Below are 64564 nucleotides of genomic sequence, written 5' to 3' on the forward strand. Positions count from 1 at the left end.
TGGCCTCAGGAACTTGGGTGTTGGACTAACCTGAGACCCTGGCTGTGGCCGCGCCACAGCAGGGATGCAAAGGCAGATGGGGAGGGAAGAAGCTCCAAGATTACCCAGGGAGTGGATTGAGTAGCTGGGTTGTACTGGATGCAAAGGATCAGGGAGAGGAAAGGTAAGCCTCAGAGCCCCAGAAAGAGGCTGTCAGCCCCAGAAAGAGGCTGGCGGGTGTTGCAGGACCAGGGAAGTAGAGGGAGGTGAGGGCGGGGCCAGGACCAGAAGCAGTGCTCCTGGGGCCCAAGAAAGGCACTGAGTTGGTCTGGGTGAGAAGGGTCAGGAAGCAGTATTGGTTCACCAGGTGTCTGGGGCCCCAAGACTAGGAATGGCACAGGGCCCAAACTAGGAGTATAGAGCGGCGGGAGGGATGGAAGGGTGATTGCGGCTTAGGGAGTCCCGGCACAGAGGGCTGCACTATAGACTTACCCCAAGAGGCCTGAGGATAGTAGTGCAGGCTAGGAGAGTTAGTTGGTGGTGCAGGCCCAGGGAAGCAGAGAGAGGTGAGGGCGGGGCCAGGATCAGAAGCGGTGCTCCTGGAGCCCAAGAAAGGGACTGAGTTGCTCTGGGTGAGAAGGGTCAGGAAGCAAGTATTGGTTCCCCAGGTGTCTGGGGCCCCAAGACTAGGAATGGCGCAGGGCTCAAACTAGGAGTATAGAACAGTGAGGGGGGCGGGATGGAAGGGTGAATATGGCTTAGGGAGTCCCGGCACAGAGGGCTGCACTATAGACTTACCCCAAGAGGCCTGAGGATAGTAGTCAGTGGCTGTAAATTTTTAGACTCACAGTTGAATTAATACAGTTATACAATATTGAACTCAGTATAGACTCTGTAAGACATAAAATTGAATGAGTTTTTACCCTTTAAAAAAGATTTCCATTTCATTTTAAAATATGCTGTTTCCTACAGTAAGACTCATTTTTAATTCTACTAACACTTAGGTGTTTGCACATGTGTCTCTAATCTCTATGTATCTGATTATTACTAGACACAGTCGGTTACACTCAGATCCTTGGCACCTGAGTATGGATATAAAGTCATCAGGTAGATTTCAATAATAATGATTATCACCATTATTTTCATCTGTTCAATAATCTTTATGTTTTACTTCTTTTCTGAATTAGTTGTGTGTATACATACACACACACACACACACACACACACATATATATATCCTTAGCTTACCTTTTTTTATTGGATTATGTTTCTGTTTATTACTGATGCTTAGATATTTTAAAAATATATTTTTATAATTATGCATCTGTTTTCCAATATTATTTTCAAGTTTTGCTTTTTTTTTGTCTTTTTGAGCTAGGCCTAGCTGGTCTAGAACTCCCTATGTATGTAGACCAGGCTGGCCTCGATCTCACAGAGACCTGCCTGCTTCTGCCTCCGGAGTGCTGAGATTAAAGGTGAGCTATGTGCCACACAAGGTGTTTTTTTAGGGTGGAGCTTGCATTTTTAGTTTTGCCTGTGACATCCTTTCTTGAGCATGTATTTGATGTTTGGACAGTCCATCTTGTGATATTTCCTTTACACTTTAATTTTATCATATAAGAAAGTCTGTATTTCAAGATCATGTAATGGAGTTCTATTTAGTCTTAATTATTATGTCATCTTATTGTTAGAGCTTTAAACATTTTTGAATTTCTATTTTACAAATGTGAGCTAGATATTTGATCAGTTTGGGTATAAAGAATTGGTTGTCCCAGCTTTGCTGATAGTCCGTTTTCATTAAATGCCTGAGCTTGTCCACTGAGAGCAAGGCTTTCAATGATGTGCTCTCTGTACCTTTCCTTGTCTGTTTGTCCCTATAGGTAAGGTTCTATCATTTCTCCTACTTTATAGACAGGGAAAACAAGACTCGGAAAGGTAGACGGTAACAAGCAGGTGGTGGAGTCAACGTGAATGAAGAATATATACAGAAGGAGCCCAAGGAGGGTAGGGCATGGCACTGGCTATTTAAAAGGCCCTGAGAAGAATCTGGGAAACATTAAGAAGTAGTGAGCTCAGTCTTGGTCCTGCTGAGCTTTTGGACTGGATAATTCTTCCTATGGCTATGGGCGATATCTTACATATTATAGGAGGTTTAGCAACCTCTGTCTCTCCATACCTGATATCAGTAGCACCTGGCTGCCCTCGTCACCATGCACAACTCCTGGTTATTAAAGTAAGACTGTCTCCAGACATTGCTTAATGTCCTTGGGCAGGGAGACTTCTCAGTTAAGTGCCATTCATTTGGGTGATGTGAACAACTATGAAGAATCAGTATTGATTATTAACTACCACTAATACTGGTGATAGAAATGCTAATTATGAGCCAGGATCAATCCTGCTGTTCTCCCTGGTGCTGTGGCTCAGTACCCCCCTTCTAGCCATGACTTCTTGGCATTAATTCTTCCTGTTGAGTCCCCTGGCCTGCCAGAGAGGCGCCCTGCGGCTGTGTGCCACCCACACTGTGAACATGTGCACAAAATATTTTCAACATTTTGTTGACAACGAATAAAAGTGGAAAAATAAAGCTCTGCTGATGTCAAGTGATTCCTAAATGCAGATGCATTGGGGCCGAATGCCTTCCACATTCATGACACACATCCACTGGAAACACATCTGGCACTTTCAGCGCACAGCCCAGCAACTCGTTAATCAGGACCCCTTAGCTCCCGGAACACTCAGGGCTGTCAAAGGTGACATCTGCTTTCAAATTCCAAAATGCTGTGCAAGGTACAGCCTCACTTAGGATGTTGTGTAAGGCAATTGAGAACTTGTATCTTAAAGTCAAAATGGTTAGAATAGGTGTGTGACTCTCTTTATTCAGGTGATGGAAGATGACTCCCTTGCATCTTTAAGAGGCCTTCTATCAACCTCAGTTTCCCCTCTTCCTAGAGATTTTTGGAGGAACTTTGAAAGCCCCATGTAAAGTCAGGAGCCTGATGTTTGCAGATGTTACCTCACCATGCTCCTGTCCACGTCAGGTAAACAAGGCAACATGTTCTTCACCAGCTTAAACCTCAGCAACTGTGCATCTTTGTTTTACGGTACCAGAGATTTGAACTCAGAGCCTCACACAGGCTAGGAAAAGTGCCCTACCACTGAGCTGCATCTCCAGTCCCTTGTCCTTTTTCCATAAAGCTCATTCTAACCCTCCAGCCCCCACTACCACCTGCCCCACTTCTTTGGGGTCTTCTCAGCTCACCCTCCAGCCCTGTGGGAAAAGCATCAACCAGTGTGGGGTTTCCACCAGAGAACATCACAGAGTGCAGTAGGAAAGCATGGTGAACAATATCCTGTACTTATCACCCTTCTGTGCCCTTGCTGTGACGACAAGTAAACTCAGACATAGAGGCAGAGTGGAGCGGGTGGGGCGGGGCTCAGCTACCCCCTGCTGAGGACACAGAGTCCCACCTAGGTCTGGCAGTAACACAGTGTGCTGCCATCCTGCTCAATATTCAGCCTCATGTCCCTTTTGCTGGCTCCTGCCTACACAAACAGCCACCGGGCAGGTGAGGCAGCCCAGGGTGGCAGCAGTAAAGACAGTTTGGGAGCGAAGGCAGGGCCAAGTCTCATCCAGGCTGACTGCAAGAGCCACTGCCATGGACAGACTGTTGTGGGGTGCCTGTGTGCTCTGCTTGATGAACCTGTTGGGAGCTGTAAGTAGCCAGCTCAGACCTCCTGCTTCTCTGTTCTTCTGTAGCTAGGGAGTTCTTCCTGAAGGAGTAGCGACTGTGGCTGGAGAACTCCTGAGTCTGGTGGCTCCCTCCTTCTTTCCCCTGACTAGTCCCACATCTTGCCTGGGGCTGAGCTACCTCTCTGTCTCTCCACCCCCACCCCCAGAGCCTACCGGTGTTCTCTGGGGTCCCTAGAGATATATGCCCCAAGACATTGCTTTGGAATTGTAGAGGCCAGTTCAGGCCTCCCTGTCACACTGAGCCCACTCTTTCTTTAAGCTGTGCATCCCCAAGCTACCGCCTCTATCTCCTTAAAAAGCATGGCTGTGTCCTTAAAGAGTGTGTGTCTAGGGCCCCTGTGGGACCTGAGCAGTGAGTGGATAGCAGCCCTTCCAGCTCTGGCATTCAGGTGGGCTCTTCCTTTCATGATGCCAGGACTGGAGAAGCTTTGGAAACCAGCAATTTCTCCCTGGCCGTGCCTTGGAGCATTAAGGTGCCAAGAGGGAGGTCCCCATCTGAATGTGCTCCAGCTTCCTAGCAGTCTTTCCAAGTCTTTCAGAGTAGCAGCAAGATCCAGGAAAGGAGTCACAAGGTACTAGGTGGGAGCCCACACAGACTGAGGTCCTCTTCTTCCTCTAGTGCCTTGCCAGGGGTGGCCACCTACCCTAACACCTTACTCACCTCCCTCAAGCTACTCTGCTGGAATCTGGGAACCATGAAACTAGCCACGTGATCTTTAGGCCTTGGTCTCTTGTGTGAAAAGAGAAACTTGAGCAAGGTGATGTGGCTTATTCCTGCAGCCTCAGCATTTAGGAGGCTGAGGCAGGAGGATTGCCATGAATTGGGGGTCAGCCTGGGCTACATAGTGAGTTATAAACCAACCTACATAGGGAAACATGCCAGAGAGGGAGAGAGAGAGAGAGAGAGAGAGAGAGAGAGAGAGAGAGAGACATGCTCACTAGGGCTGAGTGATTTGACCTGTCAAAGGCTGGCATGTAGGTGTGGACAGCTCCTCTATGGCACAGAGATGCCCTCTTCTCTGTACATCCTACTGTGAAAGCTTCATTTGGAGGAGGGGTCCCTAGACCACAGGCAGTCATTTGACAGCTGGTATACATACCAGAGCCAGGACTAGAGCTGCCCACTGGCTCCTAGACCCTGAGGTAGGCAACTGGTGAATTCAAAGTGTTGGGTGACAGAGTCTCTCCTTGGGAGTGTTGAGGGGACTAGTGTGTGTGTGAAGATGATTTGTTAGTGACATCTGGTGAAGTTCTGAGATGGCCCAGCTTGCCAGCTCCCTTATCCCTGGTCTTCACTTGACAGCTGTCTCTGGCCACACAACCAGGCATTCTGTGTACCTCTTCTGGGAAGGGAAGGCATTTCCCTTCTATCCATCTATCATCGACTGAGCCATCCAGTCACCCAATACAGGACCCTCACTCATCCACCATGCACACACTTACCCTCAAGTGTCTATCTAGCCATCTCGTTATCTGTCTGTCTGTCTCTCTGTCTGCATAGTCATCCACTCCTCCAGCCAGCCAGGTAGTCCTCCCTCTCCCAGTTCCTCCCTCCCCCCCTCCCTCCGTCCCTCCCTTTTCCTCTCTCCCCCACTTCCCATCAAGCATGCCCTGAGCTCTGTTGGGCAGGCAGGTTGTGCTCAGGATCACGAGTCAGAAATGCATCAGGTTTGATCTCTCTCTTTTCAGGTCACTAGGGCTAGAGAGTCCAAGGCCTCCAGTAGGCTTGGCTCATCCTGTCACTCTTTCCTGCAGGCAGTGGGATACCTGTACTCAGAATGTGACTTCATCACTCAGCTCAGAGAAGATGAGCTTGAGTGTCTACAGGTGGCAGAGGGGACCACTAACACTTCCCTGGGTATGAGGAGCGGGGGAGAAGGAGTGGGAGGGGCCTTCCTGATCCTGCCCTGTCCTCCAGTCCTGTACATCAGAACACCATGCCAGTTGCTCTTGTAGGTTACCCTCTGTCTCCCTCTTCTCTACCTAGGCTGTCCCGGGACCTGGGATGGGCTGTTGTGTTGGCCTCCAACAGGGTCTGGCCAGTGGGTCACCCTCCCCTGCCCAGACTTCTTCTCTCACTTCAGCTCAGAGCCAGGTGAGTGGCCCAGGTATGGTAGGGGTGAAGAACAAGTGGTGATATATCATTGATTTGGTGACAGATCTGGATTTGAATTCATCTTTCTCTTTTCTGGGGTTACCCTGAGCAAAGGGTCAACCTTGAACAAAGACAGATGACACTAACCTCCCAGTGCAGGATCAGCAAGAACACGGAGGGGCTGGCATCCACCAAGTGCTCTCTGGCTGTGCTGCCACTGTGCTGTCAAGGGTGGAGGGCACCTTCAGCTCTGCTTCACCTACTGGTCTGTCTCTCACGAGGCGGAGGGTACCTGCTTTCTTTCCTCCTGCTCTCAGGATGTTGAGGTCCAGCCCACCACTCTCTGACCTTCAAAGGAATACTGTTCAGCAGAGGTGCCTTGGAGGCCAGAACTGGACCGGGCTGGACTGGAACCCTGGTCTCTAGAAGAGAAGTCTCCTCTCTCTCACCCTAAGCACATTCCACTGGGGCTCTTGACCACCAGGGCCTTCTTGCCATTGCTGGGAGAGGGAGTTCTGAAAGCTAAGACTCTCGCTTGCCCTTAGGGGCTGTGAAGAGGGATTGCACCATCACTGGCTGGTCTGATCCCTTCCCACCGTATCCTGTGGCCTGCCCTGTGCCTTTGGAGCTGCTAATGGAGGAGGTGAGCGGCACCAGCATCTCGGAGAAAGGCAACTGGACATTCATATGAATGGTGGACCGTACCAGCTGTAGCCACTGTAGCCATAGGGATGGGAAAATAGTTACAGTAGTTGTCCAGCAGAGGGCAGTAAAGTGTCTGACGAAGGTTGGTCTTTGGCCTATTTGCTTGAGGGTATCAAATGGGCCGCTTTGCTTTGAGGGCGAGACGAAACAGAGGGCAGGTTGTGCTGATTCCCATCTTGGCCAGTCTTTTCTATTCTCTGGTTGCCAATGCAGGGAGCCTTGGTTGTTTCAGAGAAAACAAGAGGCCACAGGCTGTGATGGGCAAAGGCTTGCTTTCTCTGGTCTTCAGGCACAGTAATGGCTGTGGCATGGGCAGTGTGCTGAACTGAAGCCAGAGTCATTACAAAGACTCCCCTGCTCTGGGCTGCACATCCCACACTGTACACAGGGCAGAGTCTGGGAGGCCTGCCCACATTCACAATAATGCCGCTCTCAGCCCCAAGAGCAAAAGCACGGGTATGACCATGTTTCAGATTAAGAGGTGCACTGGAGGGGCTCAGGGATTGCCTGAGCAGAGCAGCAGAGTTGGAGTAGTGGCCAGGTCCAGCCCAACTTCACTGCTCTGGGGACAGGCTGGACATTGACAGATGTAAATGCTTGGACCAGAAAGGCAGCTTTACCTTGCTTGCCTGCGGCTGTCTCAGTGCCCTGGCTATTACCTTTATATGGGGACCAGTCTTCCCAAGCTGGTACCAAGCTGGATGCCAATAAATTAGCCTGATTTCCTCTTGGACTTTTGTCACTCTTTAGGGACAAATAGTTTCTGTCACTTCTTCCCATGCCACAGTGAGTGCTCAACACCTCCAGTACCCCATGGGCCTCCTGTCATGGTGGTGGGATGGAATTGTGAGCTGCACCTGCTTGATTGCCAAGCCTCCCTTTCTCCAGTGGTTGAGACTTTCTTCTGCCTCTATTGCCCCCAGAAATCGTACTTCTCCACCATGAAGATCATCTATACCACAGGCCACAGCATCTCTATTGTGGCCCTCTGCATGGCCATTGTCATCCTGGTCGTTCTCAGGTTCGCCGTCCTCATCCCTTGCTCAAGAACCTTCACTGGCTATCTACTGTCCATGGACTGAGTCTGAGTCTTTGCCTAAATAGTCAAGGGGATCCCAGATCTAGTCACCGTGCCCATTTCTAACTCCTTTCCTTTTCCCAACACGGGGGCCGTCTCTTCATACACTAGACCTCAGTTTTGAGGCCACACCTTTGCTTATTCTGTTTGTTTCCCATGCCTCCTTTTTTTCTCAGCAGTGTGTCAAGATTGGAAGCCTAGCTCTCATCTGGTTCTAGGAATCCTTCTTGCCTCCTGTGTGAAGCCCTTCTGACCCCTCAACCTTCCCACCATTACAGTGCTTTTTGGTGTGGTTTTCAGTGCTGGGGATTGGATATACAGGGTCCTCTGCATGAGCTCCACTCTCAGCTCTGACCACTGGATATAACAGCTTTCCAGTCTTCAAAGACCGAGTTCCTCATGGGGCCGTGCTGCCCTCTGCTTCCGGGGACAGTTCTCTCCGATAACCCAGGGGCTCTTCTGGGCACTGTTGGGCTGTGGCTGCCTCTGTGCTCCCAGGTCCAGAGCTGTCTGAAGGCAGGGGTTGTAGTCCCCTCACTCTGTCATCTGTATCCAGTCCAGGGCGGTGCTGGCCAGCTGACCTTCGAGGTCCAAATGCCACTCTCTGTTCCCTTCTGCTCGGTTCAATTGTTCTTGAGTTCATTTGATGTGGCTTGAGCTGTTTTATCTTGGTTCACTCCCGCCAACTCCCCAGACATGCCAGACCCTGTTGCAGGTTCTGGGAAACCCCTCTGTGGCCAGGCCCCTATGCTCATCTTTCGTGTCCCCACAGGAGGCTCCACTGCCCTCGGAACTACATCCACATGCAGCTGTTTGCCACCTTCATCCTCAAGGCCAGTGCTGTGTTCCTGAAGGATGCCACCCTCTTCCAGGGGGACAGCATGGACCACTGCACTTTTTCCACTGTAAAGACTGGCTAGAGGGGGTGGGACAGGGGAAAGAGGTCAGAGGACAGGCCTGGATGTGCCTGGCCTGCTGCCACACAGGGCTGACTCTTCCTTTGTGTCAGTGACAGATTAGGGAAACCCTGAGACCTCCCCACTCCTTCACAGACCATATCAATCCAGTTGCTCCCTATGCGGTGACCACCCCACTCCTTTCATTCCTCTTCCATCCATGCTATTTCAAGATGGCCACAGGTCCCATGCCCAGCCAACCATTTCATTGCCTCTGACGTCTCCCACAGAACTGTTTGACTGTGACTGGGTATGAGTACCACAAGGGGCTGGGTGGAGCTGGGCGCCTCCTTCAAGAAGCACCCAGAGGACAGGAAGCATCCAGGTTTGGCCAAGAAAGTGGAAGAGGACGAGAGAGCTCCAAGGAGGAGTTGGCCTTGGAATAGGGTTGGTAGCAACAGTACAGAAACAGTGAGCAAGTCACCAAACCGGAAGTCATAGTGAGAGGTATGGAAGGGCCAAGAGAGGAGGAGGCTGAGGACTGAAGGGAGGGCCAGTGTGCAAGGTCTCGGGAAGTGTGTTGGAAAGTAAATGCCCAAACCAAGTAGCCGGATTTAATTAAAGAATTAATCTTTGAACACATTGCGCATTTACTCTGGGTTAGGCAGCACACCAAGTATTTTACATGTTTTATCTCCTTTGGAAGCCTTACTTTAATCCCATGTTGTTAACAAGGGGCAGCTGGCGAGGTCACCCAGCCACAGGGTTGGAGAACGGTTAGAGTTTGGGCAGCTGGGCTGAAAGATGGTGCTACTGCCCTTGTGGGCAGGTGAGCTAGGCAACAGATGGCTGCATGCATGATAGGAGCATTTTGTGTTCACTGCTGAAAGCTGTGCATGGTTATAGCTCTAAGAGGACTTCAGTTTAGGAAGGGCATGTGGCAGGGGAAACAGAGCAGTTTTCAATGACCCCTGACACAAGGCTACGAGATGTTCTGGAGTTTTTCCTTTTACAGATGGAAAACTGAGACTGAGGTGGTCCATGTGGCTGGCAGAGGGCACATCTGAACCAAGCCTGCTTGTGCACTAACCATTGGGGGCATTCCTTCTGGGGCAGCCCAAGGAGCAGGATGGTTCAACCTAGGGTGGACGGAACCTGGGAGCTTGGTATCTCAGTGAGGGTGGGGAGACTCAATGGGAGGTAAAATGGGGGCGGGAGTCTCAGCCCTGAAGCACCCAGGTCCCCAGGTCCTGTGCAAGATCTCTGTGGCCACCTCCCATTTTGCCACCATGACCAACTTCAGCTGGCTGCTGGCCGAAGCTGTCTACCTGAGCTGTCTCTTGGCCTCCACATCCCCCAGGTCCAGGCCAGCTTTCTGGTGGCTGGTTCTTGCTGGCTGGGGTGAGCACCAAAGGGGAGGTAGAGGCTGGGAAGGGCTGGGGAGTTCATAAAGAGGCCTTTCTCATTGCTGCTGACCCTGAGACCCAGGGAAGGGAAGAGACACACTGCCATCCTGTGCTGAGTATTGGGCAGTAGACCAGGTTCCCTACCCCAGGTCCTTGCTACAGTCTAAATGTGGCTAACTGAACTGGTGGGAGGTAGAGGCTGATCTCAGAGAGAAGGATTCAGGGTCATCACTGCAGTCTCCTCTTACCCACAGGGCTCCCTGTGCTATGCACAGGTACTTGGGTGGGCTGCAAACTGGCCTTCGAGAACACTGCGTGAGTAGAGGGACTTTCCTCCCTGCCATGTTGTCAGCAGGGTATAGAGTGAACTATGGAAGGAGGAGGAGTCCCTTGGAGACCTATAGGGTGGCAGGAGGGGAGATTGCCTGCAGGAGTCCAGGAAGGAGAGGCTTTCAGGGTTGTAATTGAGGAGATCAGCTATCAGCAGGCCTTCTGCAGGAAGGGCAGCACCTGGCCCACCAGGCTTCACTGAGGCTCTCCTTTAAAAGGCTGAGACAGAGGATCAGGTCAGAAGGAGGCCAACAGAAGCTGGAGACTTGAGCTCTAGAGAGGAGAGGGGCCCAGGAGCCTAGCATGGGGGTGGGGATGCACCACTACTACAGAACAGGGGCACTGTCAAGCCTTGGCTGTCTTCTTCCAGGTGCTGGGACCTAGATGACAGCTCCCCATACTGGTGGATCATCAAAGGGCCCATCATTCTCTCCGTTGGGGTCAGTCTCTGAGGCGAGGGTCCTTTGCTTTATTCAGCCATCCTCCAGGCTCCTCTATGTGGCCCTGCAGAGCGGGCAGCACAGCTGTTGGCAGGGAATCAAGAAGCTGCTGCTGGCTTCCCTGACAGCCTCTCTAGGTCACAGTCACTGGATGGTTAAACTGGGGGCTCTCTCAGCACCCAGGCCCTCTGGCTCTTAGCTTCACGTGTCTGGCTGCAGGCTGCACAGCATCTCCTGTTGAGGTGGGGAGTGTGGAGGGGATGATGCCTACAGGAGAGTACTCACCTGTTCCTACTCCTAAGTCTCAGGGCTCCTGTGGATGTGTGAATTCTTCCCAGCAGAGCAATTGCTCAGTGATGGAAAGTAGCTAGAGGCAGGTGATCAGGCCTGACTCACCCCTGGTGCCAGGGCTGGGGAGGGGGAGAACTCTGAGCCCTCTCATCTCCAAGGTCCCTATGTGGGACCTACACATCTCCAGACCACACATTCTGGAGTCATGATCTATGCATCCACCCATGGCACATCCCTGTATCTCAACAGTATGGGGCTCCTAGTCCCCAAAGGGCCTGTTGTCTATTACGGCCTGTGACCTACTCTAGGTCACCCAGTGCCACCCCTGACCTTTGCCTCCACCTTCCTGTGCCTCATTTTCAGGTGAACTTCGGGCTGTTTCTCAATATAATCTGCATCCTGCTGAGGAAACTGGAGCCTACACAGGGCGGACTCTACACACGGGCTCAGTACTGGTACTGTGTGTGTGTGTGTGTGTGTGTGTGTGTGTGTGTGTGTGTGTGAGCGGAGAACACTGGAGCCTACACGGCGGGCTCTCTACACGCGCTCAGTATTGTTGGTGTGTGTGTGTGTGTGTGTGTGTGTGTGTGTGTGTGTGTGTGTGTTGGGGGGACTTTCAGAGAAGGCACCTGGAGGGAATGCCATGTATTTGTCTCTTCTGGAGGTATTTAGGACCCTGGTCCTGTCCTCTTCCCTGTCCCCAGAGAGAGAATAGTTCTGGTCCCTGCTTCCCAGGAGACCATAGTACAGGAAAATGGGGATGTGAAACTGCTAGTTACCATGGTAAATGGCTAATAAGTGCGACATTTGTTCCTATGGGGGTCTGGAGAGGGAAATTCTGTCTCAATGGGGAAGAGGGGTGCCAGGTAAGTCTTCTTCGAAGAAGTGATCTTTGAACTAGACTTTGACACATGCACATAGACATTGGAGTAGCAGGGATAAGACATTACCACAGCAGAATGAAATAAGGGCAGCTAGGGCCTTGTGGAGAGAACAGAGTCTCTATGATTGCTAGTCAGCAAGTGGATATGGAAAATGGTGGGCAGCCTTTGAGCCTAGGATTTGTCTTCCCCAAAGGCGTCTCTCCAAGTCAACACTTCTCCTCATCCCACTTTTTGGGATTCACTACATCATCTTCAATTTCCTGCCTGACAGTGCTGGCCTGGGCATCCGCTTCCCCCTGGAGTTAGGACTGGGCTCTTTCCAGGTGAGGCCCCCACAGGTACACCTTTCCTTCAAGGACTCTGGCAGCTTTACGATAGGGTAAGGCTTACTGTTTTCCATCCATCTGTTCAACTATCTATCTCTCTCTCCATCTTCCATTCATCATTATATCTCCTTATTTATTCATAAATTCAACTCCCTCCCCCACCATACATCCACCCTTTCACCCATCCATACATCCAACCATCCGTCTACACATTCATACAGTTACCTACCCATCCATCCATCCACCCACCCACCCATCCATTCATCCATCCACATCTATGGGTCCATCTATCCATACACATCACATCATCCGTATATACATGCACTTATCCATCCATCCATCCATCCATCATCCATTATAAATTCATCAATCTATCCTTCTTTCCTTCCAGTTACCCTACCTATCCATCCATCCATCTATCCATCCATCCATCCATCCATCCATCCATCCATCCAGTACACACCTCTCTGTCCACCCACTCATCCATTCATCCATCCATCCATACACTTACCTACCTATCCATCCATCATCCCTTATCCATTCATCAATCTGTCTTTACTTCTAGTTATCCTACCTACCCACTCATTCACCCATTCATCCACCCACCCACTTACCCACCCATCCATATCCATTATCTATCCATTGATCCATCCATCCTTCCTTCCATCTTTCCATCCATCCACCTGTTATCTGTTTTGATCCATCCATCCACCTATTTTTCCATCCATCACCCTCCAACATCCACCCATCTATCATTCATCTATCCATCCACCTATTTTTCCCTCCTCCCATCCATCCTCTAACCATTTATCCATCCATCTTCCTACCTTCAAACCATCCCCACCCACCCATCCAGCATTCCATCCACCTAACCACTCACCCACCCACCTATTCATTCATCCATCCACCCATCTGTCCATCCTTTCTTCTATCTTTCATCCATACATTAATCATTCATCTATATATCCATTCTTCTATTCACCATCTAGCTTCAATCCATCCATCCTTCCATCCACTTTCTTTCCTTCATTCCTTCCATTTGCCATCCATCCACCTATCAATCAATTCTTCCTTCCTTTAATACATCCATCCATCCATTTTTTTCAGTTTTTACTGAGCATCTATTATATGACAGCCAACGTGTTCACTAATGCAGATGCAGAAATGAAGTCAGAAATGGGGCTACTCATGCAGCCTAGCATCTGTGCTGTGATGATTATATAACTTGATGTGTCTGGTGCATAGTGAGTGATGAGTGGGGGTGGGTAGGGAGATGATAGTAGTAAGATGGGTACACCTTGAGATCAGGCCAATGAGCCCTTTCTCTTTGACCCCACAGGGCTTCATCGTTGCTGTCCTCTACTGCTTCCTCAACCAAGAGGTGTGTGATGCTCCCAATAGATTTCCTTCACACATTCAGAAACCCTTCCCCTCAATCCTAAGGCTCCTTTTCTCCTATAAATCCCACCCCAGGCTGATTCACATGGTCTTCTGCTTTCATGAGCCTTTGTTCATGAGCTCCTGAACCAAGCTGAACCTACATGCTTTCTGAACACCTTGTACACATGCCTCTTCTGAGCTGAGCCAGGTTATACTGACAACTGTTGAGGAGGTGGAAGAGGTCGTTTAGGGGTCAAGGAAACTTGGGGAGAGAGTAGACCAGTTGGGGGAGAGGACAAAGAGAAGAATCAAAAAGGCGGAGGTCCCTATAGAAGAAAGTAGAAAAGGAGTCAGATGCAGACAGGGAGGAAGAGCCAGAGCAGAGCAGGAAACAGAGAAATCCCAAGAAGACAGGGACCCTGAGACTAGGGTGTCAGACGTGGAGGCAAGCAGACAATTAGAGGCCACAGCACATGCAGGACTATAAGAGGTCACCCAGAAGACCCCGAGGGTTCTCCCCTTGGGACAGTCCTGCTATACAGAGCTGTGGAAAATTCAGGCCTCCAGGTCCCTGGCAGTGCGCACAGGCAGGGTCATATCTCCCCCTGGTGGCCATGGATTTGCAGTGGGCTTTGTGTTCTGGATGATTTGTACCTTATTCCTCAGAGGTAGACGTTTGTTATCTCACCAGTCACCTCTGCCCCCAGCCTATGCTCTGCCCTTTCTCTCAGTGCCCCCAACCCCGGCTCTCTGATTTTTTTTCTTCCTTATCTTTGATGCCAACACGGGACCACAGTAGCTGAGTGTTTCAGATCACAAGTCATGAGGGTCCTGGAAACTCTGGGAGGGGTGAGGAGCAGCCCTGGCTAGGGCTGAGGGGAATCTGTCTTAGGAAGCAATGCTGTCGACGGGGTAGGTGGTCATATACCATTGGTGACTGGGAGCTCACTTCCTTGCAATCATGCTTTCTGCTCTGAGGAAGCAGCTGTGGGAGGATTATCTTTGTGCTGAAAAGAGATTGGTTTTCCCTTTATCTTTCATACAGCCCAAGGTCAGCTATCAGGTAGTCTCTCAGCTCCCTCTGCCCCCAAAGACTGGCCCTTGCCTCTTCCCAACTCTTTCCTTTCAGTCACATCCTCTGGCCTTGCAGACTTAAACTTCAGGGCAAGAGTCAGTCAAGGTCACTCAGAGAGGACAGCATGTGATTGGGCTAGAAGGTGAAGACAGCACCTGAGTGTTTGACTGGATTCAGATAAAGGCAGTGCCGAAAGGAAGAGAAAAGTGCTAAAGACAAAGGTCAGAAGCAATCAGAGGGAGGACGAAGGAGGGAGCAGCTCCCTCTAGAGCCTGTACATGGCAGGGCCTGTCCTTACCCTGCCCTGTTTTTCCCACACTGCATCCCCCAGCACCTTCAGTCCAGCAGTGGAGTGGCAGTGGGACCTTCCTAACCTCCTCTCCCTTGTCTTTGGAGGTGAGGACGGAGATTTCCCGGAAGTGGTATGGCCATGATCCTAAACTTCTCCCTGCCCGGCGGACCTGTGCTGAGTGGACCACGCCTCCCAGGTCCGGGGTGAAGGTGCTGACTTCTGAGTGCTAGGCCAGCCACATCGCACATCAAGGGCTCGGCCTCCCCTATCTCTCCAAGCTGCTCTGGGCAGGATGATCCTTCCTCTCACTCTCTGAGTCTATCTTTCGCTGGGTCCCTGTATGCCAACTTCTGACTTCCTCAGTTTCAGTGTCTGTCCTCATATGTTCTTTCCTAGGGTCTAGGGCTATAGCCCAAAGCCCAGAAGAGCTAATAAACTTGTACATGAATGATTCGTTGTTGAGTCAATGCAGCTCCAAAGGGGAGTTCTCATCAGCCGCTGTTATTTGCACTTCCACTTCCGGTGCGGGCCTCGTCTTCAGCTCCAGCTGCCTCACCATCATTTGTCTCAGCAAGGAGTCTCATGTTTTATTTATTTTAGCAAGCACTCCCTTTTGTCCAAGCCCCCTTCTATTCCCCTCCTCCCACAGGCAAAGCTATGAATCTTTACATTTCTGTGTGTCTTGCAAATGTAGCTTATGCCATGTGTCTGTATTTGAATTCACAAAAATGCTATCGGTTATATACCTCGTTCTGCTTCTAATGTTTTCCCCCAGCACTGTGCTTTTAAGAACTCCACTGTGTTGATATATACATCTGGTCTACTGTTTGGACTGTGCACGGTGCCACCTGATGCCATTGCCTGTGGGCTACCCAGGCCCCCTCCCTCTAGGTGAGCACCCATCTGTCTGTCCTTCCATGAACTGTGCTACAAGCCTTTCTCCAGGACTCACATCCAGGAACAGAGCCCTAGGACATCTGTCACACCTCTTCTTGATGTGACTCAGTAGTACCAGATTGCAGGCTTGCAAATTGGCACCCCAGCAACCCTCAAGGTTCCCAAATCCCTGCACCCCCGCCAACACTTGACATTATCTTGCTTTGTAATGTTTGCAAGCAAAACGGGTGCAAAGTGACGGCACATTATTGTTGTTCTCGTTCTCTCTTCCCTGCTGTCTAACAAGTGTGAACAGCTCTTCTCAGGCTTGCTAGCCGTTTGGGCTTGTTTTGGAAACTGCTTGTATCGCAGAGAGTCCTCAGCTTTCCAGCTTTCCCTTCTCTTTGTGTCTTGGGTTAGTTAGATTTCTCATAACAGTGAAAAAAAAACCTAAAAGAAACAACTTATGGGATGGAGGATTTATTGTGGCTCGTGGTTTGAGATGGTACAGCCCACCAGGGTGAGGCGGGCATGGTGGCAGAAGCAGTTCACACTTGGGGCAGTGGGGGTGTGAGGTGGCTGGTTTCACTGCATGGGCAGTCAGGTGGAGAGCTTGGGCTGGAACCAGATCAAGGCAAGGCTGTAACCCATTACATCCGTCCTCCTGTGAGTCACCTCCTTCACCAGGCCTCACTGTTAAAGGTTCCACAACCTCCCCAAAGTGTGCTACTAGCTGGGGTCAAGTGTTCAAACACATGAACTTGTGGGGGACATTTAACGTTTAAACCCTAACATGTGCTAGTCTGTGTCCTAGCCTGCTGTCAGCTGCCCTGCTCAATGTAGGCTCCCTCAGTGCCACTCAGTCTCACCCTCCATCATCTTCCACCCTCCTTGACAAGAAGAAGGAGATAGAGAATGGGTGCTGTCCTTGGGGACCTGTTTACTGACTGATGAGGGGTGGGAGATTTCAGCAGGAGTATCGGAAGACTTGCACAGGGTGTAGGTCAGCATGAAGCTCCTCCCTTCTTGTTCTACCACAGCAGACATAGTTTGTAGAGCCCAGCCCCACTCCAGCAGGAAGCCTTGCCCCATGTATCAGTTCCTTTTCTGTTGCTGTAAGACACCATGGCCAAGGAAACTTATAGATGGAAGAATTTGTTTGGGCTTATGGTTCTACTGGTAAGGGTCCATAATGGTAGGGAGGCGTGGTGGAGGGAGGTGGCCAGAGCAGAAAATCAATCGATAACATCATCAACTAGGCAGGGGAAACAGGGAGTACCTGGAAACCTGGCAAGACTTAAGAACTCTCAAAGCTTACCCCCATGACATGTTTTCTCTATCAAGGCTGCACCTCCTAAAACCTTTTCAAACAGCGCCACTAACTGGAGACAAAATGCCCAAACACTTGGAGCCCACAGGGGACACTTATGCAAACCACCACACAGTACTACATGGCCCTCCCCGCCATTTCTCTCTATATGATGCTCCGAAAGTTAAGATCTTCTCCTTCAGGCTCTACCAACTTGACTGATGGCCAGGTGTCATTTGCCTTGTCCCAGATTTTGCTGCTCCTCCTGGCTCTAGGACCCCCTGAGATCCTTTCTGCAGTAAAGATCTGCTCACCCTGCATTGCCAGCCGTCGAGGTGGCTTTGATTATCAACTTGACACACCTGGGAAGAGGGAGCCTCAATTGGGGACTTTCCTCTATTAGATTGGCCTGTGAGGCATTGTTGAGTGATATAGGAGGACCTGGAGCACAGTGGCCAGGTGAGCCTGGGTTGTAGAAGAAAGCAGGTTGAGCAAGGCCAGAGAAACAAGTCAGTAAGCAGCCTTCCTTACAGTCTGTACTTCAGTTAGTGCCCCTAGGTTCCTGCCTGACTTCTCTCAAAGGTGGACTGTGATGTGGAAGTGTAAGATAAATAAACCCTTCCTTCCTCAAGTTTGTTTTGGTCAGTGTTTTTATCACAGCAATAGAAACCAAACTGGGACAGCAGCTTTCTTATCCAGGTTTCCTTTCCTGTGCCCTGGGAACAGGCCAGGCTGCTGGTGTGCAGGTGTGCCTGGTGGCAGAAGCTGAGTTTCCCCTCACACTTAAAAGGGCTATATTGAGGGGTACAGTCATATGAAATCCTTGATACCCAGCCTGCAGGGCACCTGCCTGAGCAGGCAAATGTCAAATTCACAGAGTGGCCCAGTCTAAAGGCCACTGTACCTTCCTGCCTTGGGCCTCAGATCCCACCTGCATTGCCACTATCTGAGGCATACAAAGGGATTAATAAGAAAATTTAAGAAACAACTATAATCAGACACAAAGGCATTCAATGAGTTCTTTTATTTCCTGAAAGATTTTTCCTCAGCATTTTGGAAACATTTATAAGTTTGAATCTTGCCTTTATGCTTAAAAATAACGGGTGTACTATTCAAATGGACGATAAATGCATAAAACAGTGATCAATATTAGTCACTGGGAAAGTGGCAGTCAAACACACACTGAGACATTATTTCCCACTTAGAATGAGGGGGACATGAAAAAACTATACAAAAACAAGTATCGGTAAGGATGTAGAGCGACTGGAACTCGGTGCTGGTGGGAGTGTAAAATAGTCATTTGCTTTTTTGGCAAAATGTTTAACAGTTCCTCAAAAAGTTAGCACGAGTTGCCTAGTAAATACACTGTAGTACGCACCCAAGAGACTGGAAATGTTATGATCCTAATCTCATTATTCATATAGTTAGGTGGAAAAAACCCAAATGTCCTCCAGCTGACGACTGGGTGAGAAAAGTGTGGCATATGCATAACTCCATCACAAAAGCAGCAGATCACCAAAACACTCCAACACGCACAGATCCCAGGGTTCTGTGCGTCATGAGAGGCGTGAACTACAATGATTCCACTTACGTAAAATGCGCAGCATCGGCTGAGGAGATGGGAGGCTGTCAGGGCTAAGGGAGAGACATGGCAGTGACTGCTGATGGCTATGAGCTTTCTTTCTGAAGTGACAAAGATTCTTAAATTAGATAGTGATGGTTGTGTTCTATAGAAAACCATGGGCTGGCACACTGTACAATCTCCATAAAACTATTACTTAAAAGTATTTAGTGGCTTGGGGAGATAGCTCAGTGGGCAACAGCACTTGTCACACAAGCCTGAGTTCAATCCTCAGAATCCATGTGAATGTGGAAGAAGAGAAGGAATCCAGAAAATTCTCTGATCTCACATATGTCACACTGTGGCACACACACACACACACACACACACACACACACACACACACGTACTCTCTCTCTCTCTCTCTCTCTCACACACACACACACACACAAGTGATCCCCAGAGCAAGCTGTCTAGCCAGACAAGCCAAATTAAGATCTGGGTTCAAATGAGAGAGCCTGTCTCAATATATAAGGTGGATGGCGATTGAGTAAAACACACACACACACACACACACACACACATGCACATGCACACAGGCACACAATTTAAAACAATTACTAAGTGGGTATTACCAAAGAATATTTGCAGACATTTTTTTTTCTGTCATGGAGTTTGCAGTCTATATGCTGTTTATTTAGCTGATAATTACTTAACCAACTTTCTCTTGGTAAAGATTGCTTCATATTTTGAAGAGCTGATGATAAACTTTCCCATATGAAATTCTTCATGAATGTTTCAAAATGACAGAAACCTTCAGAATAAACACCAAGAATTTCAGACTCAATTTTCCTGAGATCTAGAATTCTTGCACCAAAGCAAGTTACCTCCTGCAAAGCTGGCCTAGCACATTCTTCCACAACAGTGCAAACATGACATCTTTTCTGTGTTGTTCTTGTCAAAACACATTTCACTAACATTCTAACTGATCTTGACACTGTCAGTAACCTTATCACAATGATATTAGCTGTTAGTGCTAGTTAGCCTAGATAGTATTCACATGGGTTATTAATTAGTGGTGAGTGGCTAGTTAGTGTTTGAAATTAGAGGTTGGTGTTAGTTGATGTGAGTGCTGACAGTTAGTGGTTAATTGAAAGTCAACGTTAGCGGCTACTTAATGGTTAGTGACAGTAAATGCTAGTTAGTGGCCAGTTGATACTAGTGTGATAGTACTTAGTGAATACATACCCAGTGAAGCTCAGGCTGCGGGCTGGGGAGACAGACTTTGGGAGTTGTCCATCTGTCCCTAGGGTTTCACTGTGGTTCCAAGTCTGCCACTTGCTCCCTTTCGATTTCATCTGGAGCTTCAATTTCCTGCCACCTCTTTATAATCTCCTCCATGATGGGAATTTGTGGCCTTGGAATATATCTCATATGTGGGCTCTTGGCATTTCCTGACTATCAAACGCTTCCCTCTCAGGGTCTCGCCTTTCCCTCTCTGGCAGGAGGAGGCTGGCTAGAAGGTGATATCTGGGAGTTTCGTGGTGGTAGAACCCTTGCTTAGAAAGGTCACTCTTTGACAGGCAATGAGGCGGAGGAGAAACGCAATGCTCATTCTGGCCACCAGGTGGCAGATGAACAGGGGCTGCGGTCTGTGGTTGTGCAGATGGTGCTCCCCGGAGGAGGGCCTGATCTGAAGAGGACTGGCTTGGGGCTCCACAAATCTAAGAGGCTGGTGGAAGAAGCTGCTGGAAAGCGAAGGGGGGGGGAGGGTCGTAGAAAAAGGGGAGGACCCTCTGGAACCTGGTCTTGCAGTATAAGAAATGTGTAAGAAGAACCCCGAACTCTGAGGAGACAGGAGAACCAATGGGGTCTCTGTGCAAGGCTGAGCCACAGGGGGTTTCCTGGGGGCCCAGACTTCAGTGAGAAACGCAGTTTCCCTTTCCACTCTTCATGCTCCTCCAAGTAGTCCCTCAGATTCTGAGGGGAGTTATGCAAAGAGGCAGCTGGAGGTGGGGGTGGGTATGCATCTGGGTCCTTGGGCTCCTCCACTCCAGGAAGGTGGCCCAAGACTGAGCCTGGGCCTGGATGTGAGAATAGGCCTGCTGGGTGTGGGCACTCAGCACAGGGTGTGGATGAGGTCAGGACCAGTCAAGGAATACTCCTGGACCAGGGACTGGCTTAGCATACACCTTAGAACCCAGCTAGGCTGAAGTGCATTTGGGCTTTTCCTCACTCTGCTGCCCAGGTGGCCAGACTGCAGCTGCTCTCAGAGGCATGTTCTGAGAAGGCATGTGGAGGACAGTGAACCTAGACGGGACTTTGTTTCCCCCCTCGAGCTTTCTTGGGCCTCATTCCTGTCAGGACTCCCTGTTTCTTCATTAGGTAAATACTCACTAAACTCTGGCTTAGGGACAGGGTCATGCTAGAGCCTGAAGATATGGGGCCTTTTGTGGGACATAGGGACTGATTAGGGATGATGAGGATCAGTTTTGTGTGTTGATTTGACAGGGCCATTTGACTAGCATGAGTTCTAAGGGTGTTTCTGGAAGAGGTCAGCCTGTGAATTAATGGACCAAGTATAATACCTGGCTTTACTAAGGACGGTGGGCACCATCCTGCCCAAAGTCTGAAGAGAACAGAGATGGAAGAAGTGACTTGCCTCTCCTCTACCTGACCTCTGAGTGGGAACATGGATCTTCTTTCTGCCTGGCTGGTCCTGTTTTTCAGGCCTTCATGTGGGGCTCCACTGCAGAGAGCAACAGACATTCCACTTCTATAATTGCATAATCTCTCTCTCTCTCTCTCTCTCTCTCTCTCTCTCTCTCTCTCTCTCTCATCTCCCTGTAGCCACAGCTGGCCTGGAACTCACTATGCAGACCAGGTTGACCTCAAACTCACAGAGAGCTCCCTGCCTCTGCCTCCTAAGTGCTGGGACTAAAGGCATGCACCGCACACCTGGCTTAGATCTCATTTTTTAGGGATGAGGAACAGCTCAGTGGTAGAGTGATAGATCACTTTCTTAGTATGTGCAAGATCCTGGATTTGCTCCACAGCACACCCCTCCATCCCTTTTAGGAAAAATACATACACAAACACATATTTTGTCTTTTTTGGAGAGCCTTGACAAGTGCTGAAAGTGTTAGGGTTGTCTCTACTATAGCTTCTGCTCTGCAGGAACATGGTGTGGCCAAGGGCAAGGGTGATCTTGGGAGGACCAGGACGCAGACCAGAAGAAGGGCAGTCAGGAGCAGTGCCCATCGCACCACAGGGAGTCACCATAGCAAATCCCCCTTTCATCACTTTTGGTCACAGACACAGCTGTTCACACCAGTAACACTGGGCATAGAATGCCCAAAGTGTCACATGGCTGTCCTAAAAGGCAAAATGCCTCCATTGCCATGCATGTCAAAAACCGAATCCACTTGGCACCAGCCTCCTTATAGCACAGTTCAGAGTTGCTGCTGACAGGCACAGCCTCAGTCCTGCCCCTGCCGCCTCCCTTCAGTGGCAAACTGTAGTGCCGTGGCAGGGTCCTCATCGCTTAGCAAGTACCTCAAATATAGGAGGGCCATTCAGAAGATGCTGACAAGTCACTAATGTGACAGATGTTCAATACAGTGAGACAGTGTGAGATGCTAACAATTGTACCACAGTGGCCACAAGTAATGAAGTCAAATATTGAGAACAAGTATCTGGAGAACCAAAGGCAATGCAAGCATTTTTAAAGCTTCCTGGAGAAAGGCCCATCTAATCTGAGTCAGCTGAAGTGCAGGTAGAGTAAACAACATGTGCAAAGGCCCTGTGGTGGAAAGGACATTGACCTCAGCTGAGGGATCTTTACCTAGATCACAAGGTTAGGAAATCTAAGAGTAGACTTTATCCCAAGAGTTATTGGATGTGTATAAATTAATGAAGCTTATGCTTTTTAAATAACACCTCTGGATTGTATGCCTAGGCTGAACTTCAGGTAGAGGCCTCCATTGAAAGTAGCAAGGCCCAAGCCAGAGGCTTCCACTAGGGAGACAGTGACTGAAAAGCAAAAGGACAGACTCAAAAGGTTTTAAAGGGCTCTGAGTTAACATGTGAAGCAAAGTCCCTCAGGAGCTTCTCGGTGTGAGCAGAGGTGGAAAGGAAAAAGTTTCAGGGGACAGAGTGGCTGTCAATTTGAGCAGATTCCTAGGGATACCCATGAAACAGTGGGGTGCCCATGAGGATGTATATGAGACATCCAATGGGAGTCACATAAAACGTCCAGTGGGATGTTATGGGGTTTCCAGTGGGACATTATATGGTGTCCAGTGGGACAATATGAGGCATCCATTGGGATGTGTGTGAGATTTAGGGAGCAGTGGGGCGGAGAAGAGACCTAGTTTGGAACTGGGGATCATGGTTGCTGGAATATTGCTGGGGTTCAACACCAAGAACAGGCTGAAACCCTCTGGTGAGGAACAACACAGGCAGCAGCTCGACCTGATTCAGAGGGACCCAACTGTTCCCCAGTCTGACTGAGAGCTGGAGTTCCTAGGGAGGCTGAGAAGTAGCAGCCAGAGAGACAGGTGGGAGGGAAGCAGATGAATGTGGGATCGTGGGGCCAAACAAAGAGCGAGGCAAGGAGCGGCTGGAGAAGGGTCTGAGTATCCTTTCAAGAGGAGGCTTGAGACGCATCCACTGGATTTGGCAGCACAGCTCACAGCAAGAGCAGATTTGGCAAAGGACTGACGGACGTGGGAACCAGATGGAAGAGTACCGAGAAATGAATGGGCTGTGGGAAAGTGGGGGCAGCACAAGCAGCAGCCCCTGTCTGAGGCTGGCCTAGGGGAGGAGAGGAGGTCCCAGGTACCAGGAGGAAGTGTGAGGTCCAAGTGGTCCACGAAGGAGTGGCTGTGCTTGGCTGTGAGAAGAAGTAAATACTGTTGTGATAGAGATGGAGCCACTGAGGGCTGGTAGTGTGGAGAAGGCAAGGGACGGTTGCTGAGGACTGAGGAGGGCCTAGAACCCAGGTTGGGGTGTGGTCGGGAAGAGGGTGTTTGCCCAGAAGTTGGCATGAGACGGGAAATGCTGGTAGAAGAGGCTGAATAAGCGCTAGGGCTATGCAGGAATTGCCAGCTGATATGAGCAGCCTGGCTCTGCCTGAGTCAGTATGGGGCCCTCAAACTGACCTTGGGGAGTCTGCATAGAGAACACAGTACTGAACCTCAGCTTGGCAGGTTAGCCTCAAAGATGGCCCAAGATGGGGCTGGAGAGATGGTTCAGTAGTCAAGAGCACTAGTCACTCTTGTAGAGGACCTGGGTTTGGTTCCCAGAACCCACATGGCAGCTAACAACCATCCATAACTCCAGTTCCAGGGATCTGATCTCTGTAGGCACTGCATGACATGGGTGCACTTACATGCATGTAGGCAATATGCTCATGCACATAAAATAAAATAAAAATAAATTTAATATTAAAAAAAATATGGCCCAAGAGACCTTGCCACATTTGCAGGAGAGCTTGCACAGTGGCCATGAAGCTAAGGGGAAGGATGCTGACTGAATGGGGTTTGGAACTGGGATGCTGAGTGTCAGGCTGGAGCGGAGTGCTGAGGAGGAGCACTGGGAGGGGAGAGCCTGTCCATGCAGGAGGCTCTACTGCACTGCTGGAACAGCTCACAGCAGCTTCAAAGGCTCCTGGCAGAACGAGAGAGGAGGTTGTGGGGAGTCCAGGAAACCACTGGAGACAAGAAGGGAGGGGACTGTAAGGCTAGAGTGATGTGACTGCCATTGGTCTGGGAATTGTTGTTCACCAGAATGAAGGCTGAGACTTGAGGGGCTAGGAGGCGTTGAGCCAGAGCCTCCTGCACTTGGAAAGAAGGCCAGGGATCTCAGGCACTGGGACTTGGCAGGAATAAGGTGACATGGAGAGAGGAGGTCAGGGCCAAGAGGGACTGCACCTGGGGAGGCAGCAATTGCCATGGGGAGCCCTGACCTTTTGCCCTTGGGTCCTACCTGTGATGGCTTATCCCTGCGACTTTAGGGGCTGCTAGGTAGGGCAGGCCCTGGAGCCCGTCAGGACAGCACTGCCTTAGGGATAGACCCCTGCTTTGGAGACCAACAAGAAGTTTGTTTTTTGTTTGGAGGTTTTTTTCTTTTTTTGGCAGGCAGGCAGTCTATTCTGGTTGGCTCACTTGTGTGCATAAGTTTCTTCCTGTGGACAGAGCTCTTCTGGCTGACTCTTGAGCTCATTCTCATCTCTTCAGCCTTTCCTCTAGGAGGCCCCAGGTTCCAGTTGCAATGGAACTGGAATAGCGGCTAATTCAGTTGTTTTGTCTGTACGATACCCAACATCTGGGCCCTGGAGTTGCCAGAGGCAATTGGAGCTTTCTCATATACAGATAAGCTCTGCTCTGCCACCACCGCCCCCCATACCTCCCATGATTTCTCTTTTCTGGCTTCTCTTCCCTGCAGGGCCAGGCAGGTTACTGTCTACATGATGGAGGTTTGTGTGATCTTCCATCTTCTCCTCAGTGGGGGACATACCCAACTTAGCAGCCCCCTTTTGGGGCTCTGGCTTCCTTGAAGCAAGGTCGGCCTGTGAGTCTCCCTCCCTCAGAGGCCAATTGCATAAGCAGCTGCAGCCCTGAGTACATTCCCATGGTTACCGGGCTGGGAAAGGCTGGCGGAGATGGCATCGCCATGGCACCGGCAAGGTCCACGGTTCTGCTGGGCGTGGCTCTGGCATGAGTAGCTCTAGGTTCTTGCTGGACAGATGGCTGTCACAGAGCCCCTCCCGACATCTAGCAGCCTGTGGAGTCACAGTGTGAAGCCAGCAGACAGGAGTAGGTTAGGGTGGAGTGTGAGGGCCCCTCTCTTCCTGCTCCTCACAGAAGGTCTCTAGGTACTCAGCCTGCAGCCTTGCACTGTGTGATGGCCTCTACGGCCAATCCCTTCATGTCAGGGCTCAGTCCAGACAACACCTCGGCCTGGCCTTGATCCTAGACTAAGTCATGGCTCTGTCCATTGTCCATGTCTATGGAAGCCCCTTATTCAGATTGGCAGGAATATGGACCGGGATCCATAACTCCTGATCTTCTGTGTCCTGCCACCTCCAGGAGCTGTTCCCAGGGACACCAGAGTCAGAGGTAAGAGCCCCAGACTTGTCCCTGCCTTGAGGATACAGGAGGATGGAGAACCAAGATATGTGAGATACAGATCTTCAGGGTGGCTAAGCTGCCATAGAGGTAGTAGGTGTGGGTTTGAGGGAGGCCAGGGAAGGCAGCTGGCATGAGGTAGAGACTATGTCCTGTTTGACAACTGAGTCTTTCAATGATGGACTGTGCACGTATGGAAGTGACTCCAAGGTGGGCTCTGTGATACTATAACACAGGGAGCCACCTGCAGGAGATGGGATGGAGGGCAGGACTCAGAGTAATCTACCCCAGCAAGCCATGTGAGGCCTGGGCATCTTCAGCAGGCAGACCTCTCATAGGGGATACCAGATTTACCCAAGTAGTCCCCCTTCAGACTTGAGTTTGCATCCTTGAGTGTTCCGTGGGGTAGAATTGCTCCATGGGACAGTTAACAGGGGACTGCCCTGGCTCCCAGGTCCAAGGATATTAGTTCATCTGTCCAGCAGTCCGTCCCCCCCCCCCACATCCCAGCAATCATTCCATCACCCCTTTTCCTCCTTGGCCCAGCCAACCAAGTAGAATGCTCCCATGTTTCAGCCTCACCATGGCATCCTGAATCCACCCTTTTGCTACTACCTGCCGTGCTATAGTCTAGGGTAAGCCACCTCATGTTACAGCAGGCTCCCCACAGACCCCACACTGCGGCCTTCCTGGCTTGCACAGGACACAGCCCATATAATAAGGACAAAGCAGGCCCTACCATCTTCCTGATAACTTCTTTTAAAAGGACGGATGGGATCTAGAACAAGAAGGCAGAGTGCCCTTGTTTGTCCTTAGCTGGGGAATCTATGTGTCAAACTACTGAAATGTTTGAGAATGGCTGAGAGAGTGTGGTGAGTATTGACTTTGGAGCTAGAGAGCAGGAAATTCACAAATGAAATCTGTACAGTAAGGATCAATTGTATGATATTGAATCATTCCATATTTATGGCTGATTCTTCCTCTGTCTCATTTACTGTTGCATCCACAGATGGAGAGGGTCATAGGCAAGACCCATTAGCAGATGTCTATCTTAAACTGTTTTGCGTTGCTATGACAAAATACCCGAGGTTAAGTGAGTCATAAAAGCAAGACCCTTAATTAGCTCATGGTTCTAGGAGTCCAAGGGCACGAAGCCAGCATCTTCTCAGATCTGATGAGGGCCCCAGGGCTGCCTTACTGCATGGTATATGCATCACTGTGGGAGAATCTGTGAGATGGGGAGTAGGGTATCACAGGACAAGGCAGGAGGCAGAATGGAGACAGCAGGAGTTGCTTTCCCCCATCCTCTTGAGAACATACCCATTCCCCAATATCAGCATTAGTTCCAAGAGCGGTTGTGACTTAACTACCCACCGTGTGGTCCTACCTCTTAAAATTTCCCCACTCTAACACTGCCACCTCAGCTTGTAGCTTCTAGCCCATGAACCTTTGGAGAATTCAGCCAGACCATGAAAACAGTGTCTATTGACACGTGTACACACAAGCATATGTACACAGAATGCTTAGGGTATTCAAAGGGAAAGAGATGGGGACATCTCTTTCTAGTGCTAGCCTGGAGCATCAGAGGGAGAGAAGGAAGATTCTGGCAGGAGAGTGGGGGTCAGTAAAAGTCCTTGTTGCATAGTATCCCTTTCTATATGTTGTCTCTGTGTTGTCAGACTTGTTATTTGCCATGGGGGAGCTGTGTGTGTATGTGTGTGTGTGTGTGTGTGTGTGTGTGTGTGTGTGTCATAGACAGTTCTCTCCAGTAGCATCCACATGGCATAAGCAGTGTGCACATGGCTTGGCTGAGGATCCCTGGTTCCTGGTCCTGAAAGAATGGGTAAGTGTGCATGTGTACATGTACATGTATATGTGTGCAAGTGTTTGTGAGTGCACAAACATGCACATGAGGGAACATGTGTCCCCAAGCATGAGGCACGTGTGTGAACGTGTGCCTGGCCCTGCCCTGACGAGGCCTGCTGGCTTCCTAGCAGCTGGAGTGCTTGCTGTACTGACAGGGCCTGTAATCACGGGAAATTACCCAGCCCAGAACTAAAATTAAGGCTGCGGCTGCCGCCACAAGACCTGCTTACAGAGCCAGGCTCCCGGAAGAGGCCAGGGGGGAGGAGGCTCTGCTGGGAGCAGAGGCTTCTGGGGAAGACAGGGTCTGGCTGGGCAGCATGAGCAAGAGAAAGCCCAACTCTTATTTGACCAGCAGCTGCCCAAGCGCTGTGCTGGTTACTTGCATGCAGCCTTTGATTTCCCTCTCCACAGCTTGAGGAGGTAGGCATGATCTCCCTGTGCCCCTGAGAGGAGAGACTGAGTCTCCCTGAGGTCAGGTAATGAGGCTTGTCACTGTGGAACTTCTGGAAGACACGACTTCCTGACACCAGGGTGAGACTGGGCTAAAGAGAGGGCAGGCTGTCTGGGCTCTGGGTGGCTGAACAGCATGTGTCCTGAAGAGCTTTCTCTGGCTTTCAGTATTGGCATTGGCTGCATGTGCATCAGGAAGAAACCCTGGCGTCCAAAAAGGTCTGGGGCATGATGCTGTGGGAACTCAGGTGGCTCTCCTGGGAACATAGTGAATGGAACAGCAGTCTACAGAGCTCTCTTCCCAGGCTCGGCCTCTCCTGAACTTATGGGCTCAAGACTCTCCGTGTTCCTATGGAGGAACCTGAGGATGGCCCCATACACCATACCTAGACTTGTGGCAAGGCTTCTCAGCTGAGGACTTGGCTAGCATTTTGTGTCCTTGCAAAGACCCATCCGTGATCTTGTGAATGAATCTTCTCCAAGGCCAGTGAGTTCATGAACAGTGAATGGGGTCTGCTGAGGTCCTCCAGGGTGGACCTGACTGAAGGCCTCAATTGGTAGACACAGGTCCACCCTGCTCCCATCCACCAGTCCCCAGGATAACCTGGCTCACCAGTACAGAGGCTGTGGACCTGGAGGCCCCATATGGTATTTGTTGGCACACAACCTTCCTGGTCTGCAGCCAGGGAGCGGCTGCATCTGACTGAGCAATGAAGAATGAGCTGAGTGCCAGGCATTCATGTGTGTGCATACACACTCCTTAAAGAACCATTGAGCCATTATAACCAGCCTTTCTTCACAGATAGGGAGAAGGCAGCTAGCTAGCACTGTGATTTGCACACAGCTATGAACGTGAGTGACAATGGGCTTGGCATGTGACCTCTGACAGTCTAGCAGCAAAGTGTCTCTGCTAACAGCTATGTCAAATGGCCTCTGCTGAGTCCCTTGATCCTTTCTGAGCCCGTTCACGCTGAGCAGGCTGACTGGCGGGCAGTCATCTGGTCTCTGTCTGAATATGTCTAAAGTAGGCAAAACCCTGCACAGTCCTCGAGGATGGCTCTGTTCAGAGGCCCTGAAGCAGCCTTCTAAACCGAGTTTTCACACTGGACATCTGATACCTAGGTCTCCTTGATGGGCCCTGTTGTGCCTCTTTGGGGATCTGGAGAAGGCAGTCAGAAGGCTATGGACATACACTCCCACTAGCCTATGCCAGGCTTGTATGGGCAAGTCCAGCAGGTTCCAGACTGGGGCTGACACTTTATATCATCTTGCTAATCTTTTGTGTGTGTGTTGGGCTGTGACCAAACACATGAAACTTCTTGACTATTCTAGTGAGTTAGAAGTGAGTAGAAGACAGAGCTTGGTATTGCTTCAGGTGCAGGCAGGCATTTCATGATGTCTCAGTGACGCAGTGATAAGGAGAAAGCAGGCTAAGCTAAGTGCTGCAGGTGGCCTTCTCCCCAGTGTTCTGTTTTAATTTCCTTCCCCCTCCTCTCCCCACAGACCAGGCTCCCATCAGGTCAATCCTACAAGTCCCCCTGCCAACCCTGCTCTCTAGTGCTGAACCAGGTCTAGATTTGGGCACCAATAGCATTATGGGTTGGGCAATAATGAAAGGGACCCTGTATAACCAGCACTTGCCACATGCAGACTGTGTGCTAAGCCCACCAATTGTATAACCTTAAAAGTTTTTATATGTAAGTTTGCCTGCGTATATATATGTGTACCGTGTTGGTGTCTGGTGTCCATAGAGGCCAGAGCAAGAGTCAGAGCCCCTGGAACTGGAATTAGACAGTTGTGAACCAGCATGTGGGTATGAGGAACTTAATCCAGATCCTCTGCACGTGGTCCTAACCTCTGAGCCATCTCTCCAGCCCTATCATCCTCGAATCCTCATAAAGTATAAAGCATATTCAGCCCATTCCACAGACAAAGAAACTGAGACCTAGAGAGCTTCATCTGCTTGCTCAAAGTTACACAGTCCTAAGCTCAGCTCTTGGTCACTAGTTTCCACCTAGCTGTAGCTGTGCCTCTGAGCTTTGGATGCCCTGGCTCAGGGTAAGGGGTCTGATCCTCACCACCCTCCCTTCCTGGTCATTTCCTTTTCCTTTCTGAACCCTGGGTAGTGGCTCTTGCTAGTTCCTCCAGCCCTGCCCTGAGGGATTCTGTTAGTCTTTTGAAATGGACTGTGGCATGTGGGGAGGGGACCAGGCCGAAGGGAGTCTGTCTGGCTCTAGTAGAGCCTGTTGAGCAATCCCTGAGCCCAGCCAGGCTCACTCAGCCCCAGGGCTTCACTATTCCCCTTTCTCTCACTTAACCCCTCCTTAGTGAGCAGCCCGAGCTGGAGGGACAGACACTTATTCTTAGGCCCACTGGAACTGAAACACCACAGGAACCCACACTCCCTCAGAGCAGCTCAGAGCCTGGCAGGGCAGACTCTCATGCCTCCCTCCCTGGCCAAGGACTCAGCCCAGGGCTCACTTTCAGGACTGACTGGCTTCTTCCTCCTCAGTGGTGACACCTAGAATCTGGAATAAGCTGGATTTGGGTCCAAGTCGGGGTTGGAGTCACTGAACAATATGGTAGCCAGTCAACTCCCCAACCCTGCCTGCTCTTCCTGGAGTCTCTGTCACTCAAAAGAAATTCTGTTACTTGTCAAGTCCTCCCAAGGCTCCTTACTTCCCTCAAGATGAAATGCTGAGGGCTGTCCAAGGAATCCACAAGGCTTGAAAGGCCTATGTGTCCTGCCTTGTAGGACCGTCTCCCTTTTCTCCTCATTGACAAAGCTCCAGCATGCTGGCCTACTTATTGTTCCTTCTCCAGAGTCTTTGCAGGTCAGGTGCCTACATGGCTCACTCTTTTACCTCAGTGAGGCCCCTGAGTAGATGGCCCCTTCAACAGCGGGAGCCTTTCCAGGCCTTTTGGTGCTCCCTCACTTCACATCCTTCTGCATGTCAGCTCCTATGAAAACACCACTTAGCTCATTTATTTAGCTTTCTTATCATTTGTCTCTCTCTGCACTGGAGTATATGGCCCCAAAGTGTAGAAGTCTTTGTTTAGTGTGTTTGGTATCGCATGTCTCCAGCTGCGTCTCACTTACTGGGTTGTGGTGATGGGCAATTAGTTGACACCATGTCTTATAGATTTTAAATGCCCAATACATCATTATGATGAGGAAGAAACTACATTTTTGGGATAGGAAGAAAAGGTAAGAAAAGTGCTTGGCAATGAAATAGAATAAAAATAGGTATAAAGAGGACTGGAACTCTGATTTTCCTTTGAGTTCCCCAAAGCTTCCTTCTCAAGTCCCTTGAGGCCAAGATCACCTACAGATCTGCCTTTGATGCTTCTCTTTGCCCATGACCTTTCCCTGTGTGGGATCCTTCCAGGGCTTGGCCCCACACTGCCTCCTGCAAACCTGTTTTGTGGAGAAGACTCCTCACACATATATTCAAGGCAGAGAGTCTATCTACACTTCCCTCCCAGGGCTCATAGCCTGGGGAGGCTGAGGGCCTCCTGATCAGGAGACCGTTTCTATGGGCACCCCAGGCCAAACCTTAGTTCTTCGTAACTCAGAAACTTCCAGTGAGCAGGTAGAGGCAGGGAGAATGACTTGCCCAGGGCCACATTAAGAATCTGAATCCAAATGGGGGCTGAGACCAGACCTCCTGCCTTCCAGCCTGAGGCCCTCTGACTGCTCTAGACATGTTTTTCGGAGCCCCTGCATGCAGTCTGGGTTCTCCCAGAGAATGCCATGGCCCTGACCCCACTAAGCCTCCATGGATGTTCCAGCACCCCTGGGGCCATGGAACTCAGAGCTCCCAAAGCCTGCAGGGCTTGCTGAAGGCGTGGGAGTCAGGGCAAAGTCAGTTCTCACCGAACCCTTTGCACGCCTAATCTTACCAGGGCTCTGAACTCCCGTGCTCCCCATTCTCCTTTGGGGATGGACAGTCCCTTCTGAGCAGACCTGGGTAGAGCATAGTCTACCCTCTTGGGACAGACTCTTTCAAGCCTCAAGAAACCTGATTACTAGGGACAGAGGGGCTTTTGACCTCTTCCTGCCACATAGGAGACCAAGAAACTTGGGCTAACAAAAGGAAGGGGCTTGACCAGGTGCTGGAGGGAGGTTCAGCCAGGTCTGGTTCAGAGCTCTGTCACCATCAGGCCTGCAGCCCTCAGCTTCTTCTGGACAGTGCCATGGCGTATACCTTGCATGTTCAGTGACAGAGGACTCACTAAATCACTAGCATTTAGAACTTTCTCTTTACTCCTGCTCTCCTTACGCAGAAGTAGAGGTCAAGTTCACTGCTTCAGACCCTTCCTGCTTTCTCTTGGTGCTCCAGGGGGCCCTCACTGACTGGGCCACAGAGAGGACTCTGCCATCTCCACCATGCTTCTACCCATACAGTACACTGGATTCAGAGACAGTTTGCACATCTTTGTTATTCATGTATTTAAAAATTTCTGTTGAACCTCTGTTGTCCTATGTGCCAGAGACTGCTCCAGTGATACAACACATTGACAATAACAAATAATACCAGATCCCAAAGATTGGCTTGGTCCTTGCCTTTGATTCCTCCTTATCCACAGTAGAACAGCTTGCAGCTGTGAGGCCTGAAGCCAAAAGAGCAACCAGTCAAGGCAATAGAGGCAGACGGCAGGGATTTGAAGCACAAGTGGGGAGAAGATGAGGAAGTTCACTGGCCTTGTTTTTCTCCACCCGGAAACGACAGGGCTGCCCTTTGGCCCTCTCAGGACATGGAGGCGTAGGAATCCTTGGAAACATCTGGACCATCTGCTAGCCATTCACTCTTACTGAGGAGGACTGGGTCGGGGCTCCTTTTGATAGGGAAGGGATTGGGGAGGACAAATAGATCGAGGTACACTCCTGCTCCCAAATCCTAAATATCTCCTCCAGGGCCTATGGCGGCCTTCCCCAGCAGCTATCTCCAGAACACTAAGAGACCTGTTCCTTGCCTCCTTCCCTCATCTCTTTACATGACCCTGTTCTTACACACTGTACAGGGCCCAGCTGGGTGATTACCTCCTTTATAGGAACCCAGGCTGAGAAGCAGGGGTAGGGGTTGAGAGGCTGAAAGGCAGGAAGGGGCTGTGGCTGGGGCAGAGAGAAGACTTCCTGCAGGAGAGGAACTCAGCTTTGAGGAGGTGGTGGAGGAGCTGGCTAGAGGCGGGGTAACAGAGCAAGCAGCTCATAGCATAGACCTGCTGTGAGATGAACAGAAACTTATCCCCCTGACACCAGGGCTGCATCTTGAGAGTGGCAGGTGCTGTGGGCTATTCAGGTCTCCCCTAAATCCACATGTCAAAATTCCAAATCCCACTATTTTAGAATATGGTCATTTAGTTATAGAACTTTTTATTTTTGGCAATACTGTGTGTAGAATCTAGGATCACACATGCTAGGCAGGTGCTCTACCATTGAGCTGCACCTGCAGCCTAACTAGGACTTTAAAAGAAGTAATTAAGGTAAAATGATGTCCCTGGGGAGGCTCCAAGCCAGTATGACTGGGGTACTCATGAGAAGAGGTTATCAGGGCAGAGGAAGGTAAGACGGAAAGTCGTATGAAGAAACAGAGAAAATGCTTATCTACAAGCCAAAGAGAAGGGCCACAGGCCCCACAGTCTGTCAAAGCCTCGATCCTGGGCTTTTGGCCTCCAGGACTGTGAGGAGACAGATTTCTGCAGTGGAAGCTCCCTGGCTGGGGTGTTTGTTATAGCAGCCCCAGCTGACTCATCTGGGAGTTGGGCTTTTTGAATAAGGCACTTTGCCTAGGCCATGCATGCTTATGGATCCCACGGTCAGGACTCTGCTAGGGAAAGAAAAATACTAGAGTCGGAGTCATGGAGCCTCTTGAATGTGTGAGACATATATCTAGAAGAGAAGTTGGTATTCTTTACACAAGACTAGCATGGTCTTTGAAGGAAATTGGTGACCTATATTTGCTCTGAAGGAGGTAGGAGAAAATCAAGTGGAACACTGGCAGACATGGGACAGCCTCTGACTTCCTTGTGGGCATCTAAGGGAGGGAGGGACCTTCTTCCCACCTCAAGCCAGCCGAAGGCCGGTGAGGAAGAATAAACACATAGCTCATGCCTAGGAAACATCATTCACAAAAGTCCAGGATGTGGAAGGTGCTGAACTACTTCTAAAGATAGCCAATGATTTTCTCCTGTAGACACTACTGACTTTATGTTCTAAGCATGTCAACTGCGCCATCTTCATCAAGCTTCAGCAAAGCCCAGTGAGGCAGGACTGTTAACTTCTCTACTTCACACATGAGAAAATGGAGGGATAGAGGGACTCTGTGGAGGTGCCTACAACAGCTGCTAAGAAGAAGGACCAAGAAAATCAGTTGCAATGGGAGCATGAGGTGGGGACCTCCAGGGAGACACTAGGGAACAACTACATGGGCCACCTTCTAAAATCTTTAGGACACTTTCTGGACTCTGTCAGAAAAGAACGACTTCCCTTTTGTTTGGGACTATGAAGTAGTCAGGATGAGGAAGGCAAGCCCTACTAGACTACTGGCTGTGGAAACAAGCAAGCAGGTCAGATGTTTAAGCATGAAAAATGACACACAGACACCTCAGACACTGGAGACAGCTTAATGGATATAGACTTGTTAAACATCCTTGGTGTGCAGCCCAGGCCTCTCTGAACATGATAAGTGTTCCTTTTCAACTTTTGTTTATTTTTACAAAAACCACATTCACAATGTGTCATGTTTGGTTTCAGTTTCTGGAATTTTCATAAGAGTACAGAGAGCGGAAAGGCCCTTGTAGTTCTCCTGGGGGCTGAGACCACAGGTTGCTGCTGACTGTTTTCTATGTACTATATGGTTACAGTCCATCTGTGTCCACAAGCAGATAGTTGTGGCCACATGACAGACTGTGTCCTGTGACTGTAGGAGAGGTGGGATATGTCTTCTGGCAAAAGCACTAAGAGACAGTACATGTGGCTCCAAATGGATTTTTCCCTCAGGCTCCAGAAGAGGTTGAATCTGTCTGGGACACAAAACAGAGGCCCAGCTGACACATAGTGGGAAAGAAACATAACTACGTAAAAGCTGTGCAGTTTGGCATCACCAAGAGGTGGGGCCACTCGTTACTGCAGTCCAATATATTTTAAGCTAAGTAACAGACAATCATGAACAGCATGAGTACAGAGGTCCTTGAACACCTCTGAGACCATGTGTATACAGTGGTCCCTGTGAGACCCCATTTAAATATATAAGATGTGTGTGTGTGTGTGTGTGTGTGTGTGTGTGTGTGTGTGTGTGTGACATGTAATACTGTGCTGTTTTGTATAAAGAATTTGGCCATCTGAACATTTGGGCATCTGAGAGTATCTTGAGACAAAGACCCTATGGCTACACAGGAGTGACTGTTGTCTTTCAGATGCATTTAGAAGTCATTCTATAGCAATTCTTTTTGTATTCTTGCTTTCGGTGTGGAATATCAGGAAACCTACCCTTTATTCATCATGCTGATTATGTGGTAAGAATGTGCAATCCTACAGTGATACCTGCTCTACGGGTTACTTTTGCTCTTTGTTCATTATCTTGGGACTAGAAGGTCCTGTTCCATCTTCGATAATACTACTTCTTTTTAAAATATTTTATTATTTATTTATTTATTTATTTATTTATTTATTTATTTATTTTTATTTTATGTATATGACTATATTGCCTTCACACATGTAAGTGCACCCATGTTGTGCAATGCCCGCAGAGGTCAGAAGAGGGTATTGGAGCCCTGGAATTGTAGTCATGGTTGGTTGTTAGGCACGATGTGAGTGCTGAGATTTGAATCCAGGTCCTCTGCAAGAATAGCCAGAGCCCTTAACTACTGAGCCATCTCTCCAGCCCTAATACTACTTCTTTGGAGGGCATTTTACTTCCTGAATTTTAATTTTGCTTCCTGTACTGGGGATAACAATCCAGGATCCCAAGTTCATACTTGGGCTTGCCAGATATGAGAGTTTGGGGTAATGACAGGTGTTTTCTGGTTTGCTCCAGCTGACTCCTGTCTCCTTTTGAACAAACTTGGATTCTTCCTGGAAGATTTGGGCAAGAGGAAGGACCTGGTGTCAATGAGGAGGCAGAAGGTGATCAGACAAGACCCAATTGTGGAGTTTTCCTTTCTGTTGTCCAGAGAGACAAGACAGGGACTTACATGTCTTCATAGGGCAAACCTGGCTTATACACTTCCCAGGGCTCTGATAGGAGATGTGACACTCACACACAGGCAACATATGAGAAAGTCTTACTGTAGTTTTCATTAAAGGCTCTGGGCTTGCAATCAGGGCTGTAGCAGAAGCTAGAGAAGTTAAAGGGCAGCCAGAATCAACGTGATGCAGTACGCCATCTCTCCCTAGGCAGCTCTGAAATATGCTCCTAGACAAACACGAACAAAACTGGGGGCATTCACGCATTTCGCATTTGTTAAACCTAGGGAAAACAGCTCTAAGAAATTGAAAATAAGGAAGGGACCATCATTGTCTGTGGCTTCTACACATATCTTTTGCTGTGTTTTCAGTAACCTGGGGATTTATATGCCTCTGCCTCCCATTGAACCCTCGAGGGAGAGGCTGGCTCGAGGACCCGTACTGTATGGTTGCAGATTCGACTGGAAGAGGGAAGAGGCAGAGGGTATAGGGTGGCAACCTCAGCCCTGGGGAAAGGTGGTGATGGCCTAGGGAGGAGGGACAAATGACAGAGCCTTGGGGAAGTCTAGCTCTCAATTGGGAATGTGGCAGCTGATATGGGTGTGGGGCACAAGGCAGTATCCACAACTACAACTGTGCCCCCTCATCTGCCACACCTGGCAAGACCTTCTTCCACAGAGGGTTACAGGAATCAGGCCTCTCATCCCTAGGGATGGGAGCTGATCCAATTTCAGGAATCCAATCCAGCTCTATCCCAGACCCTCCCCACACCCACCAAGGGAGGACCTGTCACTAGGAGAAGGATAACCCTCTCGTGTCCAAGTCTTCATTTCACTTGCAGCTCGGCACTAATCCAATTGCTGCCTCTAACCTAATTCTCCATTGTTGCTAGAGTCCTTTGCCTGCTGATATTAAAACTCTTTTCATTTAATTGTGCAGAAGATAGATCCTCTTTGGCCATCAGGTGGTAAATATAGAATAGCTGATGTGTCGCTCTAATTTCTTCCCTGGCAGGCCTCCTGCAGTGCAGAGTAATTGGGGACCAAGACACTCTGGAAGAAAGGAGGAGACAGGAAGGAGGAGCACAGGAGGCAGGGCAGAAGGTCCTGCCATTGTCAGGAGGTCACAGGTGAAAGGGAACTTACCGGTGTCTGCAGGGCCTGTTGTTTCTCTCCTGAGTCTCTTGTGTCCCCTGTTTAATGGAGCCCCAAAATGCACAAGAATCAAGTGCTTCTGAACCAAGCGTGATGAACGAATGCTGTCCCACTGTAAATTTTATGAAGGACTATAGTATCCCCCAGAGTTGGGACCACTCCAAGGGGGGTGATTTAGATAAACCCCTCATCCCTCACCCAAGGACGGATTGCCTGGGTTTCTGTGCAAAGTCACCAAGGAACCTATCATATCACAGCTCTTTGGTACTCTGAGACTCTGTGTGATAGTGGACCATAATCTCCTTTGTTGGTGATCACAGAATTTCCCAGGAAGACCAAGAAAGGGTGGATTGATCTCCAGCCCTGAGAGAAACAACATGTGGAAGATGGGGCCACTGTGTGTTCCCATAGCTGGGGAGAGACAGCACAATACTGTATGGTGACAGAAACCAGTAGCAGGCTACTGAGTTCTCTTCCATTCATCCAAAAGGGGCAAGGTCCCAGTCCTGGTTATGAACTCAGTCTGTAGTCACAGTTGGCTATGGAGGATCCTTGGATGAGGGATGGTCATGACACAGGGAACTGCTTGGCTGTAACTGCAACTTCCTGGGTCTCACAGCTTTTAGTATTCTCTTGGGCTCTGGAAAAGTTGGCAACCTACTCTGTTTCCTGGAAAGAAAATGCTTAGCCCCCTGGGCCTCTGAGCCTTCCTGTGAGACCACAGATGGACCTGAGCTTCTAGATGGGTCCAGCTTCACATCAGAGGCTCATGGACCTCTTTCTGCCACCCTGCCCCTTACAGGCTGCTGAGAACATCTCTTCCAGGCTTGGCTCTGGGCAACCTTTGTTCCTGCCTGCCTCACAGCAAGGCATAAACCAGTATTTCCCGAAGTTCCTCTCTCCTGAACACTTGAGGTCTTTGGGGCTCCATGCTCTCCTCGTCCTGTCATCCAAGGCCCCTCAAGCAGGCTTGCCCAGTCTTATTCCAGCCCAGCAGGACTTTCCTAGACCTGCCTCTCTGCCTTTCCACCTTTAGCTGAGCCAGGACACTCAGAACAGGGAAGAAGACTCACAGAGTTCAAACAACATCAAACCCTTTGACATAGTGGCCTGAAGATGAGCAAGGTGGTTTTCAGGATTCTGGCCTGGATGTCCTCACTGACCTTTATTTCAGATCATAGGACCAAGTCTGCTGACGTGCAGGTGACTCCTCCACTGCCTTTCCATTATAAAAACCAACAACAGCAGGCCATGTGACTGCTGAAAACCAACACAGGTGGCTCAGTCACAGGCATGTCAAGGCCAGAACAGCCATCACAGCTCTCATATCCCTTCTGTTTAGATGAGGAAACGGAGGCCCAGAGACAGTGGCTAGAAGGCACACTCACCCAGGCTCCCACATGACTGCACTCTGGGGTCTCGGCTTTTCAGACTCTGATCTACATGTGAAATTTCTGTTCCTGCAGTCAGAATGGCAGATGACTTGCAAGGAGGAGGGTCAGGATAACAGGGAACAGACTCCAGCTTCACCCTCCACCAGCTGTGTGACCTCTCACAAATTCCCCGACCTCTCTGGGCATCATTTTCCTCATCTATAAAATGAAGTTGACAGTGGTATCTGTCCCCTGGAGTGGCCTGAAAAGCTATTGAGGTAACCCTGGCATGGCATCTGGCAAGTGGCAGGTCATAATTATCAAAGTTCATCCCTACTGGATTGCAAGCTTCCCCTCAGCCCAGTGAGAACCATAACAGGCAGTAGCAATTGAAGCAAGGAGCAGGCATTTAATGTGCTCCCTCAGAGAATTGAAGGGTTCTGTGTCAAGGGATTATCTGGATGACTTTTCCAGAAAGAGAGGGTTGCATAGATGTATTTTTTTCCTCTCTATAGACATTTCCTAGCTTGGGCAAGGGGCAGCAAAGTCATTCTGCCCCTCTTGAGATGTCTAGGAAGCAGAGGGAGCCCCCAAGTCAGGCTTTTGGTTCCCCCCTGGAAGGACTCAGAAGTCCAGGGCTGCCCTGTCCCTTGCCCCCTTTCCCTCCTGCCTTCCTGCTCTCCTGCCCCTGCCCTTTGTCCCCTGACCCCTGCCACCCCTGACCTCTGCCCTCCTGGTCTCTGCTACACAGTGGATGCAGTGCTGGTCAACCTTGCTCCATGTTTGGAAGGCTTTGGGGTAACAGCTGTGCCCAGTGACTCCATTCCAGGCAGAGCACCAAGCAAAGACGTCAGTTCTCCCCAGGACACCCCAAGTCAAGTAGCAGCTCCTTTTATTCATGGGGATCATCCCAAGACCTGCAGCCCACACGTAAAGATAAATTTATGAATAGGCATAGTAAGAGAGAGATGAACATTCTTTTTCTGTCAGAATATTTTAATATACTGGGGCCCATACTTCCTGTGATACTGTTGGGTAGCATGACATCTAGGTGATAAGATGAAATGGAGACCATGGTGCCACACACCCTGTTATGTGAGTAAGTAAGGGTTCCTGGAAGACAAACCATGCAGTGCCATCAGAGTGGACCTCATAGCCAAGATGGCTGCTCAGCAGTCCGCGCGCTGGTGGTAGTATACACAGAGTGGACAGGTTAGACTGAGGGATGATTCCCATCCCTGGGTGTGTGTGTGTAGCTGGACGGTATGAATGTAATCACATTGCCCAGAATAGCACTCAGTGTAAAACTTATAAGTTATTTCTGGAATTTTCCATTTAATATTTTTGGACTGTGGCTGACCATGAGTAACTAAAAACATGGAAAACATAAGGGAGGGTTATTGTAATATTTTAGTAAAGTCACATTTTCAAAAACATCAAGATTAAATTTAAAAAAATATACGAAGAACAAAATATCAGATTTTAAACAGACATACTGACCTTGCACCCAAGGATCCTGGAAGCATGTGCCTCCTGCCTGACTTGATTGATTCTGAGGCTGAGCCCTTCCTAGGCCAGTGGTATCTGCCTCTCTGCAAGCTCTGCAAGTAGGAAAAGCTCTATAGGCAACTCAGCTGTGGAGAGGACCCAGGACTACTGCTCTGAAGGAATAAAAGAAGGATGTTTGGGCTGACAGGTGCAGAGAAAGGCCAGGGATGCAGTCTGGTCCTTCACAAAGGCCTGGGGCTGGTGAAGTTACCTGAAAGGGGACATTCAAGGCCCTGTCTGCCTAGTGACTGGCATCCTGCTTTCTTACCTTTATCCTGTTGGGCTTTTGTTGTGGTTCACTTTTATGCAGAAACTTCTAGAACTCACCAATGCAATAAATGAATAGATTCTGTCCTTGAGGACACTGTGGTGCAATGTTTTCCACTCCAGATACCAGGATCCTTTTTTCTGTGGGCTCACCTCCTCTGCAGACTTCTAGGCCTGGCCCAGTCTTATTCTTCACCACCATCCTGGCCCACTGGTTTCTCCTTCCAAACGTACCTCTGAGAGCCTACTGTGTGAGGAGCTGGATTGGAGCCACACAGCCTTGAATTTTTAAAATAGCATCAGCACATATTTAAAGTTAAATTGTATTAAATGTAAGGCTCAGAATGAGAGGTGGCAATTGCTCTGCAAGTCCAGGCAAGTCTTATGCCAAGCTGCAGTCACCCTTAACTCTTCCAGCTGTTTCCTATGCTGTTTAGCTCCATCTTCCTCAGTAGATGCTTACATTATTTCATTTATTCATTCATCTCCCAATTTGAGGTGTTAGCATTTGCCATCCTTTTATGACAAATAAGACTTGGTTTTCTATGCTTCTGCTCCCTTTCCTTCAGTCTTCACAACTTTCTATTCTGTTGCTGTAGTGATTGAACAAAAGCAATTCCTGAGCCTAATTGTTTCTAGAAGGTTTATTCTTATTTATACAATGCCTAGTGTTCCTCATATTAAACTTTCTATTTGTCTGATATCTGTTACCTAGCAATTGTTTTTCTAAACCTGGCTTGCCAATAATGGTCTCCTTTCAGTGACATATTTGCCTCATTTAGTTCCTCTCTTCTTTTTATTGTATTTCCAATTTTTATTTTATGTATATGAGTATATATTTTATGGATATTGCCTGCATGCATGTAAGTGCACCTGTGATGTGCAATGCTCACAGAAGTCAGAAGACAGCGTTGGATCCCCTGGAACTGGAGTTACAGATGGTTGTTAGCTGCATGGGGGTGCTGAGAAGCAAACTGAACCCAGGTCCTCTGCAAGAGCAACCAGTGCCTTTAACAGCTGGGTCATCTCTCCAACCCCCAGTTCCTCCATTTTTATCTTTTGCTGAACTTGCAGTTTCTTGGAGCTCCTGTTCAACTGTGTCTTAGGACAGTACCCTTTATGGTGAAACAGTCTTTTCTCTCCTTTTTTCTGTTAAGCGCCTCACATCCTAAATCTCTTTTTTTCCCCCTCTTTGGTTTGGACCCAGGAGCTTCCTGAAAAAGGGCTCATAGGAAGCAGCATTTTCAGGCTTTTTTGTCTGAAGATGTCTCCAACTTGATGGATGATAGTCCAGAGCATGGACATGTGGGAGAGAAGCGTGTTCCAGAGCTTCTTTGGTTGGCTATTTGAGATAGGGCCCCACTTCCTAGCTCAGGCTGGTCTTCCTGCTTGCCTCCTACCTCAGTGCTGGGAGTACATGGCTGTCATGACTGGCTTTAAAGTACAGCTGTTGCTCTCCTTCAAGCAGCCAGAGCAGCCAGACCAGCCTCCCTCCCGATTCTCAGTTCTGTCATGTCAGAAGGGTCTGAATTCTCTTCATCATGCTTCAGATTCCTATCTGCACATCTCTCTCGCCCTCTGAACTGGGCATGAGTGAGTCCTTCAAACCCATAGAACATGTACTTCTGGTCTGATAAACTTTTAGGTATAATTTCCTTGATAACATCATTTTCTCTGCCCTTACTTTCTAGAATTTTGGACAGCACAAAATTTTGTTGGTATATATTTTTCTTTATGCCCTATTGGTTTTCAAAGTTTTTTCTGATAAATTCCTCTTATGGTATTTTCCACTCTTCTATTTATTTTAAATTTATTGTTATTGTTGCTTTGTTTTAATTTCCAATAGTTCATTTTAATTTTATGTTCCGTCTTCAAAACTTCTTTCTGTCTGGATGCAACACACATACACATACACACACACACACACACACACGCATATACACAAGAATTACATAGGAGAATGTGTGTTAGATCATTCACTGTTGGTGGGAGTGTAAACTGGTACAACAACTATGGAAATCAATGTGGAGTTTCCTCACAAAGCTAGAACTAGATCTACCATACGACCCAGCTGTACAGCCACTCCTGGGCATATACTCAAAGAACTCTCTATCCTACCACAGAGACACATGCTCATCCATGTTCAGCGCTGCTCTCTTCACAATGGCCAAGAAATGGAAACAGCCTAGGTGTCCATCAACTGATGAATGGATAATGAAAATGTAGTACTTATACACAATATAGTTTTTATTCATCTGTAAAGAAAAATGAAATTTTTGGATAAATGGATGAAATTGGAAAAAATTATGCTAAGTGAGGTAATCCAGACCCAGAAAAACAAATACTGCCTGGCATGTTCTCACTCATGTGAATCCTAGTGTTATGTCTGTAGATTTGTGTGTTTAACTTGGAGTACCTGTAAAGTCCAGGAACCTAGAAGGGGACCATATTGGAGGGAGGATCTTAAGGGAGGGAGGATAATAGAACACAGGTGATATGAAGGGGGAAAGAGGGGTGTTTATTTGGGGAAGGGAAGTTTAAAAAGTGACAAGCTACAATGACTGGCCTGGCAAGATGTGCCTGTGTGTGCAACAGTAGTATTCCTTTCCGATTGGATTTAAGGCCTTCTCCACAGGAGGACGCACATGCCTGGTACTATAAATCTGGTCAAGAACTCACAGCTGGGGAACGCATATGCTCTAGGGATAAACCTACTGTCTTCTACAGGTATCCGTATCAGTGTAGCTCTCATTTCTCATCAGAGAAGCTTCTTTATGTGGTGGATGGTGTTTAACACAGAAAATCACAACTGTTCGAAGTGAAGAGAATACATGTCTGTGGAGTGCTCAGCCATAAATGGGACATTTATATTACACCATCTACCCACAACTTTAGGGACTATCACAGAAGAGGAGGCATAAAAATTGTAAGAGCCAGAGGTTGGGGAGGACCAGGATAAAAGTGTCTTCTAAACAGGCAGCACCACTGTACTTATGAACTCACAGCAGCTGTGGTTGGTCCCCTGCACAAGACCTGTACAAGATCAAGCCAGTCAACATTCCAACATGGATCAGGGAGGGACTCATGAGCCCTCACTCCTAGCTGAGAAGCTGTGACAGTTGATGGTTGCTAGTGGAGGGAGAATCAGTTTTGTTTAAGGGTGTGGCCCCTGGAGGCTACAGTGGGTGACCTCACACCCATGTATGAATAAGTAACACAGATTAGAGACAGCAGTTTAAAAGAGGGAGGGAGGGAGGGAGGGAGAGAAAGAGAACATGAAGTTGAGAGGTGTTGGGGATGGGGAGTGACTAGGAGTTAGGGGAAGGAATGGCGTACTGAATATGACCAAAATACACTGTATGCATGTATGAAATTCTCAAATCATTAATTATAATAAGAGTGTGTGTTAAAGCTGAGCCTGGTAGTACAGGCCTGTAATCTCAGCTACTTTGGAGGATGAGGCAGGAGGGTTAAAAATTGGAGTCCTGTTTGTACTAGAGAGTTTAGGAGCATCCTGGGAAACTTGGACAACTTAGTAGGGCCCTATCTCAAAATTTCAAAAAAGCAGAAGGGAGGCTAAGGACGCAGCTCATTGGCATGGTATGCTTGCCTAGTGTGCCTGAGACCCTGGGTTCACTCCCTTCCCCTGTACAGAAAAAAACGTTATTAGTCAGCTTTTGGTCACTGTGACAAAATACCTGACTACACAACCCAGACAAGGAAAGGCTTGTTTTGGCTCATGGTTTCAGTGGTTTCAGTTCACACTCACTTGGCTCTGTTGCTTCTGGGCTGTGGGGAGGCCATGCATCATGCAGGAGACTATTCACAGAGCAGAGCTGCTCACTGCAGGAGGACCATGAAGGAGGGAATGAGCAAGAAAGGGAAGGGCTGGTAACCACACATAGACCCCAAGGGCATGAAGACCCCTCTGCCTTCAACTACAGCTTCGCTTCTAAGTTCCACCACCTCCCAATCATGTCATGGAACTACACATCCACCAGTGGACCCCACTGATTAGGTTAGAGGGTTTGTGATCAAGTCACTTCCTCAGAGCCCCACCTCTGATTTGCTGCATTGCAGACCACAGCTTAAGCACTGGAGGCTGGGGTTGGGGCTATTTCAGACGCCAACCACAAGAGAATGCTCAGTGTTCTTTCTGTTCCCTGTATTAGCTCCATTTTTTTTGTGTGTGTGTTTTCTTTTCAGTTTATTTGGATGTTGGTATTTTATATTGTTAGGTATGAAATTTTAAGGAGCAAATAAGCTTCTCTAAAGCCTGTGGAGGTGTTGCTTGGTCGTGCTTGGGTTTCTAGTGTTGCAGAAACATCTGACAACTCTGCCTCATCCTGTGCATATGATCAGTTCTTCTTTTAAAGTTTTCTGTCTCTGGTGTTATGAATTGCATGCCTTAACTTGTCTTCTGTGATTTATTCCATAATTCATGGAGACTTTCAAAGCGGACACTCACATTCTTGTGCTCTTGATCTCGTGTCTTCTCCTTAAACACTCTCCCGTTAGTGAGATGCTAGATTCTTTTGCTTTGAAACTCCTGTTTCGTGTCTGTTCTTCCTTATCAGTTTGTTCTGTTTTCCAAAATATATTTCAGTCTTTTAACTTTTCAATTAAAAATTTAGTTTAAGCTCTAATATTTTTCTCTTTATCTTCCAAGAACTTTCACTTATTCAATGAATATTCTTTCAAAAATAGCAATCTGTCCTTTTAAAAATCTGTTTCTCCAATACACTTTATTAACTGTTTTCAGGACATTACCTACATCTTCATTTTTCCACTCCCTGTCTTCTGTGTCCTTTAACTCTGCTTCTGTCTGGACCCTCCTTTGCTCCTCTCTGTCTTAAACCCTTCATGTTGGGGCCGTTTCTAAGGCATGAAGAGCTCCTTATAGAAGTTCATATCCAAGACAGAGGCACCAATCTGACATGAGAGTTTCTGCACAGACACACCTGTGGTCTTCCAGCTTCCCTCGAGGGGCTCAGGGGGCAAGCTCAGATGTGACTTTCTCAAGCTCTTTCCACTTGAGCTGATACGTTTTTCTAGAACAGAGTTCTCTCATCCCTTATGGGGATGTTGAGCTGTCTGAAAATGGAGTGGAAGCTGGAGGCTGACGTCCCACCACCCAAACAATAATCCCCCCCATATTCTGTGATGCCTCATCCCCTATGCCCGTTACAATCCCAGGGACACCAAGACAGGCCACCTCTGGGCTAAGTTCTTCTGATAGTCAACCTTTCTGCTCAGCTAGGTGAGAGGGGATTTAGAGACTGGTGGGGGCAGGTCTAAAGTCTTTAAAGGATATGTGCATCACTGATCCTATATTCAGCCTCACTTCTGGAAGGATCGGGAAACCCTGTGCCCTAAGTACATCCAAGCAGACTTTGGCTCACTGCCTGTGGCCTCCCACCCCAGGCACTTAGCTTAGTTCCCATTATCCTCTCTCCAGCTGTCTTTGTCCTGTTCTGTCCCATAGTGGAGGTTTTACAGAGGTGGGGAAAGGAATATAGGCAAGTGTGCTCACTCTGTAGAAGTCTTCAAAAGGCCACCTTGAAAGGACTGCAGAGACCTCCTCTCTATGCTGACTCTGAAACCCCTCTCCAGCCTGATTCTTACCCTGAGCCGGGTCCTGTGTTCAGCTGCACCCTGGACATGCTCCTGGTATAGACCAAGGTTCCTCAGGGATCCAACAGAACTCAGGATCATTTTATCACACCCTTCAAAGCTGTTCTCCTCTATAACCTACAGCAGTGAACCAACCCTTGTTTCCTGTTCTGTGGGCCACAGGCCACATACTGCTCATCCACCTTGACAGGCAGCCACCAGGCACCATGAGCCCATCTTTTCTTCTACCACCATGACCAGTCTAGTCTATATGTTGTATCTCACCTAGACCACAGCCTCCAAACAGGTCCGCACTTCCCAGCTCTGGTTCCCAGAGACTTCTCAGTGGGATCTTGTGGCTTGCTGCTCTGCTGGAAATATTCATGAACCTCTCCAGTGTAGGCTCTCATGTCCTTGGCCAAGGGAGTCTCTCTGCCTGGCCTGTAGTCCCTCCCTTATGTCCTACCATGAGTGCCCAACATTCCCAATACCACACATCACACTTGTCTCCCTCTGGTCTTAGAGTTAGGCTTATCTAGTCTCCCAGTTCATTCCCTAACTCTGTCTTCTGACTTCTCTCATCCACCCCCTTCCCTCTCCCTGTCGCTTTGGCACTTACCAGCTGGGCTTCTCCCTCCAGGAAGTCTTCCTTGACTCTACTCCTGCCTTGCCTTGCCAGGATTGGGAAACTGGCCCTGCTTTGCCATCTTTAACTTTCTGGGAAGGCCTCACCTGGCCACCTGGCCTGCTTCCTGGGAGCTGTCAGCTCTATGGAGGAGGGTGGGTCTGTGGTAGACCTGCTCAGGGTTCGTGTACCCATTCACTCTGTCTCCCCATCCAGGCCAGTGCTAGGATAAATAGGTTCTGGTTGTTGAAGTCATAGAAGAATGCTATAATTAATGCGTGATTACATATAAATTATCTACTTCATATATAATTATGTAAGTCATACATTGATGTTATAATTCATTTAAGGGAACATTAAATACTTGCTAACTTAATAAGAGTCTGTAGTCATGAATGAAGTCCATTGTGGTCCAAGGAACGCAGAAGACGAGGAGCCACCCAGGAGGTCTCAGAGAAGTTCCTTGTAAGTTACTCTGCTCTGATGTGCCTGAGATCTTAAAGAGAAAGGGGAGCATGGAGGGAGCCATGGCAGTTCACCTTTGATAGCTGATGCACTGGTAGTCACCTATCCTTGGAGAGGTAGAACAGCATATCAGGGCTGAGGCAGCAGAAGAACCTGTCACCATGTGTGTGGCTCCCACACCACCTCCACCTGGACCTCAGAATGAAGCCAGAGAGGCAGAAAGATCCCCTTGGGGGAGCCAAGCCTGGCCAGTGCCTCCAGCCTTTCCTTCTCCGTATTCTGCCTCTCTGCAACATCTCTAAGCTCTGGCTTACTTCAAGACTTCTCCACCTCAACCCCTGCCTGCAGGGGTTAGGTGTCAGCATAGCTGGCCAGGTCCTGTGGGGATCATGTTTTATTTGTCCCTAATACCTCATGCATTGCCCATCCTGTGTGGGTTCAGCAGGAACGTAGAAGGGCAGAGCCCAGATTGTGGAGTGTTTGGGTGTGACACCAGAATCCCTCAGCACCTCATGCCTTGATCTTCTTATCTATAAAATGTGTATGAAGGGGTTGGAGAGTTGGCTCAGCGGTTAAGAGTACTGGCTGCTCTTGCAGAGGACCCAGGTTTTATTCCTAGCACCCACATGGCGGCTAACAACTGACTATAACTTTAGTTCCAGGGGAATCCGTTGCCCTCTTCTGACCTCTACAGGGATTACATAACAAGGGTACACTCAAATACATGCAGGTAATACACTCATACACATAAAATAAAAATAAAAGATTTTAAAAATGTGTGTGAAAACACTACTAATGCATTTAATTGTTGTACAGGTTAAGCCAGTTGTGTGTGCTTGGCACATACAACCTTACAGATGCGTTGCCTACTGTCATTAAGTAAGTGCTCAGGAAAAAATCTGCTGAGTGAATTGAGTCAGGTGTTAGTGGGCTCATAACTCTCTCCTGGCAACCACAGCCCCCCTGTTGGGCTCCCTGCCTCTCACCTCACCTCTCCTCGTCTGCCCTCTGCTGCACTTCTTCATAGTTTTGAGCTCAAGCCCATTCTGATTGACATTGCCTCCTTCTCTGCCTCCCCCAAGCACACAGGCACACACAACATTCAAGCCTGTGCACACATGTGCACACATATACAGGCACTCGCCGTTCCCTGGTCCCCTATGTGTCCAGCTGTTCCTATCCTCTGTGCATTTCCTCCCCTGGCTCTTGGTATCTGCAAGCTACTGTCCAGATTTTGGCCCCTTGAAGCCCTCATGTTGCCTTTGGCTCTGTGATCTCCTTCCCTGAAGCCAGACATGTTCCCATACCTCCAGTGCTCCAAGAGGCATTGGACATACTCCCCTACTCTGTTACGCTCCAGATCTTCTTGAGGGGAATTCCATCCCAACCTTTAGTACAAAGAAGCCTCTCCATTAGTCAACGAGCAATTAGAGCCCCGCTTGTGTCTAGAGAGAGTGTTGACCACCCAGGGCTCAGTGACCTGCTTCCATTCAGCGGGCTTCCCATCCATGTGGCCAGCAGGGCCCTGGGGCATCAGGCAGAAGCAGTCCTTTGCTTGGCTTGGTTGGGTCTCAGGATTGGGCTGCCTATTTTGTTCATGACTTTTGCACCTTCCCTCTGGCCTCTCCTCCTGTCTCTTGGCCCTTCTTTCATTGCCCATCTTAGACTTAAAGGCACTTAAAGATGTGCGGACAGACCTGAAGGTGAGCTCTCCTGCCTCATTAGCTCAGTCTGAAGAACATTATACACACCATGGCCTCCTCATGTTGTCTACCCATTCTTGGGATGTTGGGAAGAGAAAGCTAGGCTGAGAGGGAAAGGCCTTGGTGAAAGGTGGACCTAAGACTGAGTTATGCACCAGCATGTGGGAAGTGCTGCATTGGCTTTGTGCCCTCCTTTAGCATCTCCGTCATCCATGGACACTCAGCCCTTCAGCTGTGCACAAGCTGCTGGTCCACCTGTGCCATCCTGACCACATGGGCAAAGGCAAGATATAGTGAGGGCCTGGCCTGAGGCTCAAATGTTGAGCAGTCTGTCAATGGCCCACTCTGAGGGCAGTGTCTAGGGTGGGTCAGGGAGTCAGTGCCCACTTGGGTGTTCACCTCTAGAGATTTCTGCTCCCTCACTACCTTGCCTGACTCCACAGGACTTGAAGTACCACCTCATAGACCTGTTCCTCAGGCCACCTGAAGCTGTATTAGTCATTTTTACCTCAGTGTAAGTGAGAACCTGCCTTCTCTATGAATGCAGCTTTTAATAATGAGGAAATGGGGCATAGGGAGTGGAGTGGGAGGATTCAGGGCACCAGAAAGGGAAATGCCTTATCTGAGGTCACACAGCATGGGCAAGTGGAGCTAGGAAGCCTTTCTGAGCCTACATCCCAGGGCTAAAGCTGCTCTTCTGGGGCCCTGGGGCCCCCTTCTCCCCATACACTGTGAATTGTCCCTGAAAGGAGACAGAAGTGGAGACACATAAGAACTCACATAGGACACTTGCTGCAACTGTGAATGACTGTGCCAGAAGGAAGTACAGTCCCAGGGAGGAAAACGAAGTCCCTGAACATTAGCACCCCTCCACTGTCTGCCCAGACTTAGCATGGATCCCCAGGTTCCTAGGGGTGTCTTTCCTAGGAGAGCTTTGTGGGGAAGGCATCTTCATAGCTGTGGTCCCCAGCCTGATCTTGTCCCCTTTCCTCTGAATTGAAGGTGGAATTTTCATTGTTGTTTTTGAGTGTTTTAGGCATCAAGGGTGGACCCTGGTTGTCATAACAACTCTGTCAGAGTGAAGAAGGGAGAGGGCTGAAGGGGTTGAATTTATTCCACTGTCAGCTCCCTCTCCATGTGGGGGTCTGTAAAGGGCTAAGACTAAGATTTCCCAGGAAGGTCTCTCAGCTCCCCATGTCTCTGGCCTGGCCTGGCTGCTGTATCTTGCAGACCTGACACCTTTTAAGATGAGGCAGGGGCTCTCTTTCAGCAAAATAGTGCCTTAGTGGGGGGAGGGGAGAGCCCAGAGAAACATCCTTAATTGGGGAACCATGTAGACCCCTCTGTTCTGTTGGTACATGAAGGAACAGCAGGTAAGGTAAGAAATCCCTGGAGTATCCCAAGAACAGGCATTTATTAGAAGCCTAAGGCCAGAAGGTCAAGTAGGAGCAGGTGTTTGGGAGCCAGACTTGCTCCAGCCCTTGACTTTGCAAGGACAGTGTCTGCGATTAAAAAAATGTCTTATTCTCCAGTTTGAACATCAACTTTTGAAAGTGATTCTGTGACAGAGACACAGCTTTCTGCTATAGAGACAGCACAAGCTCAGTCATAAATGGCAGCTAACATGAGGGATGGGGTGCTGAGGAGCAAGAAGGGCTTTCAGAAGGAAGCTTTCATTCTGGGTGAAAGGCACTGCCCAGGACTGTGGCCCAGTGCTACTGACTGTCAAACTGCTCAGAAGAAGCCAAAAGTCAGATGACATGAACTTTCTGAATTTTGCTTTTTTCTTCGCCACAGTCTTTGGCTTTGTTTCCTGGATCGGTACACTTAGGGTTTGTTGAGATTGCAGATGAGAGGGCCTGGCTCTATCTCTGAACAGTTCAGATGGGCCAGCCTTTTGAAAAGACCTTCTTTGCCCCTTTCTGGTGCACATAGGGAAACTGGCCCCAGGTGGGCCAGAGACCAAACCCAGAGTGGGTTCATGGCAGGGCTGTAGCTAGAAGTGCCCCCAACAGAGAAACAGAAGGATAACCCCAGAATGAAAATGCCCCTGAGTGTACATGTAGTATCCTTGCTCCATTAAAGGCAGACAGGATCCAGAAGACCTAGGAATAATGATACTTTTAGTTCACATTTATCAGGACAGGCACTGGGGTCTATTGACAACATTTTATTTCTGTGTTCCAAAGCCTTTTGTCCTATGTTACCAGAGGAATAGTTGCCTGAGATGAAAACTCAGGCAAGCCTATGTCTTTTCTGCTCACTCCTAGGACAGAAACAGGATTATTAATTAAACCTTAACATCCATTTCACATCTTTCCCCTTGCCTGACTCGAGTGTAAAGCCTGCAGTAGGAAGGAGGCCCTGGAGCCTTGGTTTGTCTGGCTTCTACACCGTCTTCCAGCTTGCTGCCCAGTTCCTGATCCCTCTTGGGTATAGGTGAGGCAGAAGGAAGCAGGTGGGAGGGGCAAATGAAGGGAAGGTCTTGCTGGAACAGATTAGCACCCCCCCTCCCCACTGGTTCCTTTAGTGGGATCATCTCTTCATCTCTGTTTTGGCCTCTTGATGAAGGAGGTGGCATCCACCAGGGACAGCCGTGTCCTTCCATGACTACTACGCAGCTAAGTTATCTGGGCCATCCTAAGGAACTTGATCAGCAGCAGACACCTTCAGCTTGGGTGACTTCCCTACTGTGTGACCTGGTTGAGGAGCAAGTGGAACCTCTCCTAGCCCTAGTTTCTTCATCTATAAAATAAAGAGGTGACTACTTTGTCTAAGTGGCCTTCCTGTTAACAAGGATCAGTTGTGACCTGAATGGCAGGAGACAAGTGAGGAGACCTTTCTGTGGGCTCTAAACAGCTGAGCAGTGCCTCTTTGGAGCTGCTGGAGGGCTCTAAGCACATGACTCTACCAGGGTCTTTAGAGCTCCTTGGCCTAACGCAAGCCCATCCAACTCCTATAGTTTCCCAGTTCCTGTCCTTCTACCAACCAGAGCAGAGGCAGAACACTGGTTCCTGCTCTCACCTGTAGGTTTTTCCCAGAACGAACAGCCTTATCAGGAGGAGCAGGCCATGGGAAGGGTGAGGACACTGGGATACAGGAGAAGACAGAAGATGGGTCTCTGGCTGTTCCTGTCTTCTCTCTCCTGATGATGCTCCCTTGCCTCCCAGCACAAGGCTATGCTGACAAAAGATGGCTGTAGATATGGGGGACCCAGAGCTAAGTCAGTGTCTGGACATGGGGTGGAGGGCTACAGGGCTACAGGGCTACAGGGTGAGGGGCCCATCTAGGACCTGGTGCTGTAGAGTAGAATTTACTGTGGGAGAGAGGAGCCAAGATGGCATCTCCTGACTGGGAGAGGAAATCCCTCCACCTTCTTTCTGTCTAGTCAGAGAACTAGGGACACTGCCTCTGCCCCTCTTCACTGGACACCTGGCATCCTTATGATTGCCATGCTGTCTGAGGGCAGGGTGGAGCCTGCAAGTCAGGAAATTCTGCTTCTCTTCAAGCCTCAGCACCATGAGGTGTGGGAAGCCGCACTAGAGGGTGAGACAGGTCAGGTCAGGGTTCCCAGGATGTGCTCCAGGGAGCCTCCTCTGACGCATTCAGTGATTCTTGGAATGCAGGCCTGTTTCTCAGGCTCCACGGGGCTCAACTGAAGCCACCACTAGTCCTTCACACACCGAGGGGAAAGGCTTACTGTACCTGGTCCCTCCTTTGCTGGTGATGTCCTTTCATTTCTGGGTCCCCAGCCCAAGTCCTTATACCTGGCCCCAAACAGGCTTTCTAGGGATGTCTGTTGGTAAAAGAAGGGGTACACTCAGGAAGAAGGGAACTGGCCCAGGGAAGTGGGGAAGGCGGAGGAGAGGCTGGTTTGATGGGGTCTTCTGCCTCTGTGGGAGGTGGGGGTAGTGTTGAGATGCTTTAGATAAAGACTGGCCTGCCACCTTGGGGCTCCTCTGGCCCCAGCCCCTGTACCTCCGCAGTTAGCCGGCAGTGAGAAGCTTGCCTGCCTTTCAGGCTGAGGTGCCAAGTGGGAGCAGTCAGGAGCATAGTGGAGTTGGGCCCCTCCCCAACCTGCATCCCTCTGCCTGACAAAGCAGAGTCTGTGTGTTTGCAGTTAGTGCTTCACTGGGCTTCTTCCTTTGATACCTGGTAAGATTTTGAGATCCACAGGCTATGGCTTGCCCTGGGGCTCCTGCCCCATGCCTGGGGCAAGCTGACCAGAGCCAGGTTGGCTCCTTCCCTTGTCTTTAAGTGTCTCATCCTTGGAATCAGGAGGCCTGGTGGTCTGTGATGGAGCATGGGCCAAGGGAGTATGGGGGCTCAGACCACCCAGGCTCAGATGCCTGTCAGCTAGTCACTAAGAGAGTCCATGAAAAATCACTGAAATGCTTTCTGCCTCTGTTTTCTCATAGCCCAACGGGATGGTAATGGTAGCTTCCCCAGGTGGTGATATGATGTTTGAATGAGGTAGTCCAAGCAGGATTCCAAGCCTGGGGCATCATAAGGATGGCAGAGGTCTGTGTTTTTGAGGAGAGAAAAAGCACACATTGAACTTCTGCATATGGCCTCCTTGCCCACAGAGAGAGGTGATAAGGATGGTGGATAATCTATGCTGAGCATGAGGGCACAGCAGGTTTCCAATGCCTGGGCCCTCCTTAGTTTTTCAAAACACTTCTTATTTTGATCTTTCTTTGAGGAAAAGTGTTAATGTCCATTGCATAGACGAGGAAACCCAGGCTGGGGAAATGCGGATGGTTTGCCCAGGCACAAGGAGGATCCAAACTGTTAGGGAAGTGAGGGCTCCCTGCCGGGAGGCTCCTTTCAATGTGGGTTGTGGCAAGGAGCTTGGGGAAATGGGGGAGGACAGGGACAGGCTCAGTTCCTGCCCAATAGCCCTCATTACCTCCTACTTCCTGCTCTGATTCTGAACAGCAGGTACCAGATCTTAATGCCACCATCGCCTCTCCACATCAGGAGGAGAAAATTGGACTAAAATAGCCTGGTGCTTTCATCACACAATTTGAAAGGGGGTGAAGCTCAGCACAATGGCAAGTAGGGAGGGAAAATGGCTTCTGAATCAAATCAAAGGATATCACCCTGCCAGGGGCTTTGTCTGTTCCAGGCAAATGCCTGGAGGGAGGCAAAGGCAAGGGCTGGGCTGGGCCCAGGTCCCTCACTTATAAGATACAGGTATCTGAACCTCCTCCAGTGGGCTCTTTCTAGATCCTGGAGGACATATCTAGGTGAGGCCCAGAGAAGGGATTGGACCCACCTACAAGCACATGATGCTTAAAGCCATTGGAGAGAAGATAGCATGGTGCTCAGTTGGGTGAGTATATGGGGGAGGATACACTACAGCCCTCTGGGGAACATTGCTAACTATACACTTCCCACAGAGTTTGGACCCTGTTCCTAGCCTAGGTACTGCCTAAGAGCTACTAACAAGACTACCATGCCTTAATGACCACTGTCATTGAGAAGGAGCTCGACAGGCACAGGAGGAGTGGCAAAGGTGCTGAGGATCTGGTCATCACCATCTGTTGAGACAAGGTGTGAGGCTGGCAGGAGGTCAGGTGGTACTCCACATTATAGCATGAGGTCTATGGATAGAAAAGCCCAGGAACCAGGTGGGATCACCACAGCTGGCACATGGAGTAGGCTGGGGCTTCTAAGCTATCTTGAAGTGTATTTGGTTACTTCTATGATTGCTGCAAACAAATATCTGACCAGAAGCAACTTAAGGGATGAAAGTTTTATTTTAGCTCAAGTTTCAGAGGAATACAGTCCAATATGGCAGGGAAGGCAAGGTGCTAGGCTTGGTCTACGGTGAAACCAGAAAGCAGAGAAAGGATAATGCCAGTGTTCACTCAGCTCCTCCCTCCCTTTGCCTGTGGTGTATGCCTGCGCTGCATGTGTATGCATGTACACCCATGCATGTATGTGGAAGTCAGATGTTGAGTCCAGTGTCATTCTCTACTGTTCTCCATCCGAACTGGGAGCTCTGTGATTTGGCCAGACAGGCTGGCCAGCAAGATGCCAGGATTCTTTTTGCCTACCAGTGCTGGGATTTCAGGTACAGACCACCATGCCCAGACTTTTACATGAATGCTGGGGACTCAAAATCAGGCATTCATGCTTATGAGGCAAGCATTTTACCCAAAGAGCCATTCATCACCCTGGCTCACTTTCCTCTGTTTATTGAGTTTGGGACCCCAGGCCATGAGATGGTGCCCTCCACATTCAGGGTGAGTTTTCTCTCCCCAGTTAATCCACTCTGGAAACACCCTCAGAGACATGACCACGGGTGTGTCTTATTAATGTTCCAGGTGTTTCTTAGTCCAATCAAGTCATCACTTGAAATTATCAGCCACAAGTTCATCTCTTGTCAACTTGACACTCAAACACACCAATTAAAACCATAATGTTTCACCCCTATCTGCTCCTGTCCTAGGCTCATGGCCACGTCATAATGCAAAATGCATTAGCTCAAAATTCAAAAGTCCTCATAGTCCTACAGTTTTAACACTTTTTCCGAAAGTCTAAAGTTTCCTCTGATACTCAAGACAATCTCTTAATTTTAAGGCCCTATACAATTAAAAAAAAAAAAAAACCACACCAAATTGCATACTTCTGCAATACAGTGGCACAGGGTAAGCATCCTTCTTCCAAAATGAAGAATAGGGTTGTTTATAGTAAGGGAAGTTTGGGCCAAAGTCAGATGAAAACTTGGTAGTGCAAACACTAAATCTTTCAGTTCCTTGTCCAGTGTCTGGGAATCTTAGCGACAGCATCTGGGCTCCCATAGCCCTGGGCACCTCAACTCCTCTATGGCTGCCACCTACAGCATCTATAGACTTTTCCTTGGCCCATATCCACTCTTCCTGCAGTTTCCCACTGCAGACTTCTCCTGGTCTTTACATCTCTGACATCCTCAGGTCTTCACCTTTATAGTTTCACGAAATGACTGCTCAGGCCCACATGTTACCTGGCCTCAGTTGTTTTATAAAATCTTGTCACAAGCCTCTATGGCCCTTAAATTGCATTTTGCAACCTGCAAACCCAGGTTTTTACATGGATGCTGGGGACTATGACACCTTTCTACCACAGCTGAATTGGCCTGTGTGCCTTGGCAGCTAAACCTGTAAGGACATCTTCCTTGGTGGTTGTTTGTGAGAAAGAAACACTTTAGTGAGCAGGAAGCCCATTCAGCAGCATTCTCAGTTCAGTCACTCTTTGTGTGTGTGTGTGTGTGTGTGTGTGTGTGTGTGTGCGTGTGCGTGTGTGAGTGTGTGCATGCAGGAACCTATGGAAGTCAGAGGCATCAACTCCCGTGCAGGTGGAGCTGCAGGCAGTTGTGAGATGGCTAATATAGGTACTGGGAACTGAACACGGATCCTCTGCATTTGTATTTATAAGCTGGATCCTTTGCTGGGTGAGGTCTTGAAAGTACCTTTCTCATTATTCCAGTGCAAAGTGTGAAGTTTCTCCTTAACTGTTCTAACTTCATTAATGGTCACGATAAGTTCATCTACACCCTCCTTGTCTACAACTCCAAACTGGCTCATGCTCCTTTCCTTGTCAAACTGCATACATATTTACTGCCCATTCTCACCGTATACCTGGATAAGAGCATTGACATTACCATACCACAACCTGAATGCCACATTGCCTTGAAATTGTCGCCACCAAACAGATTAGTCCATTGTGTTTGAATGCAGCCTCACTCAAGTTTTCAGGTAGAATGTAGCCAGATTCTTTGCCCAAACATAATATGAATGGCCTCTAGTCTTCCTCTCCCTGAAACCTTGTCAGTGGAGACTCATTCTGCATAACTATTGGCATTCCAGTCTTTCAAATTTCCATGTGAATAGCCCATCAAACTCTGCCTGTGGCACTCAAGGGCTGCTCTAGTCCAGGGATCCAAACTCTTCCACATTCCTCCCACAAACCAGTTCCAAAGGCCTACAAAGCACATGGTCAGCATGGTCAGGTAGTCACGGCAACAGCTTAACTCCTTTCTGTATTATATACATTTCCTGTTACTGTAACCAAGTACCTCACAAAAGCAACTCAAGGGAGAAGGGTTTATTTTGGCTCATGTTTCAGAGGAATGCAGTCATGTTGGTGGTGAGGGCATGGTGGTAGCAGTGCCTTTGTCTGTGGTGCCCACCAGGAAGCAGAGAACGAAGGCCATGCTTCTGCTGACTCCCCCTCCCCATTTTATTCAGGCTGTGACCCCTGCCCATGGGATGGTACTGCACAGTCTGTACCATTAGGATGGGTCTTCCTTCCTCAGTTAAATCTATCTGGAAACACCATCACAGATACACACAAAGGTGTACCTCTTCACTGGCCCAGGTATTTCTTAATTCAATCATGTTATATAGAAATTTCCTCCAAGTTGATACATTCCTCAAGGAAGCTCCTTAAGACTCAGGATCCTCTAAAGGGAGAGTTAAGACTCAGGATGTTCTAAGGGGAGGCTTAAGACTCAGGAAGTGAATGATTCAGAAGCATCAGGAAGTTCCTGAAACTGACCAGATGCACTAGGCTCCTCTCTCCCCAAGCTCATATAAACAATAAGGACTGAGAGACCCTTAGACCAGCAGTGCTGCTTGGAAGAGGCAGGGACCAGCCAAGAGGCTCAGACCAACTGAACTACCTGGAGAGAGTCTCAACATGTCCAGATGCCTGAGAGCTATGTAGTGTGCTAAGACTGTGGCGTCAATCTGACTGCAGTAAGGTAGTGGACCCCATCCTACTGACTGGCCTCCTCCTCCTTACCCAGCCGGACCAGTCTCCGGAATATCTATTGTTAACCTTTCAAGGCTCTGGGAAGAATTAAATTGGTTGCATTTAGTGCTGCTGAAAAGCTGATCACTAACTTCAATCTCTCTCTGTTTATGTTTGCCCTCCTGTTTTACAGATAGCTGCATTAAGGCTTATGACAGAAGAGTGGCTTGCCCATGGTGGCGTTGGCACAGCCAGGGACAGAAATCCAAGTTACTGCATCCCAGCCTGGCTCCTCCCAGCTGCCCCAGAGAACTCCGTCTTCCTGCCTGATTATTGGATTCCAACAGCTCTGTTTTAGAGAATAATTCTATTGTCCTCATTACGCATCTCAGTATTCTAAACCACCTTACATCTGCTTTGGAGGCAGGCAGAGGAAACATCATAAACCCATATGTACAATCACTATGCTCCCTCTGGTCATTCAGCTCTGGTGTGTGCTCCCTTGTGTGTGGAAATAAAGGAGGATGACTTGGAGCCTGGATCTTGACAAGGTCACAATCAGTGTGAGGTTAAGGGCAGAGGCTGGTAGGCCCTGTGTATCCTCAGAAGGGTGATGGGCTGGCATGCCCTCTTGTGTTCTATTGGTATTGGACTCGAGGTAGTGAGCCCCATTTCCAGCCTTCTGGCCTGAGTGCTACAAGATCCACTGTTGCTTAGCAACTGTGATCTCTGGCAAGTTTATTAATGTCTCTGTGCCTCAGTTTCTTCATTGACAATATGATGATAAAAGCTATAATCTCAGAGTTGTTGTGAAATTTAACATATGTTGATTCATGCCAGACACTCAGCATTGCCCCTACATATGGTAGATTCAGAGCAGTCAGGTGACAATAATGACTAGCAGGAGGGTCCATCCTAGAGGCAAGGCAGGCTGCTCTCTTGGCCTGAGGCATGGATCCTGGAGCCCTGGCTTGGACTATGGCAGATAGAGAGGCCTGACCCGGAAAACAAAAGCCTTGGAACTCAGATATTGGTTCTGATCTGGGGGACCTTGGGCAGACCAGTGTATTGTATGAACCACATTTTTTTTTTCACCCGTGTGAATGCTACTTGGGTACACATGAAATAGATATAGTCCTTTTCCTGCCACACTCGAAGCATGCAGAGAAAGCCAGTTTCCCTCCGTCACAAGACAGGTAGGGTGTGCTGGGTATAGCATCAGAAAAAAATCCTCTTGAGTTAGGAGGGAATGTGGAAGCCACACACCTGTAGTGAGTGCTGATGGGAACAGCTGGGTAGGCCAGGTTGGAACAGAGGAGATTTCCACTTTCAACCATTCACCTATTTTCTAGACATGATCTGCGCATGGTACATACCTAGATGACATTGGGTGTAGACAGGCATGCCCTTATTTTCTCTGCCCACAGCAGCTTCCATGCCGTGGTGAGCAGGGTAGATGTACACAGGCTCACCTGGTGAGTGGAGGCATTGAGGGCTGGTGTTTGAAGTACAGCCACAGAAATGTAAGGATGACATATTGATTGAAAGGCATGCTGGGTAGAAGGGCACATGGGCAACCCAGAGGCAGGAGACCACAGCGTTTGAAGGTCAAGGTGTAGCAGGCTACATCCTTACTGTTTCCTTTGGTCACCCCATGTGGTGAGGCCAGTACTTTTCCTGGTGAAGTCTCCCTGTGTGGATCCACATCCAGGACTCTGGTAAAGGAGAACTGTGCAATTGACAAGTCTAGTTCTGAAATACAGACCAGACTTCTGTGCTATATAGAGGAATAGTGCCTATAAGTTCATTCTCAGCAGGCCCACTGAGTTTCAAAGAGGCCAGCAGGAAGCCTGAGTAGGGCTTGTGGAAGACAAAGCCTTCGGGGAGTGGGGGAAGAAGAAAAGCCACACTAAGAAAGCCCAGGTCACTCATCCCTGTCATATGGCAGATCCAAGCTGGGAGCTTCCCTGATTGCTTCTCACTAAGGAGACAGGCCTCTTAGGCACAGGGCTGACATGTTTTGTTTTCCCAGATGGGGATAATCAGCCTGTTTGGGAGCCCGGCTGACAGCTCCAGCAGCAGGTGGGTGCTGGAGGCGGGAGGCCTGGGATGCAGGCAGCTCCCAGCTCTCTAGGGAGCAGACGCTGTCTGTGTGACAACCTCCAACAGGTGGGGATTTCTGTTTGCGCCACAAAAAAGGCTGTGGAGCAATTTAGCTCAGTTCCATGAACCCCGAGAAGCAGCCCAGCTCCTCTTGCCATTTAGTGTCAGAGCCGAGGAGCATCAAACCAGCCTTCCCCAGCTCCACTGGAAAAGACTCAACTGCAGCCCTGCCTTGGGCAGAGTTGGACATTTCTAGATCTTGAGCAGAAGGTTTGAATCTGGATGTCCCTCTTTCTACGTCTTTGCGTAGATTTTCATACCTGTCCCTTACTGATGTCACCATTTAACCTCACATCCCAGCCCTCCACCCAGGTCCGTGGACAGTTCTTCGTTGACTCAGGTTGTGCCACTGTGGGGGCTCCAAATGCAGGCCCTGCTCTGGGGCCAGGCCCTAGACCCCTGTCTTGCTGCTCAGCATTTCTAAGCACTGGGTTGGGAGGTTTTCATTCTGCCAAGGGCAGGGCTAAGCTGAGATTTTTAGGTATTCCAGCTCCTTCTTTGAGGAGAATGAGCTCCTTCCATCTGCAGAGGCCTCTGAGGACCTGACATGCCTGCAGGTTGCCATGGGCTCTGTTTTCTCCCCTCGCCCAGCTTCAAGGACAGGAGACCAGGTTAGGGCTGGCCTTTCTGAGGGGCTTCATCCCTTGCCCCGTCCAGTACATTCTCCCATCATTAAGGCCCAGCTAGCTCAAGGTTTATTGGTCACAGTCCTTGTCCTTGATTCTCGCCCTGTCTCAGTACCCCATTCAGGAAGCAGGACAAAGCCCAGCTTCCATCTCTCAGCATTTGCTCATTGACTCCCTGTGCTTGCAGAATTACGAATCTCCTTCAGACTCCAGCTGCGCTGTTCTGGCTGCTCCTGAGAATGAGGTTTAATAAGGGTTTTTATTAGAGTCTGGGATCTTGTCAGAGGAAAACATACACATATACAGACAGGCCCATGTACCCCTCTGACCGTACACCCTGCTGCAGCCTCCTAGGACCATCAGAACTCAGGGTGGGTTCTGTCCTCAGTTCCTCACCACCGATCCTCAGTGTGTTGGTGATTCAGGCCCTCTACTCTTTTTCATCTCAGTTTCTTCATCTACCTTGTGAGGGTGTTCTCTGTGAGACCCCTGCAGTATGTACATCAGGTTGTGGTCCCCAAGAAAGGCACCTTTGGGACTCCAGGCCATCTGGCTCTCAGCAGCCTTGTGGAATAGCTTTTCTCCTCCCTGGTCTCCCCGGCAACGCAGAGCCACCTGCCAAGCCTGCTGCTGGGGCCTGGCGCCCAAGCCAATCTTTAGTGCCACACAGAGATGGCTGATGGCAGGAGCCAGGGCAAGGCCCAGCCTCCCCAGCTGTTGCAGAGAGCAAATCAGACAAAGGCTGAGTTGGCAGGGGTGGGGCCCTAGGGCCAAGGGGGCCTGGGAAAGTAGTTTTGAGGCCTTGGCTGTACCCCTCCCAACTCATCCTCCAGGCATTGACCTCACAGCGACCCTCGCTTCTCTCTGTGGGGTTTCACAGCCTGGACATCAGTTTTCCTCTATCAAAGGAAGGGGACCACCCTCCAGTTCTTTAGTCTAATGACTGAAGACAAGATCCAAACCTAGATATCACAGGACTGTGGAATCATCTCTATCAAATGGCCTTTGGACAGAGACCTACACTGTCCTTTAGGCCTTTGCAGAGTGCAGGTCTTGAGGACTTTTACTAGTAGATGTCTCTAGGACCCTTAGCTTCAAAGTCCAAGAGCCTCTAGGCCCTCGCTCTACACTGCTGGAAAACACTCTCTCCCAGAGCCCTGAACCTTCCCCCAGGTTCTGGTGGCTGGGCATGTATACTACAGATCCTAGTCACGCCTTCTTTAAGGCCACCATTCTTTTCCAGTCTTGAGAGAGCCATATTCTAGAGCTGTTTCCCCTCCCCTGGGAGGGGGAACCAAGGAGGGCTGTGCAGAGAGGAGAGCCCTGAGGATTGCCATTTCTGCCTGTACATAGTTGGGCAGATCAACTACAGGGAAGGAAGTGCCATCAAATTCCAGAAGATTCCCAGGTCCAGAGTAAAGATCCAAGTACCTCCCCTTGAGGCTGTGTCCCATAGATGCCCAGCTAGACCTGTGGTACCAGTGGAAATGCCTGCTGCAAGTGGACTTCCCTTGGGACTAGGCAACTGGCACTATCGAGCTGCAGGGTCTGTAAGGATGCCCTCACCCCCTTATCCTTTGTGTGAAAAGACTCTCTTCATGGTCCTGGCTCTCCAGCAGGTGGATTTCCACCACTTACATCTCCACAGGGTATGATTGAACCTTCTGTAGAAGCCTGCCAAGCAGAAAGTGAAGAGCAGTGACTCCTTGACCAAATACTAGAAAATCCAGGCTATTCCTGACCCAGTTGCATTGGGAGGCTTTGTTGACATTGAACTTGAGATCCAGAGGCCAGAACAAGAGCTTCAGGTCTTTCAGCAAATACTAATTGCCTGCCCTTGACGAGGAAGAGGATGGATCAAGACTGATAAGGTCCCTGTGGTCTTGATGTTTGTGTTGTATAGGGATGAGACTAGACTAATACTGGGGGGAGGTGGGCATGGGGAGATCTCCACCCTAGGATGGATAGTGAGTGAAAGGCAGTGGTAAATTCAAGGACCAAGCTGGTGGCCAAGGGGATGGAGGGGATGCTGTCATCAGTAGCAAGATAAGGAGACATTGTCAGGCACAGTGAGGGTGGGGGCTTCATCTTCAGTGTGGTGAAATCCACTGGGGCAGTATGTACCCAAGAGGCTCTGTAACAATGATTCTCAGTCATCATGAGTCCCCTTCTGACACCCTGGGATACATGACAATGTGGACAGAGGGTGAGATGGGAGAGGCCTGGGATGCCACACAGAGTCTCCCCAACAAAGTGTCTTGCCCTCAACGTCAACAGTGCTAGCTTTAAAGACTCTGTTCTAAGTGCTGGTGTCCCCAGAGTGACATGGTTTAGAGTCACAGTCTTCCTTCTCTTGGTCTTTTCATAGACACGCTGGGTTCAAATCCTTTCTCCATCACTTGCCCCAAGTCAACAAAACAGAGGTTGAGCAAGTCTGTTGTGGAGGCAGTGTGAAGCAAGGAGACCATTTGTACCCCTGCTGGCCAGTGCCTTTACTATTAGGCACACATGATCCGTGAGCATTTGGCACGTGGTTGGTTCAAATGGAGATGTACTGGGAGTGTAAAATATGTGCTGGATTCCAGACTTGGCATCAGAGAAAGAATGAAAAGTATCGCATCCATATTTTATACTGATGGCATTTTGAAACAATATTTTAAATATAGTGGACTAAATAAAACATACCATTAAATTAATTTCCCTTGTTTCTTTTTTAATATAGCTTGTAGACATTTTGAAATTGTATATATGGCTCCATTGTGGCTCCCATAGGCTCCTATTGGGCATCAATGAGTTGACAGTGATAACCTTGATTTACAGGCTCCTACTGCTCAGCACCAGTCTGTTTTACATAGATCACTTGGTTTTCATAACAATCACACAAGGATGTATCATTCTTATCCTTGCTTTATCTATGAGGAAGGTGTGTCCCAGAGAGGCTAATTAACTCGCTGAAGGCTGCACAGGCAGTAAGTGAGGGACTGGCTGCTGAGTCTGGGTGCTGAATCACCTCCCCTGTAGCTGGAGGCCTGGGATGGTGGCAGTGGTGGGGGAGGGGGAGGGATGATTCAGAGGCTCAGCAGGCCTTACTGAAGGAGCAGCAGGCACAGGAAGCCTCAGGGAAGGCAAGGAATCCAAAATGTACAGAAAGGCCTTGGGTGTATGAATGGGAAGAAAGGGCACTGCTGTTGATGGAGATGGTGGTGCAGGCTGGGATGAGGGGCTCAAAAGATCTGTGGTTCCTGTCCAGAAGGCAGAGTTGAGGTGAGGCACGGGGGTGGAGCTAAGAACTAGGAGCAGCTAAGTCTTGAAGGGCAACAGGGCCACCTAGAGAGTGCAGCTGTGAAGGGGCTCAGGGGGAGCCTGGAGAGGAGCCCAGAGCCAAGGGCAAAGAGACAGGGGAGAGGAAGAGGAGCTCAGAGCCAAGGACTGAAGAGGTGGGGGAGGGAGGCATCTAATCAGGGGCATGGTTAGCTGTCAGGCTGATTGGAGGTTTGTGTAAGATAACAGGATACCCAAGGCAGGCATCTGGGGAGTAAGGCTTCCTTATGCCAAGTCCTACAGCTAGGCAGCCCTGGTTCCTAAAGAGGTATGTCTTCCAGTGGCCCCTACTATGTGAGAGGAAAAAGTTCTGCAGTGTGGACAAGGGACTTAGGCAGCTCATTCACTTGGCAGCCTGGAAGCCCTTCCTTATGTCGGACTGTAACACTTCTTCAAAGTTATTCCTTGTAACTCAGCTGAGCAGACACTCCCCTTTGCACCCTCCTTGTGGGGAAAGACAAAGAAATATTTTCCCTACTCTATCCTCTCTTAAACCTATCCACCCTCCCTCACCAGCCCACATCCCACTTTCTCCTTACAATAGCCCCCTAAATTTGGTCACGCTGTGACTTAGTTTGGGATTTCATGTGAAGAGATGGGTACAGACTTTCTCTGGCCTGCTTCTGGTTCAAGTATCTTCCAATTGGCTCCACCTCCCC

The 64564-nt window shown here is 49.2% G+C and overlaps 1 protein-coding gene and 1 long non-coding RNA gene across 4 annotated transcripts; both read left to right on the forward strand.

Moving 5' to 3' along the window:
* Positions 1 to 3617: 3617 nt before the first annotated feature.
* Ghrhr (growth hormone releasing hormone receptor) lies at positions 3618 to 15183 on the forward strand. Of its 3 annotated transcripts, none has more exons than XM_008827523.2 (13): positions 3618 to 3692; positions 5486 to 5588; positions 5718 to 5825; positions 6371 to 6468; positions 7454 to 7551; positions 8381 to 8513; positions 9752 to 9905; positions 10165 to 10225; positions 10611 to 10680; positions 11335 to 11426; positions 12049 to 12178; positions 13521 to 13562; positions 15033 to 15183. In XM_008827523.2, exons 1-13 carry the CDS (start codon positions 3636 to 3638, stop codon positions 15156 to 15158), a joined length of 1272 nt encoding a protein of 423 aa, XP_008825745.1. In that variant the 5' UTR covers positions 3618 to 3635; the 3' UTR covers positions 15159 to 15183. The 3 variants fall into 3 exon arrangements, 2 of the variants coding, with proteins under 2 accessions (XP_008825745.1, XP_008825746.1); XR_001872320.1 differs by having other exon boundaries at positions 3622 to 3692; positions 11335 to 11431; positions 15033 to 15179; XM_008827524.1 differs by having other exon boundaries at positions 3636 to 3696; positions 5490 to 5588; positions 15033 to 15158.
* A 12832-nt stretch (positions 15184 to 28015) lies between these two features.
* Positions 28016 to 58460, forward strand: LOC115069362. Its single transcript, XR_003848637.1, has 3 exons — positions 28016 to 28201; positions 37323 to 37437; positions 57989 to 58460. It is a non-coding gene; the product is annotated as an uncharacterized LOC115069362 (long non-coding RNA).
* The last annotated feature ends 6104 nt before the right edge of the window (positions 58461 to 64564 follow it).

The sequence above is a fragment of the Nannospalax galili genome, unplaced genomic scaffold, assembly GCF_000622305.1.
Source record: "Nannospalax galili isolate Female #2095 unplaced genomic scaffold, S.galili_v1.0 scaffold132, whole genome shotgun sequence".
Classification (NCBI taxonomy): Eukaryota; Metazoa; Chordata; class Mammalia; order Rodentia; family Spalacidae; genus Nannospalax; species Nannospalax galili.

Bases quoted from the DNA above. Each gene is read 5' to 3' on its own strand.
- Ghrhr (XM_008827523.2), top strand. From the start codon at position 3,636: ATGGACAGACTGTTGTGGGGTGCCTGTGTGCTCTGCTTGATGAACCTG. The intron at 5,589-5,717 runs GTATGAGGAGCG...TTCTCTACCTAG, and splicing joins GACCACTAACACTTCCCTGG to GCTGTCCCGGGACCTGGGAT. The intron at 12,179-13,520 runs GTGAGGCCCCCA...TTGACCCCACAG, and splicing joins TAGGACTGGGCTCTTTCCAG to GGCTTCATCGTTGCTGTCCT.